The following is a 72,089-nucleotide window of genomic DNA, read 5'->3' on the forward strand; positions in this document are numbered from 1 at the left end:
TTAGTAAATTATGTTAGCTTATTTTACTCCCTTTCATTAGATTTTTGAGTTATGAATTCTTGTATTTAAATTGTACCCTTTTTTCGATAAAATATGCAACCTAACCTTGTTAATTTTTTTTCTTTCTTAGTAAATATATGTTATTTTCCTTCAAGAATTCATTTCCCCCTATCTAGTAGCTTAGTGTTTGAATTGTTGGTGGACTTTTAGAGCACGAAGAAATAGTTCATTAAATAACATGGAGGAATGGAAGCCTTGGACGCTCTGTTTTCTATATGAGAAGTTACTGATCACTCTGAACAATTCTTTTGTGAGTTTCAGGTGTAAGAGTAATTTATTAACAATCATAACGTGCAATTTTATATATAAGATTTAATCTAAAATCATGTTATGTGGTGCCGCTATAAACTAGAAAACACACTTATCTATTTTTATCAAATGCCCAAATCATGGAAAAATTTGTCTTCAAATACCGCCCTTCAAACTGAAAAGTATTTCTCCCAAATCAACCTCTATCAAGGATGAAAAAGAGCTTGGCTTGTTCCCCTTATACACCTATGAATATCCTTCCTAATTTTTTTTTCTTTCACACCATCGTACCATGAACACTATCACCATTAACGATTAAACAAATGCTTTTCACATCCCCTTCACAAATGTTCTATATATCCTTTTCTCAATTTTCAACAGATTTATTATATGGGATATATGTATGTATATATATATATATATATATATATATATATATATATATATATATATATTGTTTTTTATCAGCAAATCAACAAGTATGGGTATTGATAAAAATAATAGCTAGAAAACATACAGATCCAAGACATTAAAATACACCTGAACACAAGAGGTATTACAGGGGAACCTTTTTTAGTGTTTCAGTGGTGAGTTCTTCAGGAAAATTAGGGATTATAAAGGTTGAATCTTGCATTAAAATTGATGGAAATTTAGAGTGGTTAGTGGGTTTATTCCATTTTGGGACCAATCTAATTAGGAGGAAAGCACCAATAAAAACCCAAAACAGAGAAAGCCCATTAACCATTCTCAGTTTCCATCAATTTTAATGCAAGATTCAACTTTTACAATTCCTAATTTGGCTGAAGAACACATCACTTAAATCCTCATAAAGGTGTAGTGAAATATCACATTCTTGTTTCTTGTGTAAAAATAAATTCTAGCTCCCGGAGAAAATATATGGGAAGATGGATAATGCTCAAGGGAATTGTGGATTTAGGTTGAAAAATAACATCATTTCAAATAATCATTGATACACTCAAACTTACTTGTCAAATAAGATGTAAAGCGGTCGTATCAAGTAAAGAACCTAACTAATGAGGTTGGGATCGTGCCTAGGAGGAAAATAGTTCAGACTAAACTTTATTCTATTATTACTATTATTTAGTCAATTATTTTCCAATAAAACAAAAGACAGTAAAATGGGTTTTTTATTTCTAAATTAATGAATGTAATTAACTAGATTGAAGTAAACAACTAACAGATTAAAATCTTAGAGCTTAATCAATTAATAAAAGTACCTAGGGCTTAAGTATTTCCCAGAGGTTCCTAACATGATAATTCTAACTATAATAATTCTTTCCTAGTATATTTCATGTAAAGTGATAATTTATGTATCTCTCAATCCTTGCTTCCGGCATCTACAATTTTTTACTCCGCACCTTGGTCCGGCTACGTGTGTTGCTATACTAACCCTTACCTTTACCTCATATTAAGAATTGTATTCGATATTTAACTAAGTTATTACCTCGTACCAATTGACAGCAGCCTATTAGATAGTATACACTAAATCTATGTTGATAATTCTTTTCCTATTATCTATCTACTTATTTCTTCAAGTAGCATTAAGGAGATTTCTGACGTTGTCCATCCTTTAAAAACGAAAGAATTATCAATACATGCAAGACACTATTCTAGAATTACTATTTTAGTTAGTTTTTACCTAATTATTCACCCATTGTTCCCACAACCCTAGTTATGGAGTTTAGTTAACCATGGTCATAATAACACTATTCATATATTTAATATAAGAATTCATGCATTTACTATCATAAGAAAGAATAAAAGAATAAAAATTGATTAGTAAATACTATGACTAACTCTATATATGTTGCTTGGATTCTTCAAAAATGTCGGTATGTGTGTTTCATTGTGACGGCCTGTATTATGTATATGCTAGTTCTATTAACGTGATACATGAGATAGACTTATAGTGTAAGTGAAGGATCATTTTTCTAATATGGTTAGTGTTGGTTTAAACTAGATCGGAAGGTGATGTAATGCCTTGCACATTTCGGCATGTGTATTTCAAGTTAACTATGACAGAAAGTATTTAAGTTGATATAGTAAGGTTGTAATTGAGCTTAAAGATAAAAGTTAAGTGCTAAGTTTAAGAACAAGGGATTAACATTCAGTAATTGAAATAAAATAATTGAGCTGCTTTCTTGAATTAATTTAAGCTACCAGCTGCATCACCTACAAAAGCTATAATATTGTTGAAGGAACAAGTTTGATGGACAAGATTTAAGCTTATTATAATTGGCTATCACTTGAAGCTCAAACCTATTAAATGAAAAGAAAAATTGAAAGAAATCCCTCCAGACAAATCTACCAAGTATAGATAAATCCCAAGTGAAATCAACTAGGTGCATCCCCTAGTTCGACCTTTTGAGGTGCTTGATGTGCAGAAGCAGGTGCATCATCTACGTGAACAATTAGTGGCTGAAAATGGACCCCAAAAAAAGGAGTTCTAAAGGATATTTTTGTCGTCAATAAAGATCTATACATATCTAATATGACCTGATATTCTTCACCCATTTTAACACATAAAAATAAAATCTAACTCCAGCTCTCTCTCTTTTCTCTCAAGGACTAAACCAGCAACCTTAAAGTTTTCTAGGGTTCTTGAACAAACCCTTATATCTTCAAACCAAGGTAAGTGAAAACTCATGGATTTATCTTAATTTTCCAAAGGATTCTTAGCAAAACATGTTATTCATGATCTAATATAACTACGAAGGCAAAATATTTCCAACATCTACTGCTCACTTCCTTGGTTATTAAAATACCTTTCTTTCTTCTTTGGTTCAAGTGTGAAGGGAAGTTGAAGTTCTAAAATAGTTCTAGTTATAAAGAGAAGTTGCAGAGATTGAGGTAAGGTTACTACTCCATTTTTTTCTTCCTTATGTAGGAGTTAGAGTGAGGAAATAGTTGTGTGCTTTCATGAAGAACTCAAGGAGGTGGTGAGTTCAATACTTAAATGTATGATAATGAATATTTCTTGTTGTTCTATGTATATTACTTTTGGCGCAACTTGGTCGATCATGGGAAAAGGATGTATAATGTATGTGAAGGACAGAGAATGAGGGTGTGGTGATACACATTATGTTAAGGTTTTTATGGGCTCATTATCGGTCAAAGTTAACTAACGTTTTAAAAGGCTCACGGTATGATAGCTGCTAATTTTAATTTACCATGACATAAATTCTAGGTTAAAAGAAAAAAGGGGAGGTTGAATCGTTATAGTACATAAGTCTAAGGATAAGTTATGTAAGGTCATTTGATTCTATATCGATTTTGCATGAAATCTAACACCTGAAATTAATATCAATAAAGTGAATCCCATAAGTTCTATTCCTACAAAAAGAAACATAGTGGAAGTGTACTATCTCCTAATAGCTAACATTCTTTTCCCTTCTCTGTAGTGTATAGAACTACTTCATTATTTGTTCACTATTTTATACTTGTGTAATTATCCCCCATGTGCTGGTATAGGAATGGTAATTGCAAAAGCAAGTCTATGAATCCTCCTCTTAATTGTTTGAAGTCAATTGTGTCATTAATATATTAAAGTAATATGTTGATATTACATAACTCTTTATGTCATTGTTATTTCCTTGAAGTATGTTTTTCATGTCTCCTAGTACTTGTCCGTATTTCCATATCTCTAAAATGATTATGACCACAAATAAAACACCTCAGAAGAGTTATGAATTGATAAACAAAAATCTCAATGATTAAAGAATCTAAGTAAATAAATCTATATAATTACCGGTGGTACCCCAATAGCGAAAGCCTAGCGTGGATTAATATCAACTTGTACATAAAGGTTGAAGCTCAGGGGCGAAAGCCGAGCATGGGCCGATCCCTATTTGTATAGAAGGTGGAAGCTCAGGGGCGAAAGCCTAGCATAGGCCTATCCCAAGTTGTGTAATAATGAGGACCGCATCCCAGGGGTTAATACGCCTAGCGTGGGTCATCCTCTTCTACCATTGATCAGCTGGTCACTTGTATCACATTCCCTACAAAGATTATAACATATAGAAAAGTAAAGAAAAGAATGTAACTTACTTTATCCCACAAGAGTAAGCAAAGGTGGTGTTCTTTCCTAATCTATGCACTCATATGTTTCTATTTGATTTCATGTGAGCTCTCGATAACATATGCTATTGCCTTACATATTCAGTACACCATTTATTACATACGTCCCTCGCGGGGGACGCTGCATTTCATGTTGCAAGCATCGTTATTCCAGCTAGTAGACATGCCCTGTAGGAGAACACAAAACTCTACTACTTTTGGGTGATCTCCAATTTATTCGGAGCTTTACTGAGTCTTTGGTAAATTCATTTTGGTACTGCATCGTAGTTAAGGGTAAGGAGGGGTCTGTCCTGACCTACTGTAGTCTTCTATCTTTTAGAGTCTTTGTAGACGTATGTACGTGGTTCAGTTATGCCTTAAGGAGTTGTGGCCTCAACGACCAAGTTTTGTATATAACTTTCACACCTACTTATGTTATTTTGTATCGTTGCATTCTAGGTGAACTTATGACAATTGTTATGGTTATATGTACAGTAAGAACATGTTGCAGGTTGGTTCTCTCAAACCTATAAGGCTTCGGGTGCATGTCCATCTTAGTCGGTTTTGAGGCATGACAAAAAGTTTAAAGACAAGGAATGAATAATGATCTGTGCCAACTAGTGAACTTGGGTGTTCGCCTTCTTGAATATCAAAGCGAAGGGGTTATTGTGCAAAATACGGCAGAATTCTCATTAGTGGTGGAAGTGAAAGAGAAGTAGTACACTGATCCAATTATTTTACAACATAAAGAGAATGTACTATATGGTATTACAATATCATGTGATCTTAAGAATAATGGAGTACTTCGATGTCAAAACAGTTTGTGTGCACCTAATTAGATGAACTAAGAAAGAGGATCATGACGAAAGCACATAATTCAAGATACTCTGTTCGTTTGGGATCAATTAATATGTATCATGTCTCTAAAGAAATGTATTGGTGGGGTGACATGAAGAAGAACATTTCAAAATTCATGGCTCACTTTCCAAATTGTCAACATGTAAAAGTAAAACACTAAAAGCCTGGAGGTTACATGAAATGTATAGAACTTCCAATTTGGAAATGGGACATGATTAGCATGGATTTTGTCACTACTTTGCCTCTCTCATTTATGAAGTTTGACCCCAGATGGGTAAGAGTTGATAGACTTACCAAAGTAGCACACTTTTTGCCAGTGAGAATACTCATACAGCTGAAGACTATGTGAGGTTGTACATTAAAATGAGAGTTCAACTACATGGAGTTCCAATCTATTTAATATCTAATAGAGGAGCTCAATTCAGTGCAAAATTTTGGAAGTCATTTTAAAAGAGTTTGGGAACCCTAGTGAATTTAAGTACAACCTTTCATCCTCAAATGGATAGCCAGACAGAATGTACAATTCAAACACTTGAAGAGATGCAGCGAGCTTGTATATTAGATTTCAAGGGTAGATGGGATGATCACCTACCACTTATTGAATTTTCTTATAATAATATATACAATTCGAGCATTAAAATGTCACCTAATGAAGCTTTATGTGGTCGAAAGTGAACATCACCAATTGGTTTGGTCGAAACAGGTGAAACTGCCTTATTTTGGCCAGATATTGTTCATCAAGCTATGGAAAAAGTCAAAGTGATACAAAAGCCGTTAGAAACAGGTCAAAGTCGACATAAATCATATGAAAATATTAGAAGGAGCGGACTAGAATTTTATATAGGGGATTCAGTGTTCTTAAGGGTGTCTCAAATGAAAGGAGTAATCAGTTTTAGTAAATAGCAAAAATTGAGTCCACGCTATATAGGACCATATAATATTATCCAAAAATTTGGCTAAATTGCCTATGAATTAGATCTACCACAAGAGCTTTCATCAGTTCATCCAGTGTTTCATGTCTCAATGCTACGAAAATATGTACGTGACCCATCTTGTATTACTCCTGCTTAAGATGTACAGATTACGGGAGATCTCACTTATGAAGAATTACTCATTGCTATTCTTGATCTACAAGCTGGGAAGTTAAGAAATAAAGAAGTAGCTTCTGTAAAAGTACTACGGAGAAACAAACAAGTAGAAGAAGTCACATTGGAAGCGGAAGAAGTAATGAAGTTGAGGTATCCTCACATATTCCATACTGGTGAGAAAGATCAAAAAGTTAGTGGAGGCGTTGACAAGTAAGTACAAGTATATATGTTTAATGTGATTAATAGTAGTACTAACTTAGGGTTGAACTTGTTTGGGCTGGACAACATTGTTCACATTCGAGGATAAATGTTGTAAGGAGGAAAGGATGTGACGGCATGTATTATGTATATGCTAGTTCTATTCATGTGATACTGTACATAGACTAATAGTGTGGGCGAGGTATCATATTTCTTATATGGTTAGTGTTGGTTTAAACTAGCTCGGAATGTGATGTAACACCTTGCATGTTTCACCATGTGTATTGCAAGTTAAATCTAATAGAAAGTATTCAAGTAAGTATAGTAAGGTGGTAATTAAGCTTATAGTTAAAATTTAAGTGCTAAGTTTAAGAGCAAGGAATTAACATTAAGAAATTGAAATAAAATAATTGAGCTGCTTCTTTGTCTTATTTTAAGATAGTAGTTGCATCTCCTACATAAGCTATAGTATAGTTTAAGAGTCAAGTTTGATGGACCACATTTAGGCATATATTTATAGGTTGTCACTTGAAGCCCAAATCTATTAAATTAAAATAAAATTTGAAAGAAATCCTAGCAACCAAATCTGCCAATGCCCAATATAGATAAAGCCCAAGTCAAAGCAACTAGGTGCATAACCTAGTTTGACCTTTTGAGCTTCTTGATGTGCACAAGTAGGTGCATCATCAACATGAACAATTAGTAGCTGACAATGGACCCCAAAAAAAAGGAGGTTCTACAGAATATTTTGCGGTCAATAAGGCTCTATACATATCAAATATGAGCAGATATTCTTCACCCATTTTAAAACATAAAAATAAAATTTGACTCCATCTCTCTCTCTCTGTCGCTTTTCTCAAGGATTAAACCAACAGTTTTAAGTTTTCTTGTGTTCTTGAAGAGACCCTTATATCTTCTAACCAAGGTAAGTGAAAACTAATGTATTTAGCTTAATTCTCCAATAAATGATTAGGAAAACATGTTATAAATGGTCTAATATAACTACAAAGGAAGAATATTTGCAGCAGCTAGTGCTCACTTTCTTAGTTATTAAAATACCTTTCTTTCTTCATTGGTTCAAGTGTGAAGGGAAGCTAATGTTGTAGAAGATTTCAAGTTATAAGGAGAAGTTGCAAAAATTGAGGTAAGAAGACTACTCCGTTTTAGTCTTCCTTATGTATGAGTTAAATTGAGGAATTAGTGGTGTGCTTTCATGAAGAACTCAAGGGGGTGTGAGTTCAATACTTGGTTGAATGATAAAAAATGTTTGGGGTTGTTCTATGTATATTAGTGTTGGCACAACCTTGTTGATCTTGGGAAAAAGATGTATTATGTATGTGTGGACAGAGAATGAGGGTGTGGTGAGACACATTATGTTAAGGGTTGTATGGTTTCATTATTAGTAAAATTTGGCTACTTTTTTACAAGGCTCACTATGTGATAGATGCTAATTTTAATTTACCATGACATAAATGTAGATTAAAAAAAGGGGGAGGCTTAATCGTTATAGTATATATGTCTGAGGATAAGTTATGTATGGTCATTCGATTCTATATCCCTTTGGCATGAAATCTGACAACTACAATTGATATCAATGAAGTGAATCTCATAAGTTCTATTCGTAGAAAAAGAAACATAGTGGCAGCGTACTATCTCCAAAGAGCTAATAATATTTTCCCCTCTTCGTAGTGTATAAACCTACATCATTATCTGTTCACTATTTTATACTTGTGTAATTACTCCCCACGTGTTGGTATAGGAATGGTAATTGCAAAAGCAAGTCTGTGAATCCTCCTCTTTGTTGTTTGAAGTGAATTGTGTCATTAATATCTTAAAGTAATGTTTTGATGTTACATAGCTCTTTATGTCATTATTATTTCCTTGAAGTATGATTTTCATGTATTCTATTACTGGTCCGTACTTCCATATCTCCAAAATGATTATGACTACAAAAATAACATCTCAAAAGAGTTATTAACTGATAAACAACAATCTCAAAGATTAAATAATCTAAACGAAGAAATTTATATAATTACGAGTAGCAGCCCAGGGGCAAAAGCCTAGCATGTGTCGATCCTAAATGGTACATAAGGGTGGAAGCTCAGGGGTGAAAGTCTAACATGGGCCGATTCCAAGTTGTGTAATTGTGAGGACCACATCCTTGCGGTTAATACGCCTTATATGGGTCATCCTCTTCTACCACTGATCAGTTCTTAACTTGTATTACATGCCCTACAAAGATTATAACATAGAGAAAAGTAAAGAAAGGAATGTAAGTTACTTCATCCTACAAAAGAAAGCAAATGTGGTCTTCTCTCCTGATATATGCACTCATATGTTTCTATTTGATTTCATTTAAGCTCTCGATAACATATGCTATTGCTTTACATATTCAGTACATTTTTCCTACGGCGTACGTCCCGAGGGACACTACATTTCATGCTGCAGGCACATGCATTCCAGCAAGTATATGTTCTTAGTATGAGCACAGAAAACTATGCTACTTTTAGGTGAGCTCCAAGTTTATTAGGAGCTTCATTGACTCTTTGGTAAATTCATTTTGGTATTGTATCATAGTTAAGGGTAAGGAGGGGTCTGTCCTGACCTACTCTAGTCTTCTATCTTTTAGACGCTTTGTAGATGTATGTACATGGTTCAGTTGTGTCTTAAGAAGTTGTGGCCTAATCGACCGAGTTTTATATAATTTTTGGACCTACTTATGTTGTTTTTTATCGATGCATTCTAGGTGAACTTCTCATGATTGTTATAGTTATATGCCTTGTAAGATTAGGTCGCAGGTTGGTTTTCTCGGGCCTTTACGGCATCGGGTGCTTGTCCGTCTTAATGGCTTTTGAGGCGTGACATTGACATACTCCTAAAGTAATGTATTTTGGTAAATCCTACACTGATGTGGAAACAATTTTGGAGAGTAAGAGAAACCTAGAGTGTATGTTAATAAAACTACAAGAAATAATTCAAAATACATAAAGAAAAACTCCAAGGTCTTCAGTAATGAACCTCATACGTATAACGCTTGTTATAGCTTAGAATTCCAAGGACCTAAATTAGAGTCTCACCTAGTGTCTAATTCATGAAAACAGTGCTTCCATGCCTGAATAAAGGTAATAACTTTACTAGAAAGTACTAAATCTAAATGTCGAGGAACGACGAAAAAAAACACAAACTACTGAAAGTGACCTAGTGTGACTTTAGGTTTGTACGGGGTTTGAAGAGTCGTATGAAGGTCAAAATTTGTAAATGAAAGGCCTAGGGTACACACTAGTTCATGTTTAGGGTTGAAACGTCTTGGTACCACACCCCAAGGACCACCCCAAGGACCATCCCTAACATTTGACCCGTAAAGCTGTCAAGACACTATGCACTCAACGGTCCACTGATGGACTCAAGCCCCATCGATAAAGGTAATGAGTACATACTTAGAATATGGATCCCTTGATACATTTGGAGGACTCTCTGTTCTAAACCACATTTCACCAGTACTATTTGTAGTTGGGACAACAGGGCGTTGACGGGGTCTCATTGATGGACCCCTATCACACTTCCTCCAAATGACTTAAGTGGGGGTTGTTAGATAATTAGTTAATTTATAAATTAATGATAAGGGATGGTTATAATTAGTAAGTTTAGTACTATTTCAGTATCCTAACACATTAAACTAACCTAACACCTCAAAAATCCCAATACCGAAATAGGTCCCACTTTTCTCTAGTTTCTCTCACTAGTCGAAAGACCCCCATTGAAGAAAAAGATCAAGTTTCTCCAGGGCTTCAATATCAATACTTCCCTTAAAAACTCTTCAAGTATTCTCAAGGCATGGAGTCTATTCACTCTTGGACTGTATTCTGCAAGAGGTACTTCAAAAATTTGTATTTCAATGTTCTTGGAAAGTCTAGTTTTCGTCCAATTTCTTAGGTCTACTTTCTAAATTGAATTGTTTAGTCTTAATTTGATTATTAGTGATGATGTATGTATGTTTATGTCTGTATTTATGAATCCCTTAAATCATTGACCTAAATATATATAAAGACCCATGAATACTCTTTTTCTCGTAAGCCTAACTTGTGAATTAGATTGATTATGATTAAGGGAGATGAAATTGCCTGTTATTGCATTATTTACCATTATATGATGATGATGATGATTTATTTTGTTAGGTGAATATGATGGAGTTTGGTGTAACACCGTGTAACCAAAATAATCCAAAAATAAGTTTTTTTCAGAAAAATCGACAGATGCAACCAACAGTGGCATCGACAGTCCATCCTGCACAACCGTCGATGGTATCAGAAACTACCAAAAAACCAGCAAGAAAAAATTGTCTAAGTCTTGATCGACAGACTGACCGACGGTCAGATGAGGTCCGTAGTTCAGGACTGTTGATCGAGACCCCCATTCACCCTCTCTCTCAAAAGATCTGCGGATTACCAGCACGGTCCGTAGGTGGAAAATTTGTAGATGGTTTAGGGGAAATGTAGTTGGGTCACCTTCAAATGGTCATAACTCTTATAAAAAATGAATTAGGTTTCCCGTGACCTACTCACGGATAGAAAATTTAATTATCTTTCCATTGCAACTACACTTTCTAAAATGAGACTTCTGAATAAAAAGTTATGCCCAATTTAGTAAAACCTTGTCAAACAGGCCAAGTCGACGGACCCAACGATGGGGCATTGGTTAGACGACGGACGCTCAGTCTTGGATGTCGTTTGGTCCGATAGCAAGTTTTCCAGGGGTCTTTTTTACTTTTCCCACATCATTGAAACCTTAAGATACGTTGTTTTGACCTTAAATCATCAAATTTTGTCCAGTTTAAGCCTTTAAACATAAGTAAAATATATCTAAGTCAAATCATTAAATCAAAACTTAGAAAATTAAAAGTAAAAAAGGAGAAAAAGCTCAGGAACCGTATTTCAAGAACGCAACATGTTCCAGCAGTTCTAGCCCTGAAACTTAAGTATTTTTTCATGGATTTAATCACAAGGCATGTCGGATTTCACTAGTGCGTTCCTTTCACCCATGGGGTCCCTTTTTTTTAGTCAGATTCTTGATTCCATATCATGATTAGATCTAGGGTTTCTAGAACTTTTACAAAACTTTACGAATTTATTAGTTTTCTGTTCCCAATTAGATTATAATGTTTTTATTCAAATTGTTGCTTGAATTTTAGAGCCCTAGTTTTGTATTTCTTTAGTTCTTGAATTGTAAATGCTAGTTCAGATATTTCAGACACTTCATATATACACACCTCAGTTTAAATGCTTAATTACCAGATTAATTGTTGCATTTTCAATTTGCATGTTTAATTTTGAGCTATACAATATTTTACATAAACTCATACATAATCAGTAAATTTATAGAATCCATGGGTGTAGCATAATACCGAGTTGGAGTAGGGTTCACCGTACCCAATAAGTCTCAAAACTACTAGATAGGTAGGTTATAAGTCCCCTATGTTCGAAATTAAGTTAGTGGTCACGCCTGCATGTCGTTATACCTTTGGCAGGGTATATTGGGTCCTCTCGATGGGGAGTACACATCGGACTCCACACATAGGTTATGTGTTATTATTATCAGTTATTAGCAGCTCCTACAAATTAGTCAGTCTCTCTGAATTGACTGTTTATCAGTATATTTAGTATTAAATTTTTGCATGTTATAAATTGGTCATTGCATCCAGTTATCTCAGAATTCAATTTATCATGTAAGATTATTATACTTTCTTTTATGTTTGATCAGTTATTTTTATTTTTGCTTTACTCTATCCTACATGCTCAGTACCTTTCAAGTACTGACGCATACATACACTACATCTTCTCGTGATTTAGGTCAAGGTTCTGAGCATCCAGATCACAGATACATCAATTTCCAATCCCCAGTGCAGTAGATTCAGTGTTGAGTCTTCATTCTCCGTGGACCACAATTATGAGTTTCATTTATGTCTTTCATCATTCAGTTTCAATTTTTGCTAGATTTAGCTCGGGCTTGTCCTAGTATTTTTAGTCCAGTTTAGAAGCTTATTTCAGACATAGTTAGTTTAAGCTTAGTGTTGAGTTAGTAAATTCATTATATTAAACTCATCAGTATTCATATATATAAGTTTTAGCATATGAGTATTCCCCATCTTTTCAGATTTAATTATGATTCAGCTTCCGCATAAGTTTATTATCTATAGTATTTTCATGATCATGACAGCAGGGTTAGCTTGGGATCACTTGTGGTCCTAGGTTCAATGTCTGGGTCTCGGGGTAGCTCGGGCCATGACAAAACTGGGTATTAAAGAACTAGATTCAGGAGTCCTAGGATATCTGAAAAATCTACATTAAGTCGAATCCTTTTCATGAGTGTGTCAAGTGCACCACATCTAATCAGAGGTAGTCTATGAACTATTTTAGGAAAAACATCACTTTCTTGTTACTATTATCCTGCATAAGGTATGATCAAATTCAATTCAAACTTTACGTTTTACGCTTAAGATCATGCCTTTTTGTAGATCTTAGAATTGGAATGCTAATGCACGCAATGCTAATGCAATTTACCTAGTACCAGATAAGGATGTTTAAATTCATAGTATCCGAACGCCAATTCATATTTTGGATTAGAGTATGACCAACCAGATCAATGCAGAGTTTGTGATTTTGTTAGGATGAATCCGCCTATGTTTTAAGGGTCGCAAGTTGGTAAGGACACACAAATATTAATTGATTATGTCAAGAAAATATTTGGTGTGATGTTAGTAACTCGTAGTGATAGGTGATATTGGCATCCTACAAACTCAAGGATGTGACTCACATATTGATAACTCAGTGGAAAGACAACATACATGACTTTGTCTTATGTAACTCAGTTTAGCAGTCCAATTTAGTGTTAGTCCACAAACTCTCTCAACACCTTTCTCAGTCTCTACTCCAGTGAGTGACCCAGTTATAGATAGACGGGTATATAGAAATTACCCTATCACAGTATCTCAGAAAGTCACCTCAACAGATCTAGTAGAATTAGAAATGTTAGACTTTGATGTCATTCTAGGCACGGATTGGTTACACTCATGTTATGCCTCAGTAGATTGTGGAATTAGAATTCGTTCGTTTTAAATTTCTAGATGAACTAATCTTAGAATATAAAGGTTGTATCTTAGCACCTATGGGTCGATTTATTTATTACCTTAAGGCCAGAATGATTGTTCACTCAGAATGTGCATTGACTATACAAAGTTGAACAAGGTAACATTTAAGAATAAGTATCCTATCCCTAGTATTGACTTATTGATTGAGCAACTTCAGGATGGTAGCGACTTCTGAAATATTGAACTCAGATGGGGTTATCATCAGACTTAGAGTCAGAGATAGTGACATTCCAAAAATAGCCTCCAGAAACTGGTATGGTCATTATGAATTTATAGTTATGTTGTTTTGAATAAGAAATGCTCCTACAGCTGTCATGGATTTGATGAACAGAGTTTTGAAATAGTACTTTGACTTGTTTGTTATTGTCTTTATTGATGATATCCTCATTTACCCTAGGAGTGCGGAAGAACATACAAGTCATTTGAGAGTTGTTCTGCATACTCTCAAGGATCACAAGTTATTCGCTAAGTGTTGTAAATGTGAATTCTAGTTGCAATCAATTGCTTTTCTTGGTCACATTGTATCTAGCAAAGGCATACGAGTAGATTCGAAGAAGATAAAAGCAGTGAAACAGTGGCCCAGACCTACCTCTGCTACAGATATCAAAAGTTTCTTACATGTAGCAGGTTATTACAGAAGGTTTGGGGAAGGATGTTCATCCATAGCCTCAACATTGACTAGGTTGACATAGAAGATAGTCAAGTTCCAATGGTCAGATGATTGTGAGAAAATCTTCACAGAATTGAAAAGTAGATTGACTACAACTAATATCTTGAATCTACCAAAGGGTTCAGATGGTTATGTGATCTATTTTGATGAATACAGAGTTGGCCTATGTTGTGTGTTGATGTAGCGAGGTAAGGTGATATCTTATTCCTCTAGGTAACTTAAGGTTCATGAGAAGAACTATACAACACATGACCTCGAGCTTGCAACAGTTGTTTTTGCACTCATGATATGGAGACAATACTTGTATGGTGTTGATGTGTTCACCGGTCAAAAGAGTCATCTGTTTACACCCACAAAGAGTGGAATCTTCGCCATAGGTGATAGCTTGAGTTCTTTAAGGATTATGATATGAGTGTGCATTATCATCCTTGTAAGGCGAATTGTGCATTATCATCCTTGTAAGGCGAATATAGTATTTTATTCTCTTAGTAAATTATCTATGGGTAGTATAACCCATGTTGAGGAAGAAAGGAAGGAGCTAGTGAAGGATGTTCACATTTTTGCTCACTTGGAAGTTCGCCTTATGAGCATATAAAATAGAGGTCTAACAGTTCAAAATGGGGCAAAATTGTCTTTGATTTTGGGGGTTAAGTAAAAGAAAGAATGTGACCCATCTTACTTGAACTTAAGGGTGCCGTTTATAATCAGAGAGTGGAGGTGTTCTCCCAAGGTGGAGATTTTGTCTTCGCTACCAGGGTAGATTGTGTATTCCTGATGTGGACGAGTTGAGACAGCATATTCTTGTAGAAGCCCATAACTCTAGGTATTCTATTCATGTAGGTGCCACCAAGATGTACAGTGATCTGCGAGAAGTGTATTTGTGGAATGGCATGAAGAGGGATATAGAAGATTTTGTGAGTAAGTGCCCCAATTGACAACAAGTCATGGTAGAGCATCAGAAATCAGGAGGTATGACTCAAGAGATAGATATTCCTTCTTGTAAGTGGGAAGTGATCAATATATACTTCATCACAAGATTACCTCGTACTCGTAGACAACATGACTCAATTTGGGTGATAGTTGATAGGATGACTAAGTATTTTCATTTTTGGCGGTCAAGACTATAGATTCGGCAGAGGACTATGCCTAGCTTACATTAATGAAATTATGAGGTTTCATGAGGTTCCTTTGTCTATCATCTTAGGTAGAGGTACTCAGTTTACCTCTCATTTCTAGAAGGCATTTCAGAAAGGTCTAGGTACTCAAGTTAACCTTAGTACATCATTTCATCAAAAGACGGATAGGCAGGCAGAGCTTACCATTGAAACCTTAGAGGATATGTTGAGAGCATGTGTAATCAATTTCAAAGGTATTTGGAATGATTACATTCCTCTTATTGAGTTTTCCTACAACAATACCTACCATTATAGAATTCAGATGGCCCCTTATGAGGCTTTATATGGGTGTAGATGTAGATCTTATGTTGGTTGGTTTGAAGTAGGTGAAGCAACTTTGATAGGGCCAGATTCAGTCCTTTATGCTATGGAGAAAGTGCATCTCATTAGAGATAGACTTAAGACAACCCAAAGTCATCAGAAATCTTATGCAGATGTAAGGAGAAGGAAACAAGAGTTCCAATTTGATCATTTGGTTTTTCTTAAAGTCTCACCTATGAAATGGGTGATGAGATTTGGAAATAAAGGAAAGCTCAGTCCTGATATGTAGGCCCTTACAAGATCTTGAAAAGGGTTGGCAAGGTGGCATATTAGTTAGAGTTTCCAGCAGAATTAGCAGCAGTGCATCCGGTCTACCACATCTCACTCTTGAAGAAGTATGTGGGTGATCCAGCCTCTATAGTGCCATTGGAGAGTGTTGCGGTGAAAGATATTATTTCTTATGAGGATTTACCATTTGAGATTCTTGACCGTCAGGTCAGAAGGTTGGGAAACAAAGAAGTCGCTTCAGTAAAGGATTTGTGGAGGAGTCAGTCCGTAGAGGTAGATACTTGGGGGAAAAAGCAGGCATAAAAGCCAAGTATCCTCATCTCTTTCCTTCCGATTCCACTCAAGCTTGAGGTTATAATTCTTTTTTAGTTTTCTAGTAACTCATGCATAACTTCATGCTTAGAATCATGTTCCCTCAGTTTGAACTTTCATTTTCAGCGTATTTTTGTGTACTCAAAACCTAATTCAGTCAGAAACTCATTTCTGAGTGTTTAGTAGTGGGGCTTACAACTCTCTCCCTCTATTTAAGCTAGTTTAGTCTTCATTCGAGGATGAACGTTCCCAAGGGTGAGATAATGTAACACCCCATATCCAAACAAGACCAAAAAGCAGTTTTTTATCAGAAAAATCTGCAAGTGCAACCAATGGTTGCATCAACACTCCATAGGACAGACGATGGTTCGTCCTGCACAACCGTGGTGAGATCAGGAATTCCCAATAATTAAGTTGGGAAGAATTGGCTATGTCTTTATTGACGGATGGACCGCCGTTCCGTAGGTCAAACGACAGTCGGTAGTCCATGAACATCAATAAAGACCCCCTTTCACCCACTCTCTGACAAAGTCTACATATGACAACCACAGTCCGTAGGTAGAAAAATTGCAGACAGTTAAGGGGAAATGTAATGGGGTCAACTTCAAATGGTCATAACTCTTTGCACATAATAAGTGACCGTCAATAAAGACCCCCATTCACCCTCTCTCTTACAAGGGCTACAAATGACCAGCATGGTCTTTAGGTGGACCTACGGTCAGTAGGTAGAAAAAATGCAGACGGTTATGGGGAAATGTAATGGGGTCAACCTCAAATAGTCATAACTCTTTGCACATAATTAGTTGTCCCATGACCTACCCACAAATATATAATTGAATTTTCTTTCCATAGCCACCTATCTTGCTAAATACAGACATCCGAGTAAAAAGTTATGCCCATTTTAGTAAAGGCTTGTCGAACAAGCCCGATCGACGGACCCAACGACAGGGCGTTGGTAAAACCACGGACCGTCAGTCTTGGCCGATGTTTGATTCGACTACAACATTTCGAGGGCTCTTTTTGACTTTTTCCACTTCATTTAAACAATAAGATATGTCGTTTTGACCCTAAATCATCATATTTTAGCTAGTTTAAGACTAGAAACATAATAGAAACATATCTAAGTAAAATCATTAATTAAAAACTTAGAAAATTAGAACTTATAGAAGATAAAAAACTGAAGAACTCTAGTTTAAGAATGGAAAAAGATCCAGCAGTTCCAGCCCTGAAACTTAAGTTGTTTTTTGTGGATTTCATCACCAGGTATGTCAGATTTCACCAATGGGTTCCTTTCACCCATTGGGTTCCTAGTTTTCAATCAGATTGTTGAATACTATATCATGATTAGATCTAGGGTTTCTAGAACTTCAACAGAACTTTATGAATTTATTAGTTTTATGTTCCAAATTAGATTATCATGTTATTATTCAGTTTATTGCACGAATTTCATAGCCTTATCTTAGTATTTCTTTAGTTCTTGAATTACACATGCTAGTTTAGATATTTCAGACACTTCAGATATAGATGACTTAGTTATAAATGCATAATTACAAAATTAATAGCTGCATTATGAGTTTGCATGTTCAGTTTTGAGCCATCTAGTATTTTACATAATCACATACATAATTAGTAAATTTATAGTATCAAAGGGAGTAGCATAATACCGAGTTCGACTGGGGTTCAACGTACCCGATTAGTCCAAAAACTAATAGATAGGTAGGTTATAAGTCCCCTCTGCGGGCATTAAGTTAGTGATCATGACAGCATGCCGTTATACCCATGGCAAGGTATATTGGGTCCTCTCCATGGGGCGTACACATCGGACTCCACATTTATGTTAGGTGGTTTTATTATCGGTTATTAGTAGCTCCAACAAATTAGTCAGACTCTCTACATTGTAAATTTATTAGTACATTCAGTATTCAATTTTAGCATGTTATAAATTTTTCATTGCATCCAGTTAGCTAAGAATTGAGTTTATCAAGTCAGATTATTATACTTGCTTATATGCTTGTTCACTTATTTTTATTTCTGCTTTACTCTATCCTACATGCTCAGTACCTTTCAAGTACTGACGCATACATACACTAGATCTTATCGTCATGTAGGTCAAGGTTTTCAGCATCCAGATCACACATAGATCGATTTCCGATCCCCAGTGCAGCAGATTCAGTGGTGAGTCCTCATTCTCTGTGGACAACAATTATGAGTTTCATTTCTGTCTTTACATATTTAGTTTTAGTTTTTTCTAGATTTAACTAGGCTTGTCCCAGTATTTCTTGTCCACTTTAGAGGCTTATTTCAGACATAGTAAGTTTAAGCTTAGTGTTTAGTTAGTAACTTCATTGTATTAAACTCAACAATTTACATATATATCAGTTTTAGAATATGGGTATTTCCCATCTTTTCAGATTTAATTATGATTTAGCTTCCGCATCAGTTTATTATCTTTAGTATGATCATGATCATGCCAGCACAGTAAGCTTGTGATCACTTGTAGTCCTAGGTTCCGTGTCCACGTCTCAAGGGTAGCTCGGGCCGTGATATTTGGAGTGAGATCTTTTAGGAGATTCTTGAAAGACATTGGTAAGACCTTCAACAGCATGAATACGCAATTGTATTAATGTTGGTCTATTCTTTGTTATATTGTTCAATTGAAGTATAAATGATAAGGTTATGAATGTATAATTAGGATATAAACATTACAGAAGTCGTATGATGATAGGTGTATGATTATAAGGGATTGAAAGTGATTCTCTTGTGCATCTTATTACAATGATTATGATATAAACTTCTCATTTAATGTTAGGTTGTGATGCAATGATTTTCACATCCTAGAACCTAAAACATATGATCATGTTATAAAAGGGGTTAGACTCCTTAGACCTATTTTATAAACTAATATTAAGAATGACATAAAGACACTACAAAAAGGTAGCTTAGCACCCAACGAACTACACAACAAGAGGTATCCCTTCTAATGTAGAAGGTAGGTTCACCAAAGGTCTCATGATGTTGAAACTACATTGCGGACTATCAAAAAGAGAATTTATTGTAACAATCTCCTAGTTCCTTAACTATGTGTCCCCAAATGAAAACTAGGTAGTGGATTCACGTAGATGCTATTGTGATTTATATGTCCTATATTGGCAAGTTGGATGCCCTTAATTCGGTGTGAGGGGTAGACACTAGATTCCATGTTTATCTCACAAGGTCTAATGTCAGTTATGGCAAAGTTTCCCGAAAATAAAATGAATAAATTAAACCACAAAGATGCATGAGTGGACCTTGAGGGGATTCCTAGGGTGATTTATTTATATTCATTTGTTATAAATGAAATGCATAATGATGATTCTATATATTGTTGGTCTCATATGATGTTGCTTTCACTTGATATACATGATGGTTGTATAAATTGCTATATATGAGATTGGCTACCCTTATTATGATGTTATTTGATGTAAAGGAATTGCTTATGGTCTGTTTTCTAATTTACTTAGTTTATGTGGGGCTTCACATAGACATTATACTAGTTGACATGTGTTGGGACTATCGGTAAGGTATTGTGATATATCGATGAAATGTTTTTTATGGTTTTTTATGATGTTTATCTTTAAAATATAATATAAAAATGTATTATTGTGGTTATGTTGTTGACTTTGCTATATTCTTAGAATGTGCATGAAATCTTTTAAAGTAATTTGTCATGCTTATAACTAAAATGTCCCTTTGTGCATATTTCCAAATGATGTACGTGCATATGTTTCCATACTTAGTACATGTGGTTTGTACTAACTCATATTCTCTTATATTTTTTAAACTATATGCAGGTTCAGGCCATTGAATGCATACCATTCCTTATTGAAGACCATTGATTGATAACCCCAAGTTGGTGACTCCTCAAGTTCGAGGATTAAGAAGCTTAACTCTAGTTTTATTATTTTCTATTCCAAAGACTTTATTGTAACTTATATATGAGACATATTGTAATGTTGTAAGGGCTATGTCCCAAATCTTGCACTCTTATGTTAGATTGTTGTGTGAGACGATTGTAGACTATTTTCGATATATGAGTAGTCTATGTGAACTTCAATTTTATGTTTTAATTTCTTTATATATTTATTCACCTATGAAATGCGATGATGTATGCTATGGTCTTGTCTAAGGCCTTTTCGAGGACTAAGACGTCGATTACATCTAGGATGTTCTCTTTGTCATGAAAAACTTAGTATCATAGCATGAGGTTTAATAATCGTAGGAATAATGTCTCACTAAACCACGTATATTTAGATTCTTGTTCATAATTATAAAGCACACCACACTTACGAATGAGATACTATGTGATGTTTAGGAAATTCTCACTTCTTTGGTATTTTGAAGTCGTGCCTCAAGAGTCTTAACTCTATGTGGCCTTTTTTCTAATCCTTTTCTTGTGGCTATATGCTATGGCTACAAGAAGGGCAACCACAAGAAGATTTAAGAGGAGATTTATAATACAGGAGTTCTTCCCAAAGTAACCAAGCACCTTCTCAAGAACAAGCTACCCTCGATGACCAATCTCCATTCAATCCTTCGGTACTGACAGATGGGGAGATAAGAAAGGCTTTCATTAACTTGCTCAAGCCATGACTACAAAAGCTGAAGTGGAAGCTACTGAAACTCAAGTTATGGCGGCTTAAGAGAATCGGTAAGTTGCACCCCATTTAATCAAAATGCTAGTACCATGGCTCACTCTTAAGGGACTTCTCAATGATGAAATCCCCCATGCTCTTTGGGTCAAAGGTGAATAAATATCCCCAGACTTTTGTTATTAGGTTTATAAGAATTTGAATGCAATGGGGGTGAGTTCAAATGAGCAGGTTGAGCTAGCCGATATCAACTCAAGGATGTTCTTCAAATTTTGTACACTAAATGAAAAGAAAATAAGTTTTTGAGCGCGGTTACTATTAGTTGGGAAGTCATTACGATGGTATTTCTAGATACGTTATTCCCTATAGAGAAAAGAGAGGCAAAAGTTGAAGATCTCACCAAACTTTTTCAAGAAGGTATGACTATTCAAGAATACTCTTTGAAATTCAGTAAGTTGTCCAAATATGACTCTTCTTTGGTGTCCAATCCTAGAGATGAAATGAGTCATTTTGTAACGGGTGTGTTCGGTTATCTTGTTGAAGAATGTTGTGTGTCAATGCTTCATGACAACATCGACAGTTCTCATTTAATGGTACATACTCAACAAGTTGAGGAAAGTAGGATGACGAGGAAGAATTAAGAGTTCAAGAGGGAAGGGCCCCATGATGGAGGTATTTCTAAGGGTATGTTTAAGATCAAAGACAAGCCAAAGTTCAAGAAGAGATTCTCCAACCAAGTTCCTTCAAATGTCCCAAAGGCTCGTAAGGATTGAGTGTTTACCCCTAGGTTCTAATGAGGGAAAGGTGGTGGTTCAAAGAGCGAGGTCATACAATGTTCTACATGTGGCTAGAATAATGTGGGTAAATGTCTAATTAGAATGGATAATTGCTTTGGTTGTGAAAAGAGTACCATATGGTTAAAGATTGTCCCATGGACAAGAATCAAGGAAATTAGTGTAATTCAGAATAAGTGTTCCTAATCCAGATACTCCTAAGAAGAACCACTTCTATGCTCTAAAGTCTAGGGGGTGATCAAACGGGTTCTCCAAATATTTTTAATGGCATTGCAAGTGTTATCAATAAATGTTTATGTATTGCTAGATCCTTATACCACTTTTTCTTTTGTAACTCCTTTAGTAGCTATGAATTTTTATATGCTCCGCAGTGTCTTAGTAGAACATTTTTTGGTTTCTACCCTGTTGCAAAAAAACTCTATAGGAATTGTCCTATTTATCGTCCAATAGAGTTACATTGGTTCATTTTGTGGAACATGATATGTTATACTTTAATGTCATATTGGGGAGTTATTAGTTGAATGCTTGTTCCGCTTAAATTAATTGTAGAACAAGGGTAGTAAATTCTAATTTCTTTATTAATCGGATTCAGAATAGAATGAGGGTAAGTAAATCCCTAGAGGTCAAATCATTTCATGTCTAAAATCTTGTTATATGATTTCTAAGGGATGTCAATATCATACTATGAGGGTCAAGGACCTTTAATCTTAGGCTACTTATTTAGAGTCGATCCCTGTAGTGAAGGACATTCCAATTAGTCTTTGCTGATGATTACCCAGAAGTCCTCTCAAACGGGTAATACATTTTGGAATAGTTTTGATGCCAAATAAAAAAAACCATTTTAATTCCTCATTAGCGAGTTGAAAGACTTGAAGATTAAACTCAAGGATTTTCAACATAAGAGTATTATACAACCTAGCATTTCACCATAGGGCACTCAAATTTATTTGTTAAAAACAAATATGGGTCTCTTATAATATGTATTGACTAATGGCAATTGAATAAAGTCACCATAAAGAATAAGTATCCTCTTCCTAGGATTGATGATATGTTTGATCAAATTCAAGGTGGAGCTTTATTTTTGAAGATTGAATTTGACGTTGGGGTATCACCAACTAAGAGCTAGTGGAGTTGAAATAAGTAAAATGACTTTCCGAACTAGGTTTGGTCATTAAGAGTTCCTAGTCATGTCTTTTTTCTAATTGATGCTCCAACGATTTTTATGGACCTTATGAGTAGGGTGTTCTAGAATTATCATGATTCATTTTGTAATTTTATATATTGATGATATCTGGGTATATTCTAAGAATGAGGATGAATAGATGAGTCACTTGAGGATAGTATTGAACGCCGTCAAGGAACATTAACTCTTTGCTAAATATAGTAATTATGTATTTTGGTTGTTATCATTTCCTTTTTTTAGTCACATTATTTCAAGTGAAGGCATAGAGGTCGATATGAAGAAAACGTAGGCGATTAAGAATTGGCCTAGACCTTTGAATTCAACCTATATTCGAAGTTTCCTTGTTTTACCCGGGTATTATAGGAGATCTGTTGATGGGTTTACACTTATCACTTTTTCTTTGATAACCTTAACCCAAAACAAAGTTAAGTTTGAGTCGCCGTAAGCTTGTGAAAGAGGCATTCAAGAGTTGAATGATATGCTTATCTTTGCTTCATTTTTGACTTTATCGGAAGGTACCGAAGGGTTTGTTGTGTATTGTGATGCTTATCAAGTAGGTTTGTGTTGTTTCATCATGCAACACGGTAAGGTGATATCATATTCCTCTAAACAACTCTAGGTGCATGAGAAAAACTATCTACTCATGATCTTGAATTAGCTGACGTAGTGTTTGCTTTGAAGATATGGAGACACTATCTATATGGGGTGTATGTGGATGTGTTCATTGACCATAAGAGTCTTCAATATGTTCAATCAAAAGGAGTTAATCTCCAACAATGAAGATGGTTAGAACTCTTAAAAGACTATGATATGAGTTTCTTTTACCACCCCGACAAAGCCAATGTTCTTGCGTATGCTCTAAGTCAAATTTCAATGGGTAGTTTGGCTCATGTTCCTGATTGTAAGATACAATAAGTGAAATATCTTCATACATTAGACCGAATGGGTGTTCAGTTAGAAGATTCTCCACAATGGGGTTTCACGGTTCATCGTAACTCTGATTCATATTTAGTGTTGAGTTGAATTCCAAGAAACATCATGATCCTCTATTGATGGAGTTGAAAGAATCATTTTTTAGTAAGTACAATTAGTCATTCTCCCAAGGGAGGGATGGCGTACTAAGGTACCAAGGAACATTGTGCGTGCCTAATGTGGATGACTTAAGGAAACAAATTAGGGAAGAAGATCATGGTTCTCGATATTCAATTCATCAAGGTGCCACCAAAATGAATTTGATCTACAAGAGGTCTATTGGTTGAATGGTTTGAAGAATAATATATTAGAGTTTGTAATTAAAAGTCCTAATTGTCAACAAGTCAAGGCTGAGAATCAAAGACCGGGATGGTTTACTCAAGATATAACTATTCCTACTGGCAAATTGAAAGATGTCAGTATGGATTTCGTTGTAGGTTTGCCTCGTACACAAAGCGAAAATTATACAATATGGGTGATTGTTGATAGATTAAAAAAATCTGCAAATTTTATCCTTATCAAAGATATTTATTCGGCGTAGGAATATGCTAGTTTGTACATTAAATTAGATTATCAGTTTGCATGAGGTTCCCATGTCTATCATCTTACATAGGGGTCCCTAATTCAGTTCAAGATTTCGGAAGGCATTCCAAAATGGCCTAGGTACCTAGGTGAAAATTAGTACTGTATTTTATCCACAAATGGATGGTTTAGCGGAGAGAACCATCCAATCAATTGATTATATGTTGAGGGCATGTGTTATTGACTTCATCCGTAATTGGAATGACAATATACCATCAGTTGAATTTTCATACAATAATAGCTATCATTCAAGTATCTCCATGGCACCCTTTGAAGCCCTTTATGGTAGGAGATAAATATCTCCAATCGGTTTGTTGGAGGTAGGTGAGTTTTCTCTAATAGGCCCCATAACAATCTATGCGGTTGTGGAGAAAGTCTGACTTATAAGGTATAACTTGAAGATGACCCAAAGTCGAAAAAATCTTATGCCGACAAGAGAAAGAGGGACTTTGAGTTTATTATAGTCGACTTCGTCTATTTAAATATATCACCCATGGAGGGGTGATGATATTAATCATAAAAAGGGGAAACTTAGTCCCCAATATGTGGAGCCATATGAGGTTGTGAAACGCATCAGACAACTCACCTATGAGTTGTCTTTGGTGCATCCGGTGCTCTATGTGCCAATACTCAAAAAGTGCACAAGTGATCCGGTGTCTATCCTTCGTCTAGAAGATCTAGAAGTCGATTCTAGAGGTCTTGATTGAGCTCTTCCAACATAAAGTGAGAAGGTTGAGGAATAACGAAGTAGCTACCGTGAAGGTTTATTACAAAAACGAACTAGTAGAGAATTCTACTTGGGAGGTCGAGGCGGTGGTGAAATCTAGATATCCTCATCTTTTTTCCTTCTATTCTAGTCAAGGTTGAGGTTAGTAACTTCTCCTAATTTTTATTTTTGAAGGGCCTTAAGTGTGTCTTCAAACTTCTATGATTTTCCCATCATTATGCATGATCTTGTGAAAAATCCATGTTTCATTTATATCATGAGTTATATATCCTCCATGCTTGTTGATACTTATTACATGTTTGGTATATTGAGTTATGTAATATTTCTTGTGAAATTTCTCAAGTGTGAAGTTATGAAAATTATATGGTGCTTTTTATAGAATATATGGAGTCATATGGAAAGGAGAATGACATTTCTCCTTGTAAAATGTGAATTTGTTAAAAAAAGGTTGTTGTCATGATTTATATATTATAAATGATGTTTTTTTTCTGTTAAGAAAGGAGCAAATTTTTCCTTCTTTATTATTGAATTATTATTATTTTTGATAGGTTTGTTGGGTTGCTAGTCTTGAGTCATTGTGCCAAAAAAATGTTTAAAGTGTCATTGTAGGATGAATGTTCCCCAAGGGGGAATATTATTATACCTCGCAAAATCTAAGGACCTAGTCTAGAGTCTCACCTAGTGTCTAATGATCTAAACAATGTTCCAGGAATAAATAAAGGTGATTAACTTTACTAGGAGGACCCAAAAATTTGACCGAAAAAGTTGTCCAAGACAGTGTGCACTCGACGAAGCAATCGATGCTCCGCTGATGGACTCACGCCTCGTCGATGGAGGTTGTGAGTTGATACTTCCAATATGGAGACTTATATCCATTTTGGGACTCTATTTCCCAAACCATGTTTGGAAAATACGGTTTGTGGTTGGGACGACAGGGCGTCGACATCGATGGACCCTATCTTACTGCCTCCACACGGTTTAAGTAGGGGTGGTGAAGTAATTAGTTAATTAATTAATTAATTATTAGGGACGGTTATAATTAATTAGTTTAGGACTATATGAGTATCCTAACTCATTAAACTAACCTAACACATCATAAATCCCCAAATCAACTAGCTCCCACTTCTCTCTACTTTCTCTCACTACTCCAATTACCCCATTAAAGAACAAGGTCAAGTTTCTCTAGGGTTCCAAGATAAAGATTTTCCTTAAAATATATTCAAGGATTCTCAAGTTATGGAGGCTATTCTCTCTTCGGATTCCTTTCCCCAAGAGGTTCTTGAAAAATTTGGATTTCAATGTTCTTGAAAAGTTTAGTTTTTATCAAGTTTTGTGGGTCTACTTTCTAAATTGAATTGTTTAGTCTTAATTGGATTATTAGTGATTATTTATGGGTATGTTTTCGTGTGTAATGAAGTATACCTTAAAGCTTTGACCTAAATCTCTTTAAAGACCCATAAATACTTTTCTTCTCGTAATCCTAACTTGTGAATTAGATTGATTATGACTAAGGGAGATGAAATTGAATGTATTTTTGAATAATTTACCATCATATGATGATGATTATTGTATTGTTGGGTGAATATCATGTATTTAGGGGTTAGATCTTTTATGATATTGTTGCAAGCCATTAGTAAGAGTTTCAAGATCATGAATACTCTATTGTATTATTGTTGGTCTATTCTTGGTAATATTGTTAAATTCAAGTATACATGATGAGGTTATGAATGTATTATTAGGCTATGAACATGATGGATATTATATGATTATAAGTAAATCATTATGAGGGTTTGAATGTGATTATCTTGTGCATCTTATTACTATAATTATGATGTAATGCTCTCACTGAATGTTGGGTTGTGATGAAAGGATTTTTTTCATCCTAGAAACTCGGGGCTATGATCATGTTATTCAAGGGGTTAGTCTCCTAAGACCTATGTTATAAACTAGAGTTAAGGATGACTTAAAAACACTTCAAAAGGGAATTTAGCTTAGCACTGAGCGAACTAGACAATGGGAGGTGTGCTTTGCAATAAGATAGGTAGGTTCACCAAAGGTCTCATGAGGTAGAATCTACAATACCGATTTACATAAAGAGAGTTTCTAGTAATAATCTCCTAGTTCCTTAACTATGTGCCCCTATAAGAAAACTAGCTAGTGGATACACGTTTAAGCGATTATGATGCATATGTCCTACCTCTATAAATTGGATGCCCTCCTTTCTGTGTGAGAGGTTCACACCAAATTTAATTAACATGGTATAATGTCAGTTATGAAAAGTTTCCTAAAAGTAAAAATATGAAAAATAACTAGGATGAGTTAAGGTTATGTACTAGTGTAGGTATATGTTTGGACTTTACATATACATTGCACATCAGGACCTTGAGGGGATTCTTAGGGTGATTAATATATGTACATATATTAATATAATGCATAATGATGACTCAATAGAATCTTTGTCTCATATGATGTTGCTTTCACTTGACATACATGATGGTGGTCTAAATTGTTATATATTAGATTGGTTACCCTTATTATGATGTTATATGATGTAAAGGAAATGCTTATCGTCTTTTTGCTAGTTTAATTAGTTTAGGTGGTGTTATGGGGCTTCAAATAGATGTTGCACTAGTTTACTTGAATTAGACTATGGCTAAGGTTTTGTGATATGTTGATGAATTATTGCTTATGGCTTTATTATGATTAGTCTCTTGAAAATGTAATCTCCAAATGTCTTATTATGGTTATGTTGTTGACGTGGCTATATTCGTAGAATGTGCACGAAAGATTTTATAGTAATTTGTCATACTTATAACTAAAATGTCCCTTTGTGCATACTTGCATATGTTTCTATACTTAGTACATGTAGTTTGTACTAACCCATATTATCTTCTATATTCTACACTATGTAGGTTGGGGCCATTTAAGACATTCTACTCTGCAATGAACTTTGATTGATAACCCCAAGTTGGTTAGTCCTCAAGTCCAAGGATGAAGAATCTTAACTCAAATTTTCATGTTTTCTATTCCAAGACTTATTGTAACTTCTATATGAGAATATTGCACTGTTGTAAAGACTATGTACAAAATCTTGTACTCTTATGTTACATGGTTTTGAAAGATTAGATTAGACTATTTTCGATTTATATGTGAACTTCAGTGTAATTTTTTTAGTATCTCCATATTTTTATTCACCTATGAAATGCAGTGATGTATTCTAAGGTCTCTTGAGAATGAAGATGCCTGTTATGTCTAGGAGGTGCTCCCGGGTTGTGACATCTCTTCAAAATGATATATATTATGCTTAAACCAATCTGAAATTCCTGAAGATTTTATGTATCAGCTCTGCGATTCATCTTGTAAACTCAAAGAAGGTAGGCCATGTGAATTAGGGATATATTTTTGAGTTTGTTAGTGTTAACCCATTTAGTTGGTGGATTCACTACCTTATATTCATATGGATAAAGAATTAAAGCATGTGATTTCCGAGGGATCTTGTTGTTTACAACTTCCCTGTGTAATGAACTTTTGTATCTCCCATCTGATAGCGCCTGCAAAAGGGAAAAACAAAAATATTATAATCTAGTTTGTTGATTATGCGAAGGATATGATATTCATGTTGTACGTCCTAGGAATGATCATGATATATATTATCACATGTCTTCATGTGTAAAGATAATGTATTATTTTTCACAAAAATATGTATTGTTTGTCCAATTATCTATGTTTATATGATTTTCATATAGTACACTACTTTATTATATAATTCTAGTGCGTAAATTTTCATACCATAAATTTGTCTCCTGTTAACCACAAAATGGTTGAAATTTGGACTGAGGGAGTACCATTCATTGTCTACAAAAAACTGAATTCCACTAACACAATCTTGATGACTAGCGATTAATGATGTTTGATCGTAGTAAGACCGTGTTTCTAAGGTGAGCTTTTGTTTCTTGTGTGGTGTATAGTAATTGAGTCTCATAATGGTTTCATTATTTTCCGATTATTTTTTAATGTGGCTCTTGTGTATTCCTAGGGTCATCCCTAAGAGCTAAATGATACTAAAAGAAAGTGTTCTCTTGGAACTGCAATGTTCTTGATCAACATACTTGCACTATTAGAGGAAAACATGTTCATTCATTTACATAATTGAAATGTAAAAATAAATTGTTTTTTTCCAGGTTTTCATCTTGTTTTTATTTGACATAAAGTTTAAGAAAGTAAAGAGACTTTTGAATCATGTAGTCTTAGCCTAAAGATATGCAAAATGTTCTATAATATCATTCAGTTTTGTGGTCTTAAACATGTCATGCCTAAAAAGGAAAAAAATATGTTTTTGAAACTTACAAGAAGAAAAAGTATTTCCAAATAAGACACCTTTTCACATGGTAAGGTTGTGAATTTTTTCACAAGGTTATAACTATTACATAAAATTATGACTTTCCCCAAGTTCTTTAAATTCCAAGTATGCTTTGATCTCTTATCATTGAATTCTATGTCTTATGATTGAGATTATAGTTCTCCACGTATGTTGGATTTCGAATGATTGTTCATTCTTAATTTATCACATTAACCTCATTTAGTTAAGAATTATTGAAAGCTTTTACATAATTAATTTCACGCATAAATTAAGATCAAGTATTTCAAATTACCATTGAGAAGAGTCTTAAGGGAACACAACATGTTTTATATGCATTATTTTAATAGTAAAAGTATCATTTGTTTTAACAAATCATAATCAGTTTAAGGTAAAAGTTTATAGTCCATTAAAGTAATGACTAATATTCCTTAAAGAAGCACTTTTGAGCAATAATCACCATATTTATTACTATGAGTATAAGGGCACATTATAGGAGTCATATTAAACACCTAATTGGGTAATAATTAAGATAACTCGAACCCCCTAAAATGCACAACTAGTATAGATAGGATTATGTATTCATTTGGGATTTTGAGATGAATTCATTACTTCAATTTTGATATTCTATATTCCAACAAGCTATAGTGTGGCTCTGGAAATGTGGGTTAGACTTTATATTATCATGAGTCTCCTAGTGATGGCTGAGTGTTAGACAAACTCCCCATGAAATGTAAAGAATATTATTTACGTGTTGCTATTATTCAGGGACATATTTATATATGTAAAATCCAAATTAATCACAAATCTGAGTTAGTTTCACAGTTAAAATCTATTTTATTGTTAGTTATAATAAATAATGAGTCAAAGATTTTACTCATTTAGGGATATTTTTTGGTAGTTTGAGTGTCCTTAAATGCCTATTTTATTCTACAAACTATTGTTAAAGCATTAATTTTAAGGTATATGAGTTAATAAGCAAGGCAGGACACTTCTAGAAAAAAGGGAGAAAAACGAGCTGAACAAGTGGAGAAAAAGAAGATCCTGGTAATCGCCAAAACCAATTGGTGAACTGCCGAGTGGCTCCCCAATTCGCCTACAGTTCAAGTATACTAGCCCGGAGGGGAGGGGGAAAAATCAAGTCGGCGACATAAATGTGTAGTCGGTGAGTTGCCGATCGGTTCACCGAGAACACACTAAATCACCCAAAGTTACAAGACTTTGATTAAGAGAACAAATGCAATTTCGCAATGGAAGAGAGCAAAGGGGAGATCACCAATGAGCTTGATATGATAAGATGTTCACATAGGGGTCTAGAAGAGTATAATGTGAACTTGTATGATAAAATAATATGATTACTTAAGTTAATAATTGCTTAGCGCTGAAAGATCATGTAAATGAGATGGAGGTCTCACCTTTAGCATGTCCGGCCTCCCACATGGGTATCCTCGCGTTAGCATGTCTGGATTCTCTAGTTATGTGTTGTCTCATGAGATGTAAACATCAACATTAGTAAGTCAATATTTCTAGCAACAATCTCCTTGACCGTTAACTATGTGCCCACGTAAGACTCTAGCTTAGTGGATACACCTAGATAGCTACGCACGAAAGGTGACACCTTAGGAAAGTGTTAACACTCTCTTCACGGCGTGGGAGTAGAACACCGGATTCCATGTAGCTCACATGATCTCATTCAGTTATTGTACTTCCTTCCCTTATATTAAAGTAATGAACAAGTTATTTATATGAAATATTATTAGGGTTGTCTTAGAGGATACTACATAGTGTGAGGGAGTGTATGAGACTTCTCTTACACATGGCATATTTGGGATCCTAAGGGACACTTCTAGTATATGACTTTTCTAATTATGATTATGTTCATAACCTATAAGTAGTATTGATGAATGAAACATGTTATATATGAGAATATGTTGAGTATGAAATGGGTTTCTTAATGTGATATTTATTATAAGATAGGGTTATGGGACTTTATTCTTGGCATTGCACCAGTGTTGCTTGAGTAACTTTTATGTTGATATGATTGTGATGTTCTTTATATGTGTATGAGGAATTGCCAGACAATATGCATGGTTTTGACTAAATTGTGCATTTTCTCATCCATTCATGATTTTTATGCATAGAGACTAATACTTAGTACATGTGTTTGTAGTAACCCATATTTAACCCCTTTTTCCCAAACATTTTAGGTTCCGTCCGTTGAGAAGTTTGTGCTCGATTGTAAGGAAGACTTGGATCTTTTCCCGAGTCATTGGTGAGTACTCATGTTTGGGGAAGTTGTCAAGTTCCACTATTTTTATGATGTTCTTTAAGTTTAGAAATGTTACTCCTTGTTTTATCATTGAGACAATTATTGTAAGCCTATAAGGGCATATTGTTTTGTATTGGTTATGTCCAAACAATTTTACTCTTATAGATAGTTCAATGTGAGATAAAAGTGTTAGACTAAATTTATGTATGTTGGTTATGTTTTCTATACGAGAAGCCTAAGTAAGCATCATATGTAAGGACTCTATGTAAACTCCCTATGTATATATATTATGTGTTAGAGATACATGTAGGTAAACCTCATGAGATAAAAAGTTTTAAAATTTTACGATTTTCTAACCTATGATGTGTTATGATGTATGCTAAGGGCTTGTCCTAGTCATCTTTGAGGATGACGGCACTGGTAACGACTATGGTGTAACTTGGGTCGTTACAAACTTGGTATCAGAAAATGAGGTTGACTAATATTAGGATTGATGTCCTACTAAAAAACGTTTATGAAGGGTCTTATTCATGATATTGAAGTGCGCCACACTTATGGATGTGAGACTGTGTGATACTTAGGAACTTTCACTCTCTTGTTATTTTTTAATCATGACTTAGATTCTTAAATATATCTAGTACTTCCTTCTAATACTTTTATTGTGCTTATAGGAAGTTACAAGGAGGAAAGATACTCGAAGAGCCGAGGAGGAAAATTTAAATGAGGGGTTTCCCCCTCAAGCTCCTCGAATCCCTCACGTTCTTATTGAAGAAGGGTCCATGATTAAAGTTGAGATAAGGGCGGATATTCATAGCTTCACTCAATTATTGGCTACCCAAGTTTCTAAGGACGCAAGGGTGCAAGTGAACCCTAATGGTAGCACCACCACATAAAGAATTAGGGATTTCACAAGGATGAAACCCCCTACTTTCTATGGTTATAAAATAGAGTAGGATCCACAAGGTTTTATTGATGAAGTGTTCATGGTTCTTGATGCTATGGGTGTGTCTTCTCAAGAAAATGGAACTAGCTACCTAAAAACTCAAGGACGTGTCTGTAGTTTGGTATGACCAATGGAAGGATGAGAGACCGGTCATAGAAGGCCAGATTACTTAGGGAGTTTTCAACATGGCTTTCCTTGATAGGTTCTGTACATTGGAACTAAGGGAGAGGAAATTGCAAGAATTCATCAACCTTCATCAATGGGGTATAAGTGTGAAGGAGTACAACCTCAAGTTCACTTACTTATCAAAGCATGCTCCTACTATGGTTGCGTATTCTAGAGCTAAGATGAACAATTTTTTTTTGGGCTAACCGATCTTGTGATTAACGAATGTAGGTCGAGTATGTTTATTCATAGCATGAAAATCTCTCGTCTCATGGTTCATTCTGAACAAATTGAGGAGCAAAAGGTTAAGCAAGTTTATGGGGAGTTGAAGAAGGTAAGAACCAAAGATATGAATTCTTCCAAGACAATTTAATGTGAAAGACAAACAAAAATTCAAAACAAGCTTTTCCAATCAAGACTCTCCTAATGCTCCAAGGGTAAACAAGAGTAAGATGTATACTCCTAAGCCCAAAGATATAAAAGGGGGTGGTTCGTATGTTAAGAAGCCTCTTTGTTCAAAATGTGGTAGAAAACACGATAGTAAGTGCCTAGTTTGCACGGGTAATTGCTATGGTTGTGGAAAGAGTGGTCACATGAAAAGAGATTGCCCTAAAATGAAATCTTAAGGAAGGGAAAATGCTCAAGCTCAAGAAAGTGCCCCAAATTCAGATGCTCCTAAGAAGAATCTCTTTTATGCTCTCCAAATTTGAGGTGATCAAGAGAGCTTACAGACATGGTTACAGGTTTGTTACAATTATTTTCATTTTATGTATATTCTTTGTTTGATCTTGGAGCTACGTTGTCATTTGTGACCCCTCTTGTAGCGATGAAATTTGATATACTACCCGACATATTAGATGAGTCTTTTTTCAGGTTCAACCCATGTAGGTGATTCCCTGGTGGCTAAAAGAGTCTATAAGGGTCGTCCTATTTCATTGCACATTAGAGTTACATATAATGACTTGATAGAACTTGATATTCCAGATATTGATGTCATATTGGGAATGGATTGGTTGCATGCTCGCTTGCCTTTATTGATTTTAGGAAAAGGGTAGTCAAAATTCAATTTCCAAATGCACCCACTTTTGAGTGGAAGAAAGGAAATTCAAATCCTAGGGGTAAAATCATTACTTGTCTAAAGGCTATCAAATTGATTGCAAAGGTTAGTCTCTACCACTTATGAAGAGTAAAGGATCTTGAATTCGATGTTCCTCCGATATAGTCAGTACGTGTAGTAAGGGAATTTCCGGAGATCTTTCTCGATGACCTTCCCGGAATTCCTGCTGAACGGGAGTTTGACTTCAACAAAGATTTATTGCCGGATAAATGACCTATTTCAATATCTTCTTATTTGATGGCCCCAGCTAAGTTGAAAGAACTAAAGGCTTTACTCATAGATTTGCTAGATAAGGGTTTTATTTAAGCAAGCATATCCCGAGGGGGTGCCTTGGTATTGTTTGTAAAGAAGAAGGATGGGTCTTTGAGAATGTGTATCGACTATCATCAATTGCACAAATACACTATAAAGAATAAGTACTCGCTCCATAGGATTGATGACTTTTTTTATAAACTCCAACGAGCGAGTTACTTTTCAAATATTGACCTGAGGTCGGGTTATCATCAACTTAGAGTGACGGAGGTTGATTTTCCAAAAATGATATTCCCAATAAGATATGGTTACTTTGAATTCCTAATTAAGTGATTTGGTCTAACAAATGCCCCAACGGCTTTCATCGACCTAATGAATCGAGTTTTTAGAAAAGTATCTTGATTTGTTTGTGAGTGTCTTCATTATTAAAATTTTATATACTCTAGAAGTGAGAATGATCATGTTAGACAGTTGAGGATAGTTTTGTAACCAATGTTTTTCTTAGTTTTATAACCAAAGTTTTACTTAGTTTATCAAGTGTGAATTTTGGTTGAGATAGTTTGCATTTCTTGGTCCCATTTTTTCTAGTGAAGGGGTTTAGGTTAATCCGAGGAAGACGTAAGTGGTAAAAAGTTGGCCTAGACCTTTCAATCCTATCGACTGATGTGAGGCCAAAATATACATTTTTATTATTATTAATCTCACATTTATTATTTCTATTTATCTGTTAGGAGAATAAATTGTATGGACTGTGCTAAATAGTGTATTTTATTAGTAGAATTAATTTGATGAAAAAATGAAGAAGTTTGGATCGAAAACGAATTAAAGATGAAAGGTTGAAGAAGGAAATCAAGTAAGCAAACTAATGTATTAAAGTTAATAAAATATTATATATAGGTTATTGCATGTATTGATAATTCTTTTGTTTAGAAGTCTTTTTAATGGTGACCAACATTAGAACTATCCTTGTTGCTACTTGCCTGACAAAGGAAGTAGTTAATAAGAAAAGAATTATCAACATAGATTTAGTGTGATACTATCTAATAGGCTAGTGTCGACTGGTGTGAAGTAATAACTAAGTCATACATCGATTAGGATGTGTACTATGAGGTAATGGTAAGGCTAAGTAAATTATACACACGTAGTCGGACCAAGGTGCGGGGGGGAATTCTCTAGTTGCGGACCAAGGAATTATAGATACCTAACATATCAATTTGAATGTATAACACTAGGAAAGAATTGCAATTACTTGGATTACCGTATTATGAGCTTATGGGGAACACATTCCTAGTTATTTTTATTAATTTGGATATGAATAAATATTTAGTTCGAAGCTATTTTTTTATTGTTTTTATTTTTAATTTAATTTTAAACCCCCCATTTTTATATAATGACTAGCAAGTTAAACATTTTCTATTTATAATGTTCTTCCATATTCTCTGTCAGATCGACCCCGACTCATAGATGGGTAAATATATTGCACACAATGGATTATTTCTTTACAAGAAGTATATTTGAACGTTAACAAGAATGGCACCGTTGCCGGGGAATATGACTTAGAAACTGTCTTTATTATTTAATTTGACTTGTATTTTTTTTTGTTTCTTAGGATTAGTTTTAAATTTTATTGTTATTATTATTATTATTATCATTAAGTCATCTAAACCTATAAAAGAGTGTATGGAGAAGTAAAATTGTGTCTATATTTTTGAATTTATTGTTCCAACATCGAACATTTAATTCCTCAATTAGGATCCAAGAAGGGCATAATGTGATATCTGTTATTTGGGACCATTCTTTTTCTACCACCACCCCTTGAGCATAATAGAAAAATTTATTTAATATTGGGGGTGCAATTCATATTTTCAAAGTGGAAGGAAAAATAGTAAAATTGATAGTGTCGTAGCGCAACGTTAAATTAAGAGCTTATTGGGAAGCAACCCAATTAGTAGTTTAACTTCCTTTTTTATTTCAATATTATTTTTTATTTCATTTTATTTGTATCACTTTCTTATCTTGTTTTTACAGATTAAGATTAGTCTGAGAACGCAAACCAAAAAAAAGGAAAGGAGCATGTTTGAACTTAAGTCTGCGGTGACGAACCTTGATATAAAATTAGAGAATGTGCTACTAGCTAGTCGTAAAGGTCTCAGGATTTTAACATGTTTTATATATTAATTAACGCTTTGGGGACAAAACATCTTGTTTAAGTGTGGGGTGGAGAGATGAATTCCTAGTTTTTATTGTTTTATTGAATTTTTTTTAGGATGGGTTCCTTGGCTTTTGTTTTCGATTCTTTTCCTGAGGATAGTCCCTTTGGATCGAGTGTCTTTTATTTTTTTTATTACAGAATATTTTTTTTAATTATTATTTTTGGAGAGAAAATAAAATACCCTTTTGAGTTATGTTATTCTTACTATTTGGGTCTAATTTTAAGTAGTATTTTCTTGTAAATGCTTGATTACTAGTGAAATTTCAAACCTTGACTTTGCATATATCTTATTTTATTTTATAGTTTGTTAGGATTTTTTCTCTCTAAGTAGTGGAATTGATCCACCTTGATTGATACTTGTGTCATGTGTAGTAAGATTTTTTTTGTTCCATGTTTTGCATCTTAGCCTAGAACTTGCCCTGCATGTTGTTGAAGCGATATAAAAAGTGTTTACTTGATTAGGAGATGATAATAAGCTTTCTTACATTTGTCTTATAAATTTTAGCCTCTTCAAATATTTTATCAGTAGTTAGGCCTTTTGAGCTTGTAGCCTTTTTTTAGTAGCCATATTTTTCCCTGATTATTTTTTTAAATCCCTAGTTTTTGCTACTTTTTTCCTTGAGCATCATAGCATAGACTTATTTTATTTATCAATTCTGAAAAAAAAAGATGGAAGAGTGAAAAGATAATCAACGATAGCCACAAAGTTCTTAAAATCCCTCTTTGAAAGAATGTGAAAAAAAATTGGAATGTGATATTAAAAAAAAGTTAATTTGATGATGGCACTGGTCCTTCCAAGGGCATTGTGCACCTTAACTCATGTAAAATGCGCAAGTCGCGGGTTGCTATTATGAAGGAAAATAAAAAGATAAAAAATAAAAAGAGAGAATAATGATTGAAACATCCTTGTTATGATAATAATTACTTGTGAAATAATTGTTGAAGAGAGGGCTGAAAATAAAGATAATAAAGTATGGGTGATGAAGTCTAAAACTTGCAAAGTTCTTAAGGAAGTTGAAGTCACTATTATATAGTTTTCCTACCCATCCCCAAGCCTACATTACAACACGTTAAAGTCCTATTTGATACTATTCAAGCATTCTTAATTAGTGGATATGTACATAATGAGTAAGCATATGGTTCTTTGTGCATACATGTGAATTTTATTTGTGAGTGTGATAGTTGTTCTTTATATGGAGTAATTAATTTATGTTCAATATTTTTAATTGAGTGTGTGGACTTTTTTTTTGTGAGGGCATTTGTTTCATAATAGATAGGTGATGTTATTAAATTTCATTGATGAGAGTAGGCGAGCACACATAAATTTATGAGTGTAAAGTCCTTCTTGAAGTTAGGAGGTTAGAGGTTTGTTGTTTACTTGGATGTCTTGTATAATAATTGAGAAGTGTACTTGATATTTATGGGTATATACCCTAGTAAATTGTATTAATCAAAGTGATGACATTGCTAATATAATTTTTTAGATGAGCTTTAATGTTTCCTCATGGACGAAATTTTTTTTAAATATGGGGTGTTGATGTGAGGCCAAAATACACATTTTTATTATTATTTACCTCACATTTGTTATTTCTATTTTTCCATTTTCAGCATATATTTTATGAGTGTGCTAAATTGTGTATTTTATTTGTAGAATTAATTTGATGAAAAAACTAAAAAGTTTGGAGCTAAAACGAATTAAAGATGAAAGGTTGAAGAAGCAAATCAACCAGGCACTTTAATGGATTAAAGTGAATAAAATATAATATTTACATATACATAGAAGGACGACTGAAATCAAATTTATTGGATGTATTTTTGCCATGTGTTATTCATTGAAAGGGTTCATAATTTTGAACCCGAGGCAGCAATATATTTGAGATATAGAAATAATTTACGAAAATCAACTCCTTTTTGGTTTTGATTTCAAAAATTTCTTTTACTCAATAATTTTATTTAGGGTCTTCTTTATGTATAAATAGGACATATAAATTATTATTTAGGAGAGAAAAAGGAAACAAGATGGAAGACATAATATAAATTTTCTTCTAGCTTTGGAGCTTTGTAAGAGCCGCCATTGGGGCCAGAGAACTGTGGTTTATTCCTTCTTCTCTTTTATTATTTATCTATATTCGTGATTAATAAAAGATAGTTTAACTATTGTTCTTAAATTCTTATGATTAATACAAGAATATTTATTTTACTAAATTTTTTATTGTCTTTTTAGATAATGAGTAGCTAAACTCCATTACTAGGTTTGTGGGAACGATGAGTGGTTCTCAAAGTATGAATAGTAATTAAGAAATTCTCAAATAGATTTTTGCATGTATTTGATAATTATTTCGTTTAGAAGTCTTTTTAACGGTTACCAACGTTAGAACTATCCTTGTTTCTACTTGCCGAAACAAAGGAGGTAGTTAATAAGAAAAGAATAATCAACATAAATTTAGTGGGATACTATCTAATAGGCTAATGTTGATTGGTGCGAAGTAATAACTAAGTTATACATTGATTATGATGTCTAATATGAGGTAATGGTAAGTGTTAGTATGTTATACACATGTAGTCGGACAAAGGTGCAGGGGGAAATTCTCTAGTTGCAGACCAAGGAATTAGACATACCTAATTAATCAATTTTCATGTATAATACTTGGAAAGAATTGCTATTACTTGGATTAACGCATTATGATCTTATGGAGAACACATTCCTATTTATTTTTATTAATTTGGATATAAATAAATGCTTAGTTCAAAGCTATTTTTTTATTATTTTTATTTTATTTCAATTTAAACCTCCCCCCCCCATTTTTATATCACGACTATCAAGTTAGATATTTTCTATTGATAATATTGTTCCATATTCTCTGTGGGATCGACCCCGACTCATAGTTGAGTAAATATATTGCACGCGATGGTGTATATGTCTTTTAAAGAAGTATATTTGAACATTGTCACTGACATCCAATGTTTCCTATGGTTGGACGGTTACTATGGGAGGTTTATTGAATGATTTTTGTCTATCGCATCTCCATTAATGTCCTTAACCCAAAAGAAGTCAAAGTTTGAATGGTAAGAATCATGTGAAAAGATCATCCAATTATTGAAAGATAGGATCACCTCAGCTCTGATATTGATCTTGTCGGAGGGTACGAAAGGGTTTTTGATTCATTGTGATGATTATACACCATGGGTAAGTGATAGCGTATGCCTCTAGGAAAATCAAACCTCATGAGAAGAATTACCCAACTAATGATTTTGAGCTTGCGGCCATGGTGTTTGCGTTGAAAATTTAGAGGCATAATCTCTATGGTGTAATTGTGGATGCCGATCACAAGAATCTACAATATTTATTCACTCAAAAATACCTGAATCTACGAAAAACAAGATGGTCAAAACTTTTAAAAGATTATGACATGAGTGTCCTTTATCGTCTCGGGAAAGGTAATGTGGTAGCGGATGCACTAAGATGAGTGTAGATGGGTAGTGTGGCTTATGTGGGTGATGATAAGAAAGAATTGGTGAAAGAGGTTCATAGGATGGGCCAGTTGGGTGTTCGACTAGCAGAATCTTCAAAGGGTGGTTTAATGGTCCGTCATTACTCTGATTCATGCCTTGTGGTTGATGTGAAGTCCAAGCAAAATCTCGTTCCTCTATTGATGGAGTTGAAAGAATCGGTCTTGAACTAGAATAATGATTCTTTCTCTAGGGATGATGTGGTACATAGGTACCAAGGGAAATTATGTGTGCCGCATACGGATGGTTTAAAGGATAAAATGATTGAAGAGGATCATAGATCCTGATACTCAATTTACCAGGGTCCACAAAGATGTATCGTGAGTTGCATAATAGTTGTTGCTAGAATGGATAGAAAAAAGAGGTAGCTAAGTTTGTGTCGAAGTTTCCAAATTGCCAATAAGTCAAAGTGGAGCATCAAGTGTCGGGTGGTCTAACATAAGATATTGACATTCCCACTTCGAAGTGGGAAGATGTCAATGTGGACTTTGTTGTAGGATTTCCTCGAACACGTTGACAACATGACTCCATTTGGGTCATAAATGGATAGGTTGACTAAGTCATCCCATTTCCTTCCCATAAAAGTTTCTTACTCGGCGGAGGAGTATGATAAATATGTATGTTAGAGAGATTGTGCAATTGCATGGGTCCCTATTGTCGATCCTTTCAGATAAAGGATTCCAATATACTTCACAATTTTGCAGATATTTCTAAAGCGGGCTTGGCATTCAAGTAAATCTTAGCACCGCTTACCACCCACAAACGGATGGACAAGCGGAATGCACTATCCAAACTCTTGAAGACATGTTGGGGGCTTGTGTGATTAATTTCAAAGAAAAGTTGGATGATCACCTTCCTTTGATAGAATTCTCCTACAACAATAGCTACGATGCGACTATTTGTATGGCACCTTTTGAAGCACTTTATGATAGAAGGTGGCGGTCTTCGATTGGGTGATTTGAAGTGGGTTAGTTTTCTCTTCTTTGTCCCAAAATAGTGTATGAGGCCACAGAAAATAGTCAAATCATAAGAGAGAAGTTGAAAATGGTTTATAATCGGCAAAAAATCCTATGCCAACAATAGAAAGAGGGACCTTGAATTTGAAGTAGGAGATTGGGATTATTTGAAAATTTCACCCATGAAAGGGTGAATGAGGTTTGGACAGAAGATAAAATTTAGTACCCATTATGTGGTCCCTTATAAAATTTTAAAATAGTAGGCGAAGTGGAATATGGATTGAGGTGCCAATTGAACAGGCCTCCGTTCATCCGGTGTTCCATAAGCCTATGCTCAAAAAGTGTGTAGGTCATCCGGTGTCAATTCTCCCTCTAGAAGGTTTAGGGGTAAATGAGGACCATTCTTATGAAGAGGTCCCGATTAAAATTTTGGACCGCTAAGTGACGATATCAAGGAACAAGGAGGTTGACCCAGTGAATGTTTTATGGAGGAACCACCTTGTTGAGGGTGCAACATGGGAGGACGAGTCCTATATAAAGACCCTCTATCCTCATCTATACTTTACCCCCCCCCTAAACAACCATGCTCCAATTGTCACGTGTCAAGCTACCCACAAGATACGATACAAAACCTAGGACTACAAGTGATCCCAATCTAACCCTGCTGGCATGATCATGAGCATACTAAAGATAATGAACTGATGCGAAAGCTAAATAATAATTAAATCTAAAAAGATGGAGAATACTCGTATTCTATAACTGAGATATTTGAAAATAATGAGTTTAATACAAATGAAATATTAAGTCAATACATAGCTTAATCTAACTATGTTTGAAATAAGCCCCTAAATTGTACTAGAAATACTAGGACAAGTCCCCCTTTAAATCTAGAAAAAATATAAAGTAAATAACTAAAAACTGAAATGACACTCATGATTGTTGTCCTCGGAGAATGAGGACTCACCACAGTATTTGGTGAACTAGAGATCGGAAATCGATCATTGCTTGATTTGGATGCTGAGAACTTGAATCTACATCACGAGAAGATGTAGCGCATGTATGAATCAGTACTTGAAAGGTAAAGAGCATGTAGGATAGAATAAAGTAGAAATAAAAAATAACTGAACAAGCATAAAAGAGAGTATAATAATCTGATATGATAAACTAAATTCTAAGCTAACTGGAGGCAATGACCAATTTATAACATTCTGACATTGAATACTGAATACACTGATAAATGGTCAATGAAGAGAGTCTGACTGATATGTGGGAGCTACTAATAATCGATAATAAAACAGCATTAGCTAAATGTGGAGTTCGATGTATACACCCCAGCAAGAAGACCCAATATACCCTGCCAAAAGGTATAAAGACGTGGTGGCGTGATCACTAAACTAATTGCCCACAAAAGGGACTTACAACCTACTTGGGTAGTAGTTCTTGGACTATTGGGTACCTAAACCCTAGTCCAATTTGTTACTATGCTACTCCCATGAATTCTGTAAATTTACTGATTATGTCTGAGTTTTTGTAAATACTGGATAGCTCGAAACTGAACATGCAAACTGAGAATGCAACAATTATTCTGGTAATCATGCATTTATAAATGAGGGATGTATAATTGAAGTGTCTGAAGTATCTAACCTAGCATGTGTAATTTAAGAAATAAAGAATTACAAAGCTAGGGTTCTTGAAATTAATGCGATAATCTGAGTAATAACATGATAATCTGATTTGAAACATATATTTTATAGGTTCATGAAGTTCTATAAAAGTTCTAGACACTCTACGCTTAAATCATGATAATAGAATCAAGAATGTGACTGAAAACTAGGGACCCAATGGGTGACAGAAACCCAATAGTAAAATCCGACATACATGGTGATGAAATCCATGGAAAAATATTTACGTTTTGGGACTGGAACTGCTTGAACTTGTGGAGTTGTTGAACTAGGGTTCTTGGGCTTTTTCTCCTCTTTTGCTTCTAATTTTTAAGATTTGATTTAATAGTTTGACTTAGATATGTTTTTATTTATGTTTCTAGGATTAAAATGACTAAAATATGATAATTTAGGGTCAAAACAATGTAACTTATTTTTTAAAAAAAGTGTGAAAGGTCCAAAAGACCCCTTGGAAAGTTTGTGTCGGACTAAACGACGACCGGGACTGACGGTCCATCATTTGACCGACGCCCCGCCGTTCGGTCCGTCAACTAGGCATGTTCGACATGACTTTACTAAAACGGGCATAACTTGTTACTCGGAGGTAGAATATATCAATGTTTATGGCTATTGAAAGATTATTCATTTATCTCTCTATGGGTAGATCATTTGACACCTAATTCATTTTGTGCTAACAATTATGACAATTTTATGTTGACCCAATTGCATTTCCCCTTAACTTTCTTCTAAATTTCCACTTACAGACCATGTTGTTCATCCGTAGCTCTTTTAAGAGAGTGGGTGAATGAGGGTCTCAATACACGGTTACGGACTACGGACCATCGTCTGACCTACGGACCGTATGTCCGTCCGTAGTCCAAGACATAACCAATTTTCTAGGCTAACATTTTTGGGAGTTTCTGATCCCATTGAAAGTTGTATAGAACAGACTGTCGTCTGACCTACGGACCATCGATGCCACCGTCGGTTGCACCTGATGATTTTTCAAAAAAATCTATTTTTTGGAATATTTTTGCTACGGGATGTTACATTATCTCCCCCTTGGGAACATTCGTCCTTGAATGAAGACAAAACTAGTTGAAATAGAGGGAGAGAGTTGCAACCCTACTACTAAACACTAAGAATTGAGTTTCTGACTGGATTGAGTTCCGAATATATGCAAATATGTTGAAAAAAAAGTACAAACTGAGGGAACAAGATTCTAAAACTAAATTTATGCGTAAATGACTAAAAGACTGAAGAGGAACTATTACATCAAGCTGGAGTGGAATCGGAAAGAAGGAGGTGAGGATACTTGGCTTTCATGGCAACTTCTGCTTCCCAGGTAGCTCCCTCTACGGATTGACTTCATCATAAAAACATGACTAAAGTGACTTAGTTTTTCCTCAACCTTCTTAACTGACGGTCAAGAACCTCAACTTGTACATCCTCATAAGAAAGATTATCTTTCAGCACCACACTCTCCAATGGCACTATAGAGGATGGAGCACCCACACACTTCTTCAAGAGTGATATGTGGAAGACCGGATGCACTGCTTGTACTTCTGCTGGCAACTCTAACTTTTATACCACCTTTCCAACCCTTTTCCATATCTTGTAATGTCCTACATATCTAGGACTAAGCTTCCCTTTCTTTTAAAATCTCATCACGCCTTTCATATGTGTGACTTTCACAAAAAACCAATCATCAAGTTGGAACTGTACTTCCCTTCTCCTTACAGCTGCATAAAATTTCAAACGACTTTGGGTTGTGTTTAGTCTATCTCTAATGAATTGCACTTTTTCCATAGCATAAAATACTGAATCTGGCCCTATCAAAGGAGTTTTACCTACTTCAAATCAACCAACATGAGATCTATATCTACGTCCGTATAAAGACTCATAAGGGGCCATCTAAATGCTGGAATGGTAGCTATTATTGTAAGCAAACAAAATAAGACGAAGGTGATCATCCCAACTACCTTTGAAATCGATTACACAAGCTCTCAAAATTTTCTCTAAGGTTTGAATGGTATGCTCTACCTACCCATCCATCTATGAATGAAATGTTTTTTAAGGTTAACTAGAGTACCAAGAACTTTCTGAAATGACTTCTAGAAATGAGAGGTAAACTGAGGACATCTATCTAAGATGATAGACAAAGGAAACCCATGCAACCTCAATATTTCATTAATGTAAAGCATGGAATAGTCCTCCACCAAATCTATAGTGTTGACCGCTAAAAAGTGAAAAGACTTAGTCATCCTATCAACTATTACCCTAATGGATTCATGTTGTCTACGAGTACACGGTAATCCTGTGATGAAGTCCATATTGATCACATCCCACTTCTAAGTAGGAAAATTGATCTCTTGAGTCATACCTCCTAGTTTCTAATGTTCTACCTTGACCTGCTGGCAATTGGGGCACTTACTCATAAAATGTGCTATATCCCTCTTCATGCAATTAAACCAATAGACTTCTCGTAGATCGTAGTACATCTTAGTGTCACCTGGATGAATAGAATACCTAGATTTATGGGTTTCGACAAGAATATGTTGTCTTAACTCATCCACATTAGGAACACACAATGTACCCTTATAGCGAAGCACAACATCTCCTCTTGGTAGAAAACCTCCACTCTCTGATTATGGACTGCAACTTTATGTTCAAGCAGGATTGGATCAGTGACTAACTTTTTCTTAACTTCCATTACTAAAGACGATTCTACCCCATTCTGAATTGTTACACTATTATCATATATGCTCATAAGGCAAACTCACATGCAATCAAGTCTGTGAACATTTTTCAATAGCTCCTTCCTTTGTCCCTCAACATGGGCTACACTACCCATAGATAATCTGCTAAGATCATCGGCTACTACATTCTCCTTATCAGAATGATAATGCACACTCATCTCATAATCCATAAGGAACTCAAGCCATCTCCTCTGGCGAAGATTAAACTCTTTTTGGATTAATACATACTAAAGGCTCTTATGATCGGTGAAAACATCTACATGGACAATATACAGGTAGTGTCTCCATATATTGAGTGCAAACACCATTGCTGGAAGCTCAAGGTCATGAGTTGGATAGTTCTTCGAATGCACCTTAACTTATCTAGAAGCATAAGCTATCAACTTACCTTGCTGCATCAACACACAACTAAGTCCAACTCAGGATGCATCGCAATAAATCATATAACCATCTAAACCCTTTGGTTGAGTAAAGAGAGGAGTTTTAGTCAATCTAGTTTTCAATTTTAAAAATGTTTTTCTCACAATCATCTGACCGTTCAAACTTGACCATCATATGATTTAACCTAGTCAATTTTGAGGCTATGGATGAAAATCCTTCAACAAACCTTCTATTATAACCTTCTATACAGAAGAAACTTCTTATTTCTGTAGCAGAGGTAGGTAAGGGCCATTTTTTAACTGCTTCTATCTTCTACGAATAACTTGGATCCCTTTGCTAGATACGATGTTACCAAGAAAAGCAATAGATTGAAACTAGAACTCACATTTACTATACTTAGCGAATAAATGGCGATCCTTGAGAGTCTACAGAACAACTCTCAAAGGACTTTCATGTTCTTCATTACTCCTAGAGTAAATGAGAACATCATCAATGAAGAAGATAACAAACAAGTCCAAGTACTGTTTGAACACACTGTTCATAAACTCCATGAAAGCTGTAGGAGCATTAGTTAGTCTGAATGACATAACTACAAATTTATAATGACCATACCGAGTTTTAAAGGCTGTTTTCGGAATGTCACTATATTTGACTCTAAGATAATGATAACCCGATTTGAGGTCTATCATTGAGAAATGGCTAGCACCCTGATACTTATTCTTGATTGTGACCTTGTTCAACTGTCTATTGTCAGTGCACATTCTTAGATAATCATCTTTCTTCTTTACGAACAACATTGGTGCATCCCATGGTTAAATAATGAAGCCCTTATATACAAGGTCTTTCAACTGATCTTCAAATTTCTTAAACTCTGCTGGAGCCATTCTGTAAGAAGGAATAGAAATAGGTTGGGTATCTGGAGTAGATCAATTCCAAAGTCGATTCCCTTTCGGGTGGGACTCTGGGAAGATCTACTAGAAATATTTCGGGAAATCCACAAACTACTGCAACTAACTCAAGAGTTGGGGTTGCAAGTCCAAAATCCTTTACCCGAACTAGATGATAGAGATAACTCTTAGAGATCATCTTTCTGGACTTAATGTAAGAAACAAATAAAATCATAGGCATTAAGCTACTACCCTTTCTTTCAAAGATTGGTTCATCTAGAATCTTAAAATGAACAATCCTAGTACTATAATCTGCTGAGGCATAATATAAGTGTAACCAATCCATACCTAAAATTGTATTGGAGTCTACCATTTCTAACTCTACTAGATCTGCTGAGGTGACTGTCTAAGAGACTGTGATAGGGCAATTTCTATATACCCGTGTATCTATAGCTGGGTCACCGACTAGAGTAGAGATTGTGAAAGGTTCTTAGAGTGTTTTCGGACTAACATTGAATTGGACTGCTATGTAAAGAGTCACAAAAAAAGAGTACCCCTAGATCTAACAATGCATAAACATCAATGTCAAAGACACATAACGTACTAATGACGACATCAGGAGAACATTTATGATCCTAGCGAGCCTGAAGAGCATACAACATGTTCTGGCACTGACCACCACCTGTATCAGATGAGTTACCATGCTTAGTTGGGAGACTTGATGTTGCTGCTAAAGTTGTAGACTAAGATCTACCATTATCACCTCCTTTACCTTGTGTAGAAGAAGAATCTGTCAACCTTTGACCAGACTTACCTCTCCCAAAACATCCCTCTTTTCCTCAGCACACTCGCCCAGATGGTTCTTACCACACTAAGGGCATGTGGGGTAAGTCTTCGTGCCTGAAACACTTCCCTTAAATTTAGAGCCTGGTGTAGTACCTTTCTATTCATACCTGTTCTTAAAGGATGGAATAGTAGCTGATGATGGGGCTAGAGCCGAAAACTTTTGCTGACCCAGCGAGAGATTTCCACCACCTAATTTCTGCTGAGAACAGTCATAGTTCACAGACCTAGCCTTCTTATTTTGCTTAGCCTATTTCCTAATATTATAACCCTCAACCTAGTGAGCATGAGTCATAAGTCTATAGATGTTCATATCTCCAAGTAACGTCGTATTTTTACACTCTATTTTCACGAAATTTGATGATCCATACAAAACTTATTCATCTGAACCCTGGATTAGCAAACCATGTGAATAGACTACCTGGAGAGTTGGTTAAGCTTGAGTCCATACTTTTTCACTGTCATGTTACCCTGCCTTATGTTCATGAATTCTTGGAATTTTTCTTCTCTCAACTCTATTGGGATAAACCTGTCAAGAAAAGTGTCACCAAAGCAATCCCAAGTGATAGGAGCCGCATCTACACCTCTATTCTCCTTCCACTGAGTGTACCAAATATGAGAAACATCTTTCAACTGGAATGATACTAATTCAACTCGATCATTCCCAGTGATTTTAATTACTTCAAAGATTTTCTTGATCTCATCCATGAAATTTTGAGGATCCTTATTAGCTTGTGATCCTATGAACTCAGGAGGATTAATCCTAACAATGTCATGGACTTTTACTGCCTGTGATCCACCATATTCATTCACATGAGCATGAACGCGATTGAGTTGGTTAGTCATACTCTGAGCCAACATTTTTATGGAATTTATGTACTCAACGTTCACTTCCTTTTCTGGGGTTTACATTCCTAGAATTCGCTTTACAAGGAGGCATGATCTAAAATGTAGAACGTCATTTAAAATGGAGTAAGATCATATCTCACGCACGATAATAATACCAAGAAAGTGATGCTTTTCCTAAAACACTACATAGCCTCCCTCTTAGTAGATGTGGTGCACTTCACACCCACGTAAAGGACTCTACTTAGTGCGGCTTTTTCATACATCTTAGGACTTTTGAACCTGGTGCTCTTATACAAAAGATTCTCATGCTCCGAGCTACCCCGAGACGCAGACACAAAACCTAGGACCACAAGTGATTCCACGCTAACCCTGCTAGCATGATCATAAGCATACTAAAGATAATAAAATGATGTAGAAGCTAAATCAGAGTTAAATATGAAAATATGGAGAATAATCATAGTCTACAACTGAATTATTTGAAAACAATGAGTACAATAAAAAGGAAATATTAACTTAATACTAAGCTGAATCTAATTATGTCTTATCTAAGCCTCTAAACTAAAATAGAAATACTGGGACAAGCCCCCAGCTAAATTTAGTAAAAACGTAAACTAAATGACTAAAAACATAAATGATACTCATGATTGTTGTCCTCGGAGAATGAGGACACACCACTGAATTTATTGAACTGGAGATCGAAAATCGATCTATACGTGATCAGGATCCTAATCATTTAAAGTTGACCCAACTGCATTTCTCCTTAACTGTCTACATATTTTCCATATACAGTCCATGCTGGTCATCTGTGGCTCTTGTCAGATAGTGGGTGAATAGGGGTCTCGATCGACGGTCACAGACTACAGACCGTCCTCTGACCTACGGACCATAAATTCGTCCGTCTTCCAAGACTTAACCAATTTTTTGGGCTGAAACTTTTTTGAGTTTCTGATCCCATTGACGGTTATGAAGGACTGACCGTCGTCTAACCTACAGAACCTTGATGCCACCTTCGGTTGCACCTGCAAATTTTTCTGAAAAAATTGATTTTTGGTCTAGTTTGACTACGGGGTGTTACATCTATCCAAAGATATGTTTTGTAGATTTCTCTTAAATGAGTCTTATAAAAAATATTGAAAATATTATGTTTATCTAGCATGTGCATATGTTCGTAGGAATTCATGCCTAAATTGAATTTTATGAATATGACTCTCATGATTTACTTGCACTTAAATATTTAGGGATTTCTTTCATGAGAATAGTGTTGGGCATGTTTTGGTGCGTGTGGATAATGAATTAGCATGTAAAGTCTTTGAAATTGTTCATGTTGATCTCATGTTAAATTAGAGAATGTAGTTCCTCCTTAAGAGATGTAAATGATGAGCTCTTATGTGTAATGAGTTTTGGATTAATTTTCTTTGTGTTAATGTTCTGTTTGCGTTGAAAGGAGTTTAAAATTTCTCTTATGATCTGTAACATAATATGATACTGCTGGTTCGTTGGCTGCTAGTCTTTAGTCTATTTCTTTTTTTACCATATAAGGTTTAAGGTGTCATTCCGTGACGAATGTTACTAAGGGGGGATATTGTAACACCATGTGATTTCCATGACCTATACTAGAACATGATATGTTACATAATTATTGTTTTAGACCTAAATAATTTTAAATAACTTGTTTGAGATGTATTACAGCCAAAGCATCAAGATAAAATTTTAACGTCCAGATACTAGCGAAATTGAACTTGTAGACGTCCCTATATTTAATGAAGGTTTGGGAGGGTCATATTGAGTCTAAATCTTGTAAAAATACTTTGAATAGGTAAAATGTAGTATTCATAGTTAAAATATACAATGACGACTCCCCAAGGTACACCAGAAGGATTCTTAAGGAGTACACCAATTTGGGCAAGCAGGCAATAAAGCAGCCTGCGTGCAGCCAACACGGGGATATAAAAAAATGGCCTTGCGAAACGAGTACTACACGATATCCACTGACTCAACCCTAATCTCAAAAATAAATTGTGAAATTCATTTCTCGACGTGCAGCCACTTCCCAGATTAGTAAATATTATATTTTAAGTATTTTTACTTCACAAAAAGACCCATTTAAGTGGGGGTGTTTTGGGTAATTTATTGGGTTACTATATAAGGTATTAGGGTCATTTTTAGTATAATTTTAACACCCAAATCAAGTCTCAAAAGTTGAAACAAAAAAAGAACTTTTATCTCTCTCAAATTCACTCTTCCTCCAAACCTCTATTAAAGACTGATAGAGTTCCAAGAAGAAAATCAATCCTTCAATTCTACAGCCAAATTTTATGGAGTTTTCATCGCTAAGGTATGGTTTTTCACTCTTGAGATTCTTCTCCCAAAGAGGTCCCTCCAAAAGATAATTTCTAAATCTCCCAAAATCTAGGTTTTATTCTACACATGGGTTTTCTTTGAAAAACAAAAATATGAATATTTTTAATGAATTATGAAAAACTAATATTGTTTAATTATATATTTATGGTTAATTGATGATTTCACACAAGTTTTTCCTAAACCATTTTCACTTCCCCAATTTCATGAAAACTTTAAATTAATATGGTGAAATGTGAAGATCATGAATATGTAGATTGACTACATTGTTGTTAATTATGTAATTGCTTCTTCAATTTACTGTGTATATATAATTGGTTATGTATTCTGGGTAATGGAAGTATGATGGTCCTTTTTAGGGCAATGAGGTATGTTGATTGTTATTCTTTGATTCTGTTATGAACATGAGTTACTTATATAGTAATGCTTCTAGGTCAAAGGTGTGGTTGTTATGTTGATGCTAAGTATTCCTCATCCTTAACCCTATAGTATTGAGTTGGTTATGAAGTATGTAAGTATGATATGGTATGATTGAAAGTAGTTTCTCATGACTATAATAAAATGTTAAGTGAAAGGTTTACTAACTTCTGAGATGGTGTCTAAAATAAAAGGATTGTGCTCAGTTGTGATGACCTATGAGTTACCTATGATAAGATGTTTACACATGGTCTAGAAGAGACTAATGTGAACTTGTATGAGGAAATAATGTAATTACTAAAGGTAATAATTTCTTAGTACTGAAAGGGCATGTAAATAGGATGGAGGTCTCACGTTTATCAAATCCGGCCTCCCACATTGGTTTCCTGACGTTAGCAAGTCCAGATTCCGTAGTTATGTGTTGTTTCATGAGATGGAAACATACACGTTAGTAAGTCAAGGTTTCTAGCAACAATCTACTTGAACCTTAACTATGTGCCCACATAGGATTCTACCTAAGTGGATCCACCTTGATATACGAGTGGTTGCACCTTAGGCTAGTGTTAACCCTCTTTTTTCCGGTGTTGGGAATTGAAAAACGGATTCCATGCAGCTCACATTGTTTCATTAAGGTTATCTTATAGAATACAACATAGTGTGAGGGAGGGTTTGGGACTTCTCTTGCACATGGAACATGTGGGATCCTACGGGAAGGTTCTCATATTTTTCTTTTATGATGATGATTATGATTATGATTATGTGGATAAGCTATGATCAATATTGATGTATGCAGCATGTTATATATGAGAATATGTTGTAAGTATGGGTTTCTTAATGTGATAATTAGCTTCGGATAGGGTTATTGGACTTTATTCGTGGCATTGCACTAGTGTTTCTTGAGTTACTTATATGTTGATATGATTATGATGTTTTTTATGTGTATATTGAATTTTTTTAAATTATGCATGGTTTTGACTGAATTAAGTCTTTTCTCATGCATGAATGATTTTTATGCATAGGGACCATATTTAGTACATATGTTTTGTACTAAATCATATTTCTCCCCTTTTGGCCAAAAATTTTAGGTTTGGGCCATTCAAAAGTTCGTGCTCGATTTCAAGGAAGACTTGGATCTTTTCCCGAGTCATTGGTGAGTCCTTATATTTAGAGACGTTAACAAGCTCCACTCTATGTATGATGTTGTTTAAGTTTAGAAATTTTATTCCTTCTTTTATCAGTAAGACAATTATTGTAATCCACAAGGGTATATTGTTTTGTATTGGCTATGCCAAATGGTTGTACTCTTATAAATGGTTCAATGTCAGAAAAAAGTGTTAGACTAAATTCCTATATGTTGGTTATGTTGTCTGTGAGAGAAGCCTAAGTAAACTTCATATGTGAGGAGTCTATGTAAACTCTCTATTTATATATATTATATGTAAGCGAGACGTCTATGTAAATTTCATGAGATGAAAAGTTTTAAATTTTTTTCACATTTCTAACCTATGATGTGCTATGATGTATACTAAGGGCTTGCATTAGTCCTCTTCGAGGACAACAACGCCGGTAACTACTAGGGTGTACTTTAGGTTGTTACAATAGCATATGTTCCTTAATACAACATTTTAATCTATATGGAGTTACCAACATACAACTGACTTCTTCTGGAAGGGCTTCTTTTTTCTGTCAAGTAGAATTCTCTACAATTAACCCTTACTAAAAGACCGCTCCTCAATATCTTCATGGATGGTGTCATAGGAGCCTACAACTCCGACACTAAACTTCCCAAACTTAGTACACCTCTCAAGGTTAGAATTTTAATTAAATCTAAATCATGAACATCAATAAAATCCAACATTCTTTCTATCTAAGCACATAATCTCCCCCCTTGGAAAGAAGTTTATACAGACGCTAAGCCTCATTTCTTTCAATTCTGAACTTGAAGCAAGTCATCACTAATCCTTCAAAGTTAAATAGAATTTGGAAGACACTACAGCCCATTATAAGTGTCAACAATCTCTATTCAGTATAATAATTCAACTAAATCAGTTGGGGTCGATCCCACAAAGAGTATCTTTTCTTTCGAATTCAACTATTGAAGAATAACAAAAACCTCTTCCACTAACCATTATAAACCTTTTTTATTATTGAACTTCAAGTTTTCATTTATAATTATCAATCCAATTCAACAATTAACATGAGACAATCAAAAAGTGAGATAATACTTGGGGAATTGACCAAAGAGTTATTGCATTCTTCATAGTGGATGAATATTGTTGCTCACAATGGGAAAAATTGTTATGGTATATAGGACTATATTCGAAGAAATTTTGTCTCGAACTATTACCTTATAGTTGTTGAAATCTATTGAACTTCAACACGAGATGGAAAATTCGAAACCCTTGTCCTCATCAAATCTGCTCTCTCGAGCTAGATACAAAGGATAAATTCCATATTTCACAATCTCAATCAGAAATCATGGTGACCCGCTACTACGGATGCTAAACCTGCTACGTTGGTTTTGAAATTCTCTTTTGAGCATGCACAAAACACTAAATATGATATACTAATCATGTAAGATGAACTCAAACTACCGCAACAATTGAGCCCCCTTTTAAATTAACACTATTACTTGCAAATAAATAACATCAACTTAGTAGAACTCAAAAATAGGTCACATAGTAAAAAAACCAAGAAGAGGGTTTTAACCAATCATTGTAAAACGTAGTAAATCAAAATCTACCAATTTTTTCATACCTATTCAAATAAAGTACGACTTCCAAACATTACTAAAATCTTCACCATTACAAAATTGCAAACAAAACTTTCTTCAAAAATCATAAAAATGTGTGTTGGCACTGTATATTCTTTCAATATTTCATTCCTCTCCTTTTTGAATATCCTCTCTCTAGTACAAATCAACTTAAACAGGTCTGATGTGTGACTATATAAGACATACTGGTGAAGAAATAGGCTTTTGTCGAACGTTCTTTGACTTGACGATTTTCCTTCCTGTTGCTTCATTTTTCACTCTTTCTTAGTAGGTGATCAAGATCGTGATCTCCGAAAAATTCCGTGATTCACCCATTTTCCTTTCATATCTCCCATCAACACTTGTTTAAATCTCCATCAGCAATTTTTGTGACCTGGTCATCCCTCGTCGAAGCGATCAGCGACATGCCGAATAGAAATGTTGCTCACTGGAGTTATCCCTAGTTTTGCTAAAATATTCTTTAACTTGAGGCAATAAAGTAGAAATTTGTTTCACGACCTGAGATCACCCCTAGTCGTAAGACGGCGTACTCTACCCCGAAGGGGGCTTCAGACAATCCCTTAAATTATTTTGTACTACATAAGTCATTGTAAAACACAGATACTTAAAACTTTTCTTTACAATCGAAGTCACTAATGGAGATGAAATAAAATTTGTGACACTATACCTCAAACGATCTCATTACTTAAAATACTACACTTGAATACAAAACGTAGGGACACGTCCCTTACAATGCATAAAAACACAATAGTAAAGACAATAAAGGACATATGGTTGATCCCTTGAATATAGTTAGGACTTACCATTATTCTTCCTTCATATTTCCGATGAATCCAGCAACGAGGATGAAATCCAACATCTCCAAAGCCTTCACTTATAGATAATCGCGGAAGTCATACATAAAAACATTTAAAACATGATTTAAAAAGGGACATTTCATTTGAAATTACGCTATATGTTATTTTGAACATCACCTTATATATAATCGGAGAATTCAACCAAAGGAAACTCACATACATTTCATTACAATAATAAGCATAGTCTCCAACATCAAGATGATGCATATCTCAATCTCCACAATATATAGCCTTTAATTATATAGTAATACAAGACAAATACCAATATTATCTCATCATAAAATAGATATTACATCAGTAACCTTTAAGAGACATTTGCCTAATATATGGTAACTTTGATGCATTCACAATGTACAATATAGGTCAATGTCACATTCATAATCATTTAATAGTAAATACACTACCTCAGTAACCCCTAAGAAACACTTTGAAATGTGTTGTTGTCATCACAAAGGTACAACCTTACTAAACACCCCTTTTGAAGTAACCTAAGGCATTTACTTCATCTTTTGACCTAATTATACTCAAGAATCATAAATCACGAGCTAGCCATTTGCATTACTTGAACAATAAGGAAATGTAATCATAGTAATAACTTAAAGGAAGAATGCAACGATTCAATTAACATCATATCATAAAGACACCACGCAACCACCTTTCATGTTCACTTTTGCAATGTACATATGAAGTATCATATCCCCATTTATAGTAAGTGAAGCCATCAAGAAGTCACAAGTGTAATGACATAAAAAATGAACATCATAATAAGTTGACTCAACCTTAACATTATTCATGAGTCATCATACATAAAAGATTCACACAAGAAGTCATTTTAGGACTCACTTGTGCAATGTATATAAAGTTACATACCCTCACCTATACTACGTAGTACCCACTCCAAAAGCTTTAATTAAAGTACATATTCTTAATCTTAGGCCATATACATATCTTAGTTCGTATTCTTAAAATACAGGATATTAGCAGTAACAAACATAGATCATGTGAGCTACATGGAATCTGGTGTTCTACACCCACATTGAAAATAGATGTTTCACTTGCCTATAGTTAAACTAACCTAATTAGCATGAAGGTGGATCCAGTACCTAGGGAACTATATGGGCACACAGTTATGGGATATAGAGATTGCTTCTAGAAACCTTATATTCGTATCGTGCGGGATTCCATCTTATTAGACACCAAAGTGTGAACGAAACTACTAACGTAAATGAACCCATCTCATAATCATATTCACTCGATGATAAGCACAAACTCCTTTAAAGTATCATTAAGCCACTGAATATGCATTAGTTCATAAAGAAAGCTTTAAAGAATCAACGACTCATATATTTTATAGCTCAAATGGTGCAAAGATGAGAACAACCATTCAATCAAAGAACCAAGAAAATATGAGAATGTTCTTTCATATCATATGAATAGAGTGTTTAGGAGAAATGTCATTTATTCAACATACAAACACTACCATTATCATGTCATAACATTCATATTCATATCATAACATAACAAACATGTTCATATCGTAACATTACATACATCTTCATGTCATAGCATAACATACACATTCACATCATAGCATAATATACAAATTCGCATCATAGTATAACATACATATTCGCATCATAGTATACTTGATCGTAATTAGGGTTGAAGGGAAAAGGGATCATAACCTAACACCAAAATTGATAAATAAAGTAAGCACCTCTACCATTAGTGGATCGAAAATTCATATAATGTAACTTTAGCATATCATATCTTTATAGATTTCAATTCAAGGCTAAAACTAAAGATCATGTATAACATCCTTTTGTTTAATAAAATTTACATAGTGACTTCATATCATTACATCATAACTAATATGATCATAATCAAGTAAAGTTATGTCAATAAGCTTTACTTATAATAAATAAAAATCTAGGTGATCTAATTCTCAAGTCATCCATAAAGACTTCACCCTAATCCTTATGATCTAAAGTGATTTCATAGTAAAATTACCTAATCAAAATATTGATATTCTAGATTATAAATCTTAACCATAATTCAATCCATACCAAAGTTAAGATTGAGAAAGAATGGGAAGAACATGTGTCTTTTCTGCTTTTATTCAAAAACTATCAACATACCATGAATTCACCCATAAACCATCATATCTAAACACAAACAACCATAATTTAACAATAGAGACATTTTTTTGAAGGTGACCCATGCTTTGGATGAAAACCATGATTTGGGGAAGTTTGAAATCATAGTCGAAGGGGTTTCTTTGTGATAGTTAATCAAGAATAAAAAAGAACTCCCATACATATGTGTTTTATTGAGACAAGAGTTTTGGAGACACTTTGGGGGTAAAGTTAGTTATGATTTGGGGTCTTGACTTGTGGTGAATTAATGGGTTAGTTTAGGACCCTATAATTTTATATATTCCATTAATTAACAATCTCATTAACTTACCTTAATCCCCTCTTATGACAAATTAATACTTAGACCCCTATCTAAACTTAAAAATCTCAAAACCTTACAGCATCTACGCCTCTCCACCTACAGACCATAGGTGGAATTACTGAACGTGATTTGCTTCCAATGTTGGAGTCTGCAACTCTAAATATTTCAGGATCCTTAAAATTTAAGAACGGAACCACGACCTTGACCTACGGGTCTTCACTCAACCTACAGGCCGTAACTGGCCATCCGTAGGTCACAAGGGGCTGACTTTTAAGGAGTTTTTTGGGGGTTGTTTTTGGAATGGGTTGAAGGCTCAGTTTAGGGGGGTCTATTGAACACTTATACTAGGTTAATTAACTAACTAACATCCATTCTAACCCCTTAACTAAGTACTGAATTAAACTCCTATGACCTAACAAAAAGCTTTCAACAAATAGTCAAGCCTATGGCTAGCCTTCGACGGACCGTTGATCAATCTACTGGGCATGGATGGGTTCCGAAATTTGGGAATGTACATCTAAATGCTGCAGGATTCATAGGAGACTAGGTATAGAGCCAAGAACAAGACCTACGAGATGTGGTTTTATCTACTAGGCGTCGAAAGCCTCATTAGATCACCTCCCAAAAAAGCTGGATGTTTGCTGTCAAGACAGCTTTGGGAGACTGCTTTGGGGTCTTATTATTGGACCCCTCGAGTGGTATTAAGAGAGTCTTATCCGGAATTTTTATCCCTATAGTTTTCATTATTTAGGAGTATCTTATAAAATCTTACCATAAAAAACAATCAAAACATAAACAACAAGACCCTTACAACTCACCACTTCAAATGAATAGTTTCCGGACGTTTTAGTTGTTTGTAAAAGTTTGACCTCAAAATCACCAAACTAACTTCAACATCATTTTTTCATAATTTGATGAACTTTTTACTATACACTCACATATCGGGATCTAGTTTCACCTACATGATTCCATTAGAATAGCTTCTTTATATAAGATTTTTGGGTTGTTACACTTGGCGATTCGCCGAGTTACATGGGCGATGCCCAGGCCTTCAGTTATTCACTCTTTTTGGTCATTATTTTACTTTATGCACATTAATGTCCTTGATTCATTCCTAAATCAGAATACCTAAAAATCAAGGATTTTACATCAGGTATTAGCACAATATAAGGATTTAAGGAAAATAAATCTCTCCAAATAAAGCCCTAAATGAGTCCAAATCACGGACTCATCAAAACCTACAACTTAATTTTTTTCTTCTCCTCAAGTAAAAATCAAAATCAGAAGTTCAAAGAGGTGTTTGAAATAGTACAACACAAAATTGAATCATGAATGCATACAAAAAAAAACTCAACTTACTCTTGCGAGGATCAATTGTGCTCTCAAAGATTCAAGTTGTGACTCACCATTCTCTGAAATTCTCACGTTCAAAATTCTTGCATCGAATGCATGTTCAAGCTCAACTAACGTGCTCAAATACCCTCAATGATTCCATATTCACACAATGGTTCAACAATTTATATCTCTGGAATCACAATCAACACTCACACTCACAAAAATGAACACATGTATGACTCCACTTATATGTTTTCCTGTATTTTCCAATCAACACTTGTTTCAACTCCCTCGAGATCAAAAGGGTCTTTTTAAGTAATTTAATGGGACTGAGTATAAAGGTATGGTCATTTAGGATCAATGGTTGCTATCCTCATGAAATGTGGTGTAAACACTACTTCTTTTCATCATTCTCATACATGCTCAACAAGTCACCCCATTTATTCACCTTCCATGGAATACCAAACACCACATTCTTATGCACTTTCACAACTTTATTTCAAACTTTTTCATTATTTTTCTTTTTCATTCATCTTTCCTTTTCTCTTATATTTTATATGGAAGGGTTCCATCTTTACAAAACCATGGATAAAGGGGACTTTCTTCGCACTTCTTGATTTACCTTCTCTTTACACAACACACCCAACTAAGGCTTTTGGTCTATGTTGGCTATTCAGTGAAACAAAAAAATCTGAGGATTATTGGTTGTAGATCAAGAACGGTCAAAATTTCATCAATTTTTTCCATGAAAAAGATAAGGTTAAGAAGGGTGTTCAAAGAAGGATAACACATTCACAAGGTTGTCCACAAAAAAGGTATAAAGTCAAATTGTTTCACACCCTTTAAACTTGCCTATGATCATTTCAAGTGATCGTGTAACTTTATCAACTCGATCAATGGATAAAACACCAGTTGTCATTATACAGTGTTTCATGGTACGATCATCTTACACAAGGAATGGACACAAATATAAACTATACACTTTGGCCTTTTGTTCAACGCTTATTACAATAGCCTCATTTAATAATTTGCTAGTCACAACAAGATGCAAACATTTCACATATTGTCTATGAAACTTTATTTGGCCTCATCATTGAGACACATTAATTTTTGTTTGATTATGAGAACTATTCAAGTAATCGGTATTGATCGAGACCGACACTAAAATTTTCAAGATAAAATATACAAATCAATTGAATCTAGAGTCGAAGGACACACAAGAATTCATTGACAAGTGCCACCCCCTACCAAGGGCATTCATTATTTTCCTCTATGTTTTTAGAGATTGAACACTACTTCAAAAAGAACAAAAATAAGTTAAATAATAAAAGAATAACAACAAATAAAAATATGATTCTAGTATATAATCATACAGAGCAAGGTAACAAGAGAACCTCACTAAGTGCCCAGTCGGCGAGTTAATAAACCAGTCATGCAATGATTAAGAGATGTGCCTAACAAGTGGCATATCACTCTTATTTCCAGTATCTGACACCCTCACAATTGGGAATTAGGAGGAGGTGCAAAAGGTTGCTGATAGATCGGGAACTCACATACTATCCTAGACACATTGCCAGATAAACCCTGAGGTACTATGCTAGTGCTGAAGTAGAAACGTCTAAAAATCAGCTTTCCTAAGCACATTGGCGATTCTCCCACTGATACAGTTCTCAAACTGAATATTGCTGAAAATCATCCCTTCTTTGCTACCTAGAAGGCGTTCTAGGTATCACTTGTGATATGGCTACGGTGGATCGTTGAGAGAATTGTCCTCTCGCACATTATCCGTCACCAACAAAATCAACAAACATTTTTCAAAATACTAATACTTTGTTTGGATCCAAATAAGAGCCTTATTTAAAATCGTGGAATGACGTGGTAATTCTCTCAAGCATCATCCAAGTGCACTACCTCACTTAGAAAGATCTTTTGGCACTCGCAAAACTAAAACATCAAACGTTGCCCATTAACCTTAAATGCAGGTCTTTCTTGACCCTCTTTTGATGACACTATTTGTTAACACTCATGTCACTCTATATGGTCCTGAACATTTGAACTTGATCTTTTTTTGATAGAGTCAAAGTCGAGAGTTTTATAGCAACACCAGATCTCCTACATTAAACTCCCTTTGAAGGATTTTGGCATCATGTTATTTCTTCATTTTATCCTTAAAGAGGGTTGAGCTTCCGTAATCTTTGAACCTGACTTTGTCCAAGTCATTTAACAACTCTATTCTATCCTTTGAAGCCTTTTTCCACTCCAGATGTGGAGCCTTCAATGCCCACAATGCTTTGTGTTCCAATTCGACAGGTAGATTGAAAGACTTACCAAAAACCAGTTGATACAAAGGCATACATATTAGTTTTTTGTATATGTTATGATACACCTGTAGAGCATCAACAATCTTTTGAGAGTAAATGGGTACTATTAGCATTCATTGTCTTTGCCAAGGTTCTCATGGTCTCTAAATTTGACAGTCCAACTTGGCCACTTGTTTGGGGGTGGTATAGAGTAGGTACTTTGTGTTTCACTTCCTACTTACTCAATGCGGGTGAGAACCACTTTTTCAAAAAGGTGGGATCCACAAACACTAATCATAGCTCGATGAGATCCGAATTCCGAAAAGAAGTAGCATTTAAGGAATTGAACAACGTTTTTACCTTAATTGTTCAGAAGTGTAATAGCTTCAAATCATTTAGAAACATAATCTACAGCCACAAATATATACATATTATCAAATAAACTCACAAATAGACCTTTCAAATATTTTCCCCAAACAACAAATAATTCAACATAAAAATGGGTGTAAGGGTACCTCGTATCGTTTAGATACTCCAGTTTGATTTTGACAATAAGTTAACTTCTTCACAAATAAATCCGCATATTTGTAGTGGGACGGCTAATAATAGCCATGTTTGAGAACTTTAGCAGTACTACAAACATAACAATGATGATCCCCAACAAGTGAAACATTACAAGCGTGAAGAATTTTTATGGTTACTTCTTCCGGAACACACCTTGTTAAGATACGTTCTGCACACTATAATAAGTATGGTATATTGGAAAAGAACTTATTAACATAGAACATGAACCAGTTCCTCCGGCATTAATCCACACAATACATAATAGGCTAAATTAACATAGCACGGAGGTTGTTTCTGAGTTACTATGAACCATTGTTCATTGGATTCTTGCAATAGTAGTACCGACCTTATCATTCTTTGCTTAGCATCCTTCTTTGTAACTGTTGATGTGGCGCAGCATGATCAGTGTGAAAAACCACTTTAGTACCTAGAAAGTCTACCGGAAACTTGCCAAATGCATAGACTACTGCAAGCAACTCTTGTTCAATAACGATGTAGTTACGTTAAGCATTGTGTAGAGTCTTTCTGGCGTGGTAAATTTTGTTAAATAGTTTGTTGTCTTTTTCCATAGCGCCACGCCCAATGTCGTTCCACTTGCAACGCATATCACTTCTAAAGAATCTGACGAATCTGGTATAGTAATGACCGAGGTGGATACTAATTTCTCCTTCAGGACATCTCCAACCCTACACTCTATTTTATTGTCCAAATATAGTGTTTTTTATTTTTTTAGACAACCAACTCCAACCCATTTTCTATTTTACACTCTAAAAAGGAATCTTCTTCTCTTTCCTCAATATTATATTATTAATTCTATTTCATTTTTTTCTTTTTCCATAATATAAATCTTTCCTTTCCTTTTTTATGAATAATCATCCTATATAATTTCATGTAATATAATATTTTGATTTTCAGAAATTGTTTATTTAATATTAAATTATATTTTATTCTAAATTTCTAGAGAACAACTATGAATAATTAAAAAAGGAATTTTAAAATCATAAACTAATTCCTTTTTGAATATCATCAAATCTAGAAACGACCTATCAGATTACTAAATCATTTTTTTGATTTATAAAATTATTATGTTATTCATCGTATTGTATTGTTATATTTTATTTTTATTTTTATTTTATGTAATATTTGTGAATTAAATTTGTTATTTCATCATTTGAATTTTGTGCATCGTTCATAGTGAAAATTAATAATAACATCAAATTGTATCACAAAGTGACAAAAATTGAATAAATAATTAAAATAATATTAATTTGAGATGACAGTAGTATATATAAAATAAAATACCTACAAAAATGTTATATTACATTTAAAAAGAATTACAAAAATAAGAGATAACTAATAGTCTAATATAAAAAATAAAATGTTAATTACAAAAAAGTAGAAATAATAATATAATATTCAAAAATAAAAGTGAGAGTATGACTAGTAGTTCTCCAAATTTGCAGAACTACTATTCAACTCTCTTTAATTGGATAGTAGAGGGCAAAATAGAGAGTGGTTGGAGAATACATTCTCTATTTTACTCTCCAAAGATAGAGAATGGAGAGTAAAATAGAGTAGGGTTGAGATGATCTCGAACACCTGAAAGAAACCATACAAGCATCATCAAATTGGAATTTTACCTCTTTCCCTAGGAGTTTAAATAGAGGATGTGCAATCTTTGACAAGTCCTTGATGAACCTCTGGTAAATACCAGCATGTCCCAAGAATCTACGGACCCCCTTTAGAAAAGTTAGTCGTGGTAATTGTCAATTACTTTGGTCTTCACTTTATAAACATCCAGAGCCTTTTGAGAAAATTTTTGACCAAGATTTATATCATCTTAAACCATGAACTAACATTTTCCGCAATAGAGGACCAAGTTTTCCTAGACACATCTTTTGAGAACTTTTCCCATGTTCTCTAAAAAGCCTCAAAGGTTTTTAACCACAACCGAAATGTCATTCATAAATTCTTCCATGGAATCCTCCATCATGTCCAAAAAATTAGATAACATTCAACACTGAAAAGTAGTCGGAGCATTACGTAAACCAAACGACATCTGTTTGAAGGAAAAATTAACATATGGGAACATAAAGTTTGTTTTCTTTTACTCTTCTAGAGAAATAGATATTTGGTTATAGCTAGAATATCCATCAAAAAACCAATATCAACCTCTCTTTGAGAGTCGATCAAGAATATGACCTATAAAGGCATGTGAAAGTGATTTTTTCCAGGCAATGAATTTAGTTTCTTGTATAACATGCATAATCTCCACCCAGTCACTGGTCACATAGATACAAGATCCTTTTTTTCATTTGGTACTACATTGATGCCTTCCTTTTTTGGTAAACAATGCACGGGACTTACCCATTTGCTTTCCGTAATTTTTATATCATGCCTTTGTCAAACCACTATATTAACTATTTTTTCACCTCCTCTCTGGTTGGTGGGTTCAATCTTCATTATGTGCAACACTCGGCTTACAATCACTATCAAGCTAAATTATTTGAGTGCAAATACCCGGAGGAATGCCCACTATATTAGTAATATTCCACCATATAGATTTGATATGTCTTCTCAACACTTCAAGGAGTAATTATTATCTGTCAAGAAAATCAGCTGCAACAATCACCAGTACTGTGTTGTTTTCTCCGCACAAAGCAAATCAAAAATGGGACGGAACTACTTTCAACTCCAATTTTGTTGTTCTTTATTGATGGTTTTGCAGGGTGACATTCTCTATTATTTAAATGAATGTAAAACTTCCACGGAGTCTTTGACTACCCCCCCCCCCCAAACATGTTGGGGCTACTAGTACCTCTTCATACCCTTGAATTTCAAACTCATCATAGTTAGCAATCACGACTTCAGTGGCTCACTCACACATCGAATGGTTTACACTATCCACCGCTTAACGAATAACATCAAACATGGAGACAACGTGAATATCACTTGGTTGTTTCATTGACTTGCAGGCCTCAAACATTACTTCATCTTCATTTACCCGAAACATAAATTCTCCGCTCCCAACATCAACCAACGCTCTTTTGTTTCCATGAATTTTCTGACCAAATTGATGGGAATCTCGACATCTATTTCACAATATTGAATTACAAATAAGCCAGGAAAATGAATTTTTCAACCTTTACAAAGATCTCATAGAGTATCACAACAAGATGTTGAATTGATCGGTTAGTCATCAAGAGTCTAATTGTTGTGTCTTTAGTCTCTCCCAGTATGAGTTTTTTGTATATCACATATGGCGTTAAGTTGATACTTTCTCCTTAATTGCATTGGGCTTTAGAGAAATGTAGTATGCCAATAGTACAAAAGATGGTAAATACTCCGGTATCTTCTCTCTTTCTTTTATCATCTTCTTAGTCATAATTGCACTACAACTATGGGAAACATTAATAGCCTGAAAATCAAAAATCCTTTACTTTGTGACTAACTCCTTCATAAACACATAACCCGACATTTCAAAAAAAAATTCCACAAGGGGGAGATTAATTAATAATATCTACAATAATGACAAAAACTTTTTGAACTTCTCATCTTCTTTATTCTTCTTTATTCTTTGGGGAAATGGGGGATATAATTTCTGTAAAGGTTGCATAACTTTTGCGATTGTATTGGGATTCTCCATTTCTCTTTTTTATTCTAAAGCAATGGTTTGATGGATAAGTTGATTTTTATCCCTCCATACCTTTTTCTTCTTCATGTGTTTGAGCTTCTTCATTACCTTGAAAATCACCTATTTCTACCTTTCCTCAACGAGTAACCACCTCTAGCCCCTTATCATCCTCTTCCGTTGTCATTCTTGGTTTCACTTGTGCTGAATGTAAAATAACATGATCTTAAAGTATCTTGATTGCATCTACCTGAGAGTTCACTTTATTTTTCGATGATAAAAAGTCAGAATTCATCCACTTCAACAAATCATCTGAAGCTTCAACTTTATCAAGAATGTGTGATGACAAATCATTCATCCGGGGATTACTTACACTCACTTTCTATTTTGGGCTCTAATTCAAGTGGTAGTGGTGTTCTTGAGGGTCATCCTCTCTTCTCAAATAATCACGTTGTTCATCCCAATATTGATAGTATCCCTATTGCTCTTCCTCTCTGTTATAGTTCCAACCTTGATTTCCACCTCGTTGTAAATAGCATAGGTGGAAACCCTTATCTTACCTTTTACAATTCCAACATCTATTCTCCCTTTTGAATAACTCGAGGAAGAACCTTCCTCAACTCTAAAATCTTCACTTATCCCCTTGACTTTTCCTACATTTTCAATCATATGTTGATGTAATAGATCCATTTAGGTCAACATTTTCTTGATGTTTTCATCCTTTTCTCTTTCATTGTCAAGGTTTTATTGCGCCATTCTATAACAAATCGGAGGGTCTTGATCCTATTGAGTGTACCAAGATTTATTTATTTTCATCATGTCATCGTGAGGAAATGAAGAAACTTTTAAAGATTGTAACATGATCTCCTATCAAGTGTAGAAAGATTTATTAACTCTTGAGACACGTCCTTGAATAAAAATGGGTTGCATACCGCTGTTAATATTCTTACACGATCATGCGGGTTTTCATGGTCTAGACCTCGATAGAGTCCCCTCATTTGGAGAAGATAAAGGGTATTACTAGTGACTTCAAATGGTTCATTCCCATCATCTTGCGGTAAGAAAATAGCACACATTTTGCCAGCATGATAAGGGTTGTAAGAACTATTAATATCATCGATATTTTCTTGATAACCTGCTTGACTACCATTCACCTCTTCTTCCCTCATATTTTTTTTAATTTTATGTAGCCCATCCGACACTACACAATACAACCTTATCAAATTCAAGTACATCCTAAAAATTCGCAAATCAAATCTTCAATCAAAGAATTTTAAGTCATGCTACTTCCCGGTAGCGGAGCCATTTATATTACATTTCAAATACACTACATAAAATTCTAAGTGTCAATAATCGCTATTCAGTATAATAATCCAACTAAATTAGTTGGCGTCGATCCCTCAAAGAGTTGCTTTTCCTTCGAATTCGACTATAGAATATTAACAACAACCTCGTCAACTAACCACTTAATGAACCTTTTTTATTTAACTACAAATTTATGGTTAAAATTATCAATCGAAATCAACACTTCACACAAAACGATCAAATAGTCATGAACGATTAGGCAATTGACAAACAAATTATTGAACTCAACTTTGTTGATCAACATTTCTTCTAACAATGGGATAAATTGTCATGGGTAGATAGGATTATATGCAAAGGAATTTTTTCTCAAACAATTACCTTAACATTGTTGAATTCTCTCAAACATCAACACAAGACAGAGGATGCCTAGCCCTTGCACTCATAAAATCTACTCTCTCAAGCTTGCTACAAAGGATTGATTCCATATTTCACTCTCACAAGCTTAAATTATGGTGATCCACTACTAAGGATGCTAAACTTGCTACTTGGACTCTGAAATTCTCTCTCATGAAGGCACAAAAACCTAACCTGATACACTATTCATGCAAGATGACTTCAAAATGTAACAGCACTTCAGACCCACTTCAAATTAACACCATTAATTTCAAATCAATAACATCAAAGTAGTAGAACTCAACAATTGGTGACATAGTTATAACTCTAAGAAGAGGGTTTTAGCCAATCATAGTAAAAATTTTAAAATGTACATCTATCATGTTTCTCAAAGCTATCGAAATAAAATTCGGCAGTCAAACTTCACAAAAATCTTCACTCTTTCAAAATCTCTAACAACACTTTCTTGAAAAATCATTTTAAATGCCTCCTGTTAGTGTATTTTCTCACAAACATTAATTCCTCCCCTTTTTCAATACTCTCTCTAGCAAAAATCAATTTAACAAGTCTGGTGTGTTTAAGAACAATAGGCAAGGTAAGTCCTTTTTTTTCAAACGTTTGGTGACTCCCCGATTTTCCTTTCTCTCGCCTTCATTTTTATGTCTGCCTCAGTCTTGTTACTGTACTTTTAGAAGATCCAAATCGGTATCGCCGAACGATTTTTGAGATTAACCCAGTTTCCTTTAATTTTTTGTATTAGAACTTGTTTGAATCTCCATCAGTACTTTTGGCGACCAGGTAACCGCTCGCCCAAGTAATCGATGACACACCGAGTGGAACTCTTGCTTACCAGAGTGATCCCTAGTTTAGCTAAAGGAAGTTGTAACATTAGGCATTAAAATGGCAACTTTGCAATTGTTGAGTAACATGGGTGATCCACATGCCTTCATTTTTTTATTCCTTTAGATCACTTTGTTCCTTTCTGCACATTAGTGTCAATTCTTCGTTCCTAAATAAAATACTTGAAACTCAAAGATTTTACATTAGGAGTTAGCACAAAATAAATATTTGAGGACACTAAACATCTCAATATAAAGCCCTAAATGAGTCCAAGTGATGATTCATCAACACCCATCACAGAAGATAGTAACGAGTAAATGTAAATTAGATCTACTCTCTCAACACATCTAGGGTTTTCTAAAAAATACCTACTCATTGAATCTTTCAGAACCACACATAACCATAATGCAACCTATTTATACTAAAGGATATCATCTAAATCTATCATATCAAGTACTATATATTCATATAGCCACAATGGCCATCATTACTAACCTTCTCTCCCTCCATCTTTTTAGCATTAGCCTTTGAGTAGTTCATGTTGATGACCCTAGTATAAGGAATATGAGAGAGATATTATTGATTCAAACTCTATTGCACAACATAGAGTAACAAAATAAGTGTAATTTCCTAATATCTTGTAGCCTCTCCTTCATAAATGTGGCATACTTCATACTATGAACAATACCCTTGTGGACGTGTTTTATGAGACGTCAATCCTAAAAACCATCCAAAAATCTTGTGCTGTATTACTATGTTTTTAATGACAAGATCCTACAATCCATAAGTAACACGGTGTACAAGACTCTAAAGAGTTTCATAACATTCATAACATAACAGTTTATTTTAAAACTTTTAATCCATCAAATCGAAATCTTTATTTTTAAATATCGGAAGAATAAATTTATATCAAATGGCCATCTAATTAAAATATTGGAATCAATTATAGTATTGAAGCCCTTCAACATAGTTCTAAAAGTAAAATGATATAAGGAAACTATAAAATAACAACTCTCCTTCTCGAACAACGAGGACTCACCACTAACTTTTGAGAGAATAAATTAAAGCTTTAAACAGTAGAAGTCACTTTAAGATATGGAATTTACACTTTGTAAGAATGTAGTATAAATATTGATTAGCACAAATATGTTTTAAGTATTATAGTCATGCAAAAATCATGCTAAAAGGATATTTAGGCTGAAAACCACGCATTTAACATTTTTTACAATCATCATGCATCTGTTAAGTATAAACTCAGAAGACATAAAAATATTTAGCATGTACGTCATTATAGCATATTAGAACTATCATCTAAGATAACCTTATGTTATAATTGTGAAATGTATGAACAGCATCACATAATACCACTCACATTAATTAATCATTCGAGAACACAAAAGAAAAGAACTATTTATATTCAATAAGTCATGGCAAGGAAAGAAACTCATATTAACAATCCAAGTTAAGCATTCATCATTAATTAAGAAGTTAAGTCAACATTCTCATTAGCACTATTATAAGCACATTCATTTCATTATACATTATGACATTAGAGAAACACAACATAGCCCTCTCAAAGCCTACTCGTGCAATGTATGAATGACATCCTATACTACCGCCCACACTTCATAGAACCTCTTGAGTAACTATAACATGTCACTTACATGATGGGAATAAGCATTAACCGACATAGACCATGTGAGCAGTTCATGGAATCGGGTGTCGTCTCCTATACCAAAATGAGTTGTTATGCTTGCCTAATGTAACCATTTTATCTTAGGTGGATCCACTATCTAAAACCTATGAGGGAACATTGTTGTAGATTAAAGAGTGTGTTCATAGAAACCCGTCCTTACGTAGGGAGAGCTTCACCATACAATATCCACTCTCAACTATGTTTTAAATTCTCATAGAGTAGTTCATTCACATTAACATTATTCTACTTGAGAGGGATACTACCATTAGCTATACAAACCCAAACTACCTTACTATAGATACATGAAAGCACCACCAGCATTAGGCCTTCGATTCAAAGTATATAATTAGGATAGCTCATTGAATGCTCAAAAAAGAACCACCACAATAGGTCTATCGATCAAATGTTAATCATTACATTATTTCATAAACTCATCATGAAAGGGCTACCACCATTAGATCTACAAATTTAAAGTTCATTATGTCAAGATACTTTAGTTACACTAGAGAAGGATACCCTAATCCTACCAACTAAAGGTATTCCAATCAATATCACTTTCGATTACATAGTAAAAGGATGTGCTATGCCTGCCAATTCAAGGTATAACATTTCATAATATGTCATAATCATTAACATGTTTGTAGTTCATGATAAACATTAAATAATATCAAAATTTTCATTGTAGCCATGATCACATTACTTCCATTATAATCATAAAGCATTTACATAAGCATCATAACATACAAGAACCTTCATAATTTTCCCTCAATGTCTATTAATCAAACTGAACACAAACATGTTGAATTACTACATTAGATAAAGGAAATATAATGGTTTATATAACACAATCAATATAGACATAATCACTTGCCATGCTTCTATGATCAGTCAGCCCAAATCATAACTTCATAATTTAGCAATATGGGGGATCCATGGGTTCATGGGGGAATCTCATCATTGATCAAAATTAAATAATCAAATCAATCATATTCCATCATAAATTAACCTTTATAAAGGTTTTTAAAGAGAACTCATGACTTAGATTGAAAACTAACTTTTGCGGAAATTTGGAAGCTTTGAAATCAAGTTCTAAAGGGACTTTGTGGGTGAAATATACTCCTAGATGAAAGTCCACCATACATTAATGGAATTTTCCCATTATTTTGATTATAAGTACCTTGATTTTTCAAGCCCTAGACTCCACTTCTTCTTCTTTTTCTTTGGTAACTTCTAGAGAGAGAAATCTGTAGAAGATGACCTATTTTGGGTTTTTGGAATAATTAAGTAAATGGATTTATTAATGAATTAAAAACATTTATATATGTGAATAAAACAATATAAGATTATCCCATTAATTAACTAACTAATTGGGAATTAACCGAAAAGACCATCCCTAGGAAACCCACTCCCAAGAACAACGACAAGGCTCACTAACTGTGATCAAGACCACGAGCTGTGGTCCTTGTATAGTGGATAAATTCTTGAGTCCTGGCCTCCCCAATTTGAACGCAGGACCACGAGCCGTTGTAAACACCAATGTCCGTGAAATGGATCTTGGTCCTTAGGTAGTATCTTGGCCTCAAGTCCTTGACTTCAACAAGCCTAAGGGGTCTTCACGAGACCCTTCATGAACTATTATCAAGAAAACTAGCCGTGAAGGTGGTCGTGATCTTGAGGAAGAACCTTGCAAAGGTTAAGTCAACCTTGACCTTTACCATATGATTTTCCCCCTTTTTCTTTGTACTTGCCCTTGTGACCCCAACCTAACCTTTTATGATATTCTTAACTACGGGGTCTAACATGTACCTTGATGTTAACCCTCACTTTTAGAATCTTGATTAATCTACTAAATTTCTGAGTTTTTACACCCTCATGAGAATATTATGAACTTTTTATACGTTTGTGGCCCGTACTCATTCAAGAACATATCACAAGGAAATAAGTTTGTCTCAAGTTGTTCCTATTCTATTTAATTGATTAAACTATAAAATGGTTGGATGAGTGACGAAGGCACTCCATATCCTCGTGGCATAAACTTACAACAACATTCATAGTGAGATTCTTTCTCCCAACAAAGATGATGACACTTAAGGATGACATCCAAGGTTGAAAACGTTGGGAGCATGAACCAGTCCATGAGACATCGGTAAAATTTAAGAATTTGGTACTTTAATGCCTTACTAATGGCTTTCCAAACAGTATATTGCTACAATACTTCTTTAGCAGCCTTGACTTAGTGAATAAAGGAATTGATGATCAAATTCTTCCCAGTGGCATAATGTAACAAACCTTTGAAGTAGAATCAAAAGTCCTTGATGGCATGACAAAGATTGATAGGGCATAGTATACCGTGAAGATCAAGTGTCTCCTCTCACACTTAGGATGACAAAAGAGCAGATAAAAAAATGATCAAGAGCGAGACTAATATATGTTCCAAATGATGATCTAGTTGGATATCTTAGTGAAAAAGTTGATGGGTAGATCGAAGAGTGTAAATGTTTTGAGTATTGGTTGATAAAACCGCAAAGAATCTCAGTTTAAAGCGATGTATATTGAGGAAGTGAACTTTCTAGCTACTTAAGGGGAAGGATCTAGCGCAAACTATCCAAGGCTGGGTGGAATTAAGGGTTGGAATATAGATGATGGCTGGAGAGAGCTTGAAAGAGATTGGCGTGACTCTAACATTACTTGAACGAAAGAGAGGGTTACAAGGAGAGGCATGTACCACCCAATGAT

At 34.6% G+C, this 72,089-nt stretch overlaps 1 pseudogene; it reads right to left on the reverse strand.

Moving 5' to 3' along the window:
- Positions 1-28,618: 28,618 nt before the first annotated feature.
- Positions 28,619-48,439, reverse strand: LOC109121068 (protein DMR6-LIKE OXYGENASE 2-like; annotated as a pseudogene).
- Positions 48,440-72,089: the final 23,650 nt, after the last annotated feature.

This window comes from Solanum lycopersicum, chromosome 9 (genome assembly GCF_036512215.1).
Source record: "Solanum lycopersicum chromosome 9, SLM_r2.1".
NCBI lineage: Eukaryota > Viridiplantae > Streptophyta > Magnoliopsida > Solanales > Solanaceae > Solanum > Solanum lycopersicum.